General features: G+C 40.8%; 1 protein-coding gene across 1 annotated transcript; it reads left to right on the top strand.

The window, feature by feature from the left end:
• Nucleotides 1–19,216: 19,216 nt before the first annotated feature.
• On the top strand, nucleotides 19,217–51,754 carry tprg1 (tumor protein p63 regulated 1). The gene is made up of 6 exons (XM_050055028.1): nucleotides 19,217–19,372; nucleotides 19,604–19,996; nucleotides 23,062–23,153; nucleotides 28,315–28,491; nucleotides 46,275–46,428; nucleotides 49,328–51,754. Exons 2-6 carry the CDS (start codon nucleotides 19,613–19,615, stop codon nucleotides 49,520–49,522), a joined length of 1,002 nt encoding a protein of 333 aa, XP_049910985.1. The 5' UTR covers nucleotides 19,217–19,372; nucleotides 19,604–19,612; the 3' UTR covers nucleotides 49,523–51,754.
• The last annotated feature ends 20,335 nt before the right edge of the window (nucleotides 51,755–72,089 follow it).

Genomic DNA, 72,089 nt, shown 5'->3' with positions numbered 1-72,089 from the left:
ATGAGGAGACTTTCACGTTTTGTTCTATGACCTATAATACATCAATACCCCACTTGAATTTTGAAGCCTTTATGTATGCCTTTAAAAATGGTGATTGCTAACAAGTGGCTAAATGAGACTACAAAACACCATCACGCAGAACACAGCTTTATCGCTCTGTTGTGGTAGGAATGTAAAGTCACACGACTGTAGTGTGGTTTGTTTATAGCCTAACATTAGCTTTTTATTTCTGACCGTTGCCTTTAGTCTTCAAACATAATGAAAATGGTGTTCATTTGTGGAGATTATCTGGCAGAACAAAACCTGTAAGTATCATAAACGTTTGTTTGACACAGAGCTTATTTTTGGTAATAATCCAGAATCCAATGGCAAAATCCCATAGGCTTTTTGAAGAGGGAAGCAGGGTGATGCTAACATCCGCGTCAGTTTACAGAAAAACATCATCCCTGGAGCACTCTGTAATGACATGCTAACTTAACTAACATGAGCAAAACAGTAGCTAACTAGCTAGCCAATACGTAGCCACATCAAGAGGAGTTTGCCATAAATCAGATCAACAACATCTGCCAGGTTTGCCTCCTCCTTATTTCTAAAGTAAAGAAGTTAAAGGGATTTGGAAGAGAACAGATACTGTAGGCTGGTTGCTGACATATTTTGAAGATGAGATGAACTAACGTTAGCTAGAAGAGATCAAGGCTAATGTTCCTTTGTATAGATTATCTCCTTATGGCTATGTGCTGCCCCAAGCTAACGTAACTTTCTAGAACAGCACTGGGGTTATTTTCAAAAATAAATACATAGAGTGCTGGTGGATAAAGTACCTGAAAGCCTCACTTGAGTATAAGTAAAGATATCTTAACAGAAAATGACTTTGGTAGACGTTAAAGTCACCGATTAGAATATTAATCAAGTAAAAGTCTAAAAGTATCCAATATTTACTGTACTTACATATCATAAGTAATATCATGATATGAAATGTGCTTAAGTACTGAAAGTAAATGTACAAGTAGATGCTGTAAAAAGAAAGAAGTCAGAATTTTGAGAATAATTAAGTTTATTTCTTTTCGTAACATACACAACATAAAAAATGGAGTGTACATCACACTTGAAGAAAAACAAGGCCTTTTTTTTTTTTTTTTTTTACAACCAAATCTATTTTTTCCTTCCCTCCCATTTCTTCATTCTTCCATCCATCCCATTCTTCCTCCTTCCTTCCTTCTTCCCTTTCTTCCTTATTTTGGGGAATGTATTGGCATACAAGTGAAAGTTGTCAGAAATAAAAAAAATTCTCAAAAAACTCAAAAATACTTAAACACAGTAACAAAGTATTATTACTTTGTTATGTTACACCACTGCCCAGCAGTGCTGGAGTTAAGTTTACAAACAGTTTTGTCTTCCCTGGTCTTTACTTCTTCCCATTGAGACCAGAAGCCTCAATTTGTGTTGTGCTTTGTTCGTACTTTAGTTAACAGTAGCTATGTTTCCACCCAAAAGTGATTTGAATCATTGGGAAATGCACATTAAAAGAAATAGTTTTTTTTTAAATAGAGTTTTCCGCAGAACCGGAAACAAAACAAGTCTCGCATTCTTCTTCTTCTACGTTTTCTGGCGGTTGGCAACCAGCTTGTAAATGCATTACCGCCTTCCCGACCCAGAGTGTGGATATCACCATGGAGAGAGGTGCGCTATGTCAGACTTAATTCGAACATAACAGTTTCCATCCCCCGTTTTGCGATCAACATTTTTTCGAATCAACCAAAACCCAGCTAAAGCGAGCGTATTTTAGTTTGTGCAAATCAGGGGATTTTAATTCGAATTTTGGCGTTTCCATCATAATTTTCCGATGCGATACTTCTAGATGCGCATCTAAACAGGTTGATGGAAACATGGCTATTGTGAATATATCCTTCTATCATATAGTGTAGCATGCTGTAAGCTTTTCAAAGGTATATTGCCTTATGCCGAGAAACTATTTAGCACCAGTGTGGCACTCCACATTTCTTTTCATCACACTTGTCCAATTTAGGATTGAGGAATTAGGATCGATCAATTGGACATATTTGAGAAAATACTCTTTCAGGATTAGTTGAGCTGCTCCACAGTCTTTCTACGTAGCCCCTGATAACTGCAGAAGTAGCTCCTGAGGTACAACTACCCATCATCACTGCTGTAGGGCCCTGACTTCACCTACTATGTCCTACTATGCTGTTAAACAGACAGTAAAGATGTCTTATTACGGCAATCCACAGCCTGATGGTAGCTGCTTTTAATAAAGTGTAGCCTCCTTTTCAAGGCAGTCCTGTCCATGTGCAAACAGATCACTGACAGCAGAGAGACCACAGCGATGCACGGCCTTCATAACGACCTGACTGAAACCAGATACAGGCCTTACTGAGCCTTAAAATAACAGAAAAGCATGTTGTGTCATTGCAACCTCAAGATTATACAGAGAAGATGATGACTGGATGTTTCTATTAAAGGTCTTGTGTGATGTGATCTATCCCTTCCAACAATGCCAGTGAGTCCTATTAAAAAGTGGGTCAATGGAGCTATTTTTAGTAGCCATTGCACACCCCTTTTTACAAACAAGCAAAGGCACAAATTCTGGATGAAACGTCACCCAGCTGCATTGAACAAATATTCGGGGGAAATGAAGGCGTTCAACTTGCCGGTAAATGGGGTGAACTATTTATCTGGTTTCAAAGTTCACCTCCCTGCGGAGATGAGACGCTGTGTGAGGGCATGAAATGACTGAAGGAGGGGGGGGGCTTTGCCTCCTGGATTGGCTTTGATAAACTGGGGACTTGTAAGATTTGTAGGGCTCTCTGTTCTAAAGTGGGCTTCTGTTTCATCATCTCAGAGTCCCGGTGCCTTGCATGGCTACCTTGTTGTAATTCCTCCTCATTTTCTGGGTTCCTCTCTCATATCGCCTTTCATTCCCAGAGAAAACACTTGAAAAGGAAGTGTTTGCTGCCTTCTCCTCTGTTAGAAGTGACACTGTGGGCGATGATGTGATGGAGGCGTACCAGAGACAACATCCTCACATGCACCTTACTGGATTAATGTTCCACAATTGCACACAAAAGTTTGTCGACTAAACAGAGCGTAAAGTGGCATATGTTGAAATCCGAGTTGTGCGGAGAAGCCATTTATTCAGCAAGAAATGAAGGGAATGAACAATAAAAAAAATTTGGATTACACACTGTTAATGATGGCGGGGAAGCAGTGAATTGCTGCTCGTCTTGCAATCAAGCTCGATAAATCACATGAGGCTGTGCACTGCCCCAACAAACGGGCAAGAGAATGTCAGTGGAGCAGAAAGCAATTTTGCGGCAGAGCAGAAAATGCACTGTATTCCTACAGGCATTGCATGACAAATCTGTGAACTTCTACTAAGTAGAGGTGGAGCATTGTTTGTAGGAATTCCTGAATGGCTGTTTCGCCCCAGGCAAACCAGACACAAAGGAAACATAAGCATCGCAAATTATGGCTCATTTTGGCCTTCAAGTGAAGTTTCACTCTGGCCTTAAATTAAGGTGAAATGTTGCTATATTTAAAGGAGGAGTTGGCACTTTGCATCGCTGGCTATTCCAGGAGTGACTGTTTATGTTTCCCAGAGGACCTCACTTACATGCTGGTGACACCTCAGCACTGGGGGGAAACGTGCAAAGCCATCAGTTACCAAAACGGAAATCACTGTTGTTGTAGCACCAGAGCAGCAGTTGGTTTATGAGCAAACCCTCCACGGTCTAATACCTTCATCCTTCCACTCATAGTGGCAGAGGTCGTAGGTTTCCAGGAAACGCCGCTAATATTACTCACCTCGAGTGAAACTCCCATGATGTAATATCCAGTAAACCTCAGACTTCGTGTGTAGAACTTTCACATTGCTGTTGTAAGATGAGTCGTGTGTGAGTTAAAAAAAACACTGATGCTTGTTTTGCAGAAATGAAAACACAAGTTTCCAATAGTGTTTACTGAGGTTATGTAATATCAAATGGCAGGACACTGATAAAGCCCAAAATAGACTGCCTTGCTCAAAGGCAGAAGTTAAGAATAAATGTGTTACTTGCCACCCTTAATTCATCAGCTCTGATTTGGCTTTCATCCTCCTCCTGTTAGTACCACATATCAAAGCAATCATTTTCTGGCTACTTTTCAGTGCCAGTCTCACTCGGAGCTCAAGGCTAAAGTGTTACTCAGATGAGTCAGAAACATCACAATTTATGATGAATTATATGATATCTGATCGGTGCCTCCTGCTGCGTGGATGGGCCAAGTGGGAGCAGTCAGTGTGTCCGGGGTGACATGGTTTGTCAAAGAGAAACAGTTGGGATTGGTAATGACATCTGCCAGGAGGGCTTGTCTGCTTTACAGTCAGAGGTGATGTGAGAAAGATGAGACAGAATCAGGATGGCAAGAGAGGGGCAGCGAAGGCGTATTGACATGACTGCATTTATATACAAGTGCACAATAAGCTGAGACAAGAGGATCTCTATTAATCATATCAGGATGTTGGCTAATAAGCAGAGGTTGGCTGCTGAGTTAATACATGTTAAACATGTTGTAATCACACATGTAGAACATGAATCTGCTCCCTCTGGTCCCGCTCTCCGTGTTCAGCTGGTGTCGTGTCATCATTGGAACAACACTGCCACTTAGTGGCCGGATTATCTCTCCCTCTGGACAAAACATTGCAAGGTTGACTTCAGTACACTCATGCAGCTCTTAGCCCTGTGTGATATTTGCACCATAACTGAACTCATGAGGATCACTTGAGGTTTAGCCCCATGGGGAAAAATGCTTTGCATGCTTAAATGTGGGGCATGAGGAGGAATTTGCAGTGAAAGTCTTGTTTGAACTGCTTGTATCCCCCCTTCTGCTGTTATGATTTAATACCGCGCTATCTATTATTACCCAAGTGGTATTTACACAGTCTTTTACCACCAATGTCTGCAAAGCCTACTCTCCAACTTTGCATTCTTAGCTGTTGCTACAGTTGGTGTTAGCGTCTGGAACTATGTAAACATTTTGAAATACGGTTCTCTGACACTGATTCAACCTCTTCTTGAACATGCCAGTTTACACTGTGAGATTTTAATTAGTTTTTATGCTGCATTATCATCCATTGTTTGTTGCTGATTTTGCTGACCACCCATGGCCGGAGTAACAAGCTCAAGGAGCCACAACTGACTGCTCTCTGTGCATCATGTTTGAGTATACATTCACTTTATGGTAATTTGATCAAATTAATTCATAAGTATTGAATTTGTAAGCAGACCGTCTTAAAGAGCGGAACCACAACATCAGGTATTTAAGAAAGGCCTCCCCCAACTTCGGGTGATTTTTAGAAGAAGAGGAGGAAGAAGACACACAGGCCCGAAATACACACACATGCACAAACAGGACCTATACATGCATTAAATGGAAGGATGTCAGAGTGAGGGGGCTGCTTTGGACAGGCACCCTGAGCAGTTGAGGGTATGGTGCCTTGCTCAAGGGCACCTTGGCAGTGCCCAGGAGGCAATCTGGCACCTCTCCAGCTGCCAGTCCATGCCCCATATTTGGTCTAGACGGAGACATGAGCCAGCGACCCTCCGGTTCCCAATCCAAGTCCCTACGGGCTGAACTACTAACACCCATTTCCCAATCATATTACTATTACTCACCCTGACTGACTCCTGGGACCTGTTTACACCTGGTATTAACATAAGTCCTGGGTGATCAGCTCAGAAGTGGACGGTTCTAAGTGCAGGTGTGAAGGCATCTTCCTTCAGCAAAGTGTACACTCATGTGTTGTGGGTCATGTTGAAGGACAGCCTAATCAACTGACATCTTCCTCCTCCTTGTAGGCCAAAGTCTGTACTCGTTCTCATGCCAACGAAGCATCGCAACACCCCTCCTTTCTTCTTATCGCTTCTCCGGAGGTCTTTGTCCGACCATACCATGTGAAAGCAAGCGATGGTTGCGATTGCGTCCGGAACATGTCATTGCAGTCATGTCTTCTCATCCTGCTTCCATTCCATTTTCAACCACTTATCCGAGGCCGGGTATTATGTGAATGTGTCATACTGATGATGACAAGACTCCAGGAGGTATGTATTAAACAAATGAGATATAATTTGTTAGTGAGTTCTTGAGGTGCTGGTAGGTGGATTGTTGAACTTCGGACAAAGCCATGCAAGTGTCCCATGCTTCTATTCTTTAATCTAAACTAAGCTAACGGCCTCACCTTGGGGCTTACATGTGCTGTTCTGCCGTCCAGTGGCTGGTCGCAGTGACCTCCTGGAGTCTTGTCATCTCTGTTAAGTTGCTGCAACTTAACCTAGAGGAGCTGGTGTATTTTTAAACTCCAACTACTCGCTCTAGTTTCATACCTGACAGACAGACATGAGAGCATAATGATCCTCTAATCAAACAAGAACGCAAATAAGCATTTCCCAAACTATTCCTTTAAACAAAAGAAACTTTTAAAATATACTTTTATTTCCCTACTTGCTGCTTTTAAAACGTGTACTACCAGAAGCACTCAGCTGTAGTTTAACGTGCCGTCTCTTAACCCTGAGTGTGAGTTTATGAACCAGAAGTCAGTCATGTGAAACTCTGTCGCAGATCTTAACGTAGAGGGTCAGGGCCTCGAACCTTTTATCTTTGAGAAATGACAGCGGCATGTCACACTGATTTATGTGTGTACTATCACTTTCAGGCTTGCCAGGCACTGGGCAGACTCTCCTGAAGCTCTCCATCACTGACCTCAAACGTCCCTGTGAACCCAACCTGACAGGTCAGGTCTGGGCCTGCTGGTCATAACGGCCAAGGTCAAGTGAAACAGTTGTCTGCAGTCATCTGGAAGTGGAGCCTGTGGGCAGTAAACACTGTGGTCAGCTTACGGTCAGTATGTGCGGCGCTCCCACGCCACATCATTGTCAACTCAAGACAACATACACTGGTCTCCAGATGCACATTACTGTCCGGAAGAGTTAAGTAAAGTTCAGTTGAAATGCAAAAGTTAACTTCAGATTAAAACTATGAGAGTGGCTGTCATGTAAGTTTTGTAATAACATTCAAATCATGAAATTCATATGGATGCACCGACAACAATGCAACTTTATTTTGTTTGCTCAGTCTTGTTGTTGGGCTTGTTTTTCTATTATGTGTTAATCAATGGTCGAGGATTAAAGAGAGTCTTAAAGGTCCAGTGTGTAGGATTTAGGGGGATGTATTAGCAAAAACATAATATATCATAATTAGTATGTTTCCTTAAGTTTATAATCACCTGAAAATAAAAATCGTTAGAAATATATCTACATAGAGAGTCCACCATGTTGCACCGTCATGTTTCAAAAGTAGCTCAGAACGGACGAGCCAAGTACTGGCTTTAGACAGAGCATTTGACCCATGCTTACGAACATTTTGGAGACCGGAAATTGGCAACACAGATGGTGAGGTGGAAGCCTGATTGTAGAAATTGTCGAATATTTTTGGCTTCTGTTGGTACGTACATTTTTAGTATGGATCCTACGCTCTGTTTTATAAATGAGACCCCTGGTCTGTTTGTTTTGTAAAGGAAGAGACCTCTGCAGATAATTCAGCGTCTGGTAAAAACCTCTTGAACAATGAACACTGACTAACCGGAAGTTTATGTTTGCCACATAGAAGTTTCAGCTGGTTGCAATCTGCAGTCCTCACCACTAGATGCCGCTAAATTCCACATACTTCTTCTTTAAAGGGGAACTCCAGTAATTGGAGAACAACATTTTGAATTGGTACAGTATTGAGCGAGACCGCTGTAGCCAGCAGGGGCGAAACAGGCTGCAATGTAACAACTTGGAGCAGGTACGCCCTGTTAATTTATGTCCTTTAAAAGTGCTTGTGTCTGCCATTGACTGGCTCAGATTGGTATTATAAGTTTCTACAATGTTGATGAAAGAACCCTTCAGAAAAATGAAAGATTTTTCCTTTTGCTTGTTTCATTCTGTTTTGTGTCCAAGTCTTGCTAAAGGAGAAGTCTCATTCTGAAATCTTGCAGACTTTTTCACATCCTTGAAATCAGCTAAATATTCAACCATGACATTGAAAATCTGTTAGATAAAAGTAAGATGAGCTTTCTGAACTCCAGCATAATGAACCATTAGTGGCACTCCTCTCTTCAACTCTTACTCGTGTTTCCAGTGTTTTCTTGTGAGGTTTCAGAACAAGACTTTTCGTTAGCGAGACTTGGACACAGAACAGACCAAAATAAGTGAAAGGTGTGGAGAAAATGTTTCATTTCTCTGTAGTGTCCTATTCATAATATTGTAAGATACTCATAATAACAATCCAAGCCTGCTCGTACATCACATTCCCTCTCCCAACTTATAAAATACTGACGCTTGGTCTGTGGTCATAAAAGTTAAACTATGATGCTCTGATGGTTTTTTGATGTTCCGTGATGGCGTGTCATTTTACACTTGTTACATGGGTCTCCCAGGTGAAAGTCCAGAGTTTGTTTGACCCATCCAGGTTAATTCCCACCCGCCCTATGTGGACTTTCTTGCTCTTTATACCACTGCAGTTGTGCAAGGCGTCAAAAAACTCAGCTGCCTTGTGTATCTCATACTGTTGCTAAAGGGTGCCTTGGTGCGTTAGTATCTGCCGCCGAGGGCCGCCGACCAAGTGTCGTTATTTTTTGAATTGGGAGTGAGACCGGTTTGGTTAGTGGCAAAAAGAAGCACCTTTAGTGGACGTAAATTAACGGTGCACAAATGCCCCAGTGGTTACTGTTTTGCAGCTGCTGGCTGTAGCGGTCTTTCTCAATACTTGACCAGTTAAAAACATTTTGTTCCCAGTAATCACTTCGACACAAAAATATGGGAAAATGTAACAAAATAGGGTTCAAGTTGAAAAATATTGGAGTTCCCCTTTAACACAGAGTCAAGCCGTTTGCCACGGTGGGCAGACTTGAAGTCCTCTGAGAAGCTTTTCAGTGGGCTAAAACATTGAAGGTTAGGAGTTTTCCAGCTCATCAGGCTTTAGCTGAGTTAATGAACCCTCATGGCCCAGCCCCCGCGCTCTGGTCTGAGCATTACTCACGGGCTAAGCAGGGGAAAAAGAAGCTGCCAGTGTTGCTACGCCTCAGCAAGCCACTGCACACACGGATCATGACTGTGGAACTTACAGGGTCACAAGGGTCTACGCAACATCTGCTGATCCCGTGTGATATCTCAGGAGAGTTCAATCAGGCTTTGCAGTGATATGGATAAACAAACACAAACGTGCTGGGACATAATTGAATTATTTCCATCCACCAAGAACATTGAAGATGAAGGCTGGATGCCCCTGGACATGTTTGTGTGTGTGTGTTTGAGCTGTAAAGTCAACTGATGTCAGCTCGCAGAGGATCCTCTGGCCCAGATTCAACCAGCTCACGTTGGTTTCCACAAGTGTACAACACACCCAACATCAAGCAATATTATTTAAATTTATTAAACATTTCTTCCTCTCTTTAATAATTCTTAATAAAATTTCCCAAGTGATATGCAAAAAAATCCCAACAGACAGAAAAAAATAACACAGTTGAGTACACAGAATATTTTTGCCCTCTGACACCCGTTCCAATAATAATGTAAAATAATAAACTATCATAGGAATTTCAGAAATTCATTTCAGAAACCAAAAAAAAGAAAATTACTCATAGACATCAAAATAATAGTGATACAGCTTCTTCACAAGATCTTAAAGGAGTAGTTTGATATTTTGGGAAATTTGCTTAAAACCCTTTATGCTTAGCTTAGCAATGAAATCTGCCTACTATCAGCTCTAAAACGTACTAATTAACGTTACATCTTATTTAATTTGTACAAACACTTAAGTGTAAAAATGACAATTGGTGTGCCTCGACACTTTTTAATAAATAGTCCCTTCATAACCCCACCTTTTTCCCAAGTGTTGAACTATTCCTTTAAAGTCCTGACCGAGAGACACTATTAGGGCCGTTTCATAGTCGACGCAAAGGCACGCAGATACGAACACATTGGGATGCATTAAGACGCATTGGCCGCCATGATGCGTGCTTGCGTGTCAAAATATGTTGTCCGTTTTTTTGATATGCGATGCAGCGACGCATGTAATACCATGCGTTGCTGGGAACTGCGCATTGGTCCGACAGCCCATTGGTTCGACATCCCATTGTTCCGACCATATTAAACTCATTGTTCCGAAGTCCGTTCCGAAATCATCATGATGCCCTGTGGTTAAGGTCTGGTTAGGTTTAGGCACAAAAACCACTTGCTTAGGGTTAGGAAAAGATCATGGTGTGGGTTAAAATGAAAAAGAAAGTGACAAACACATAAGCTGTGAGCCTGCTCTGCCTCAAGCCTTTCCCAGCTGACCCAGAGCCGGTCGCAGCGCACCATACGCCCGCCGCGAGCCGTTCAGCACCGCGGACAGTCGGACTAATGGGATGTCGAACCAATGGGCTGTCGGACCAATGACATGGACCCGCGTTGCCAGTGGGGGTGATAATGCAAGCGACGTACTTGAAATTAACCACTTTTTGTTATTCACAGAAGAAGCAGGTATGAAATATGGCGGGCGAGGAGGAAAAACTTTGCAAACTCGTACTGCACAACCCATTTATATGACAGTTCTAGTGCCCTGCACACAGTGTGTTGCTTGCGTCCCTTGCTTGTGTTGCGTGTGTCGACGAAATGGCCCTTAGTCACTCAAATATTTAACTGTAGCAACCATAGGATTTAAAAGATGTTCACATTCTCCCAAATTATGTTAAATTTACTTTTCAAACTCCTGAGAAGGGGTTTTGGATATATTCAAGACATTTTAAGGATAACAACAGGCTAGAAAGTAAAGACAACGTAGGTGTAGCTCTCTCTGGCTTCACTTTGAAAGTGCCTGTTGAAGGATTTGGTTCGAATTAACCACTGAATGCCAGGGTTTAAATGACATGACCAAATTATGTAGATCCAAGTTGCTATAAAAAAAAGATTGCATCTGTTGCAAGCAGGATCTAGATCTGGATATGCTTTGTAAGTAGGCTTTCGTTAAATGAACATAATGCACACTTAGATTTCATCAATGGATGCTTTCCATGTCTCATTCGGAAGTGGAGGCTATTTTTTGTATTAAACCTGCACAAATCTGTTTGGCGACTTGGGAGCTCTGAAAATGCTCACAGTTTGAACTTGAATTTGATCTGAACATCCTCATTGGCTTTTCAGGAAGGAATTGTAAAATGTAGGACAAACGTCTTTTTACTTGTAGGTTTGATTTATACTTGTGGATTTGTAGCTGTAAAACTGGGATTCACACATACAGTCGAGTTCTGTGTGAAGTTTTTTTCACCCACAAATAGTAACTGTAAATTTTAGTGCAAATCTTCTTTATGCACCCACACTTTGGAAATTATTTGTGCAAATTGTTTTCATTTGTTTACATAATGGCACAGTGGTGCAGTGGTTAACATTGTCGGCACACAGCAAGACGGTTCCTGGTTTGAGTTTGCATGTTCTTTCCATGTCAGCGTGGGTTTCCTCCAGGTGCTCCAGCTTCCTCCCACAGTCCAAACACATGCAAATTAATTGGTGACTCTAAATTACCTGTAGGTGTGAATGTGAGTGTGAATGGTTGTCTGTCTCTATGTGTCAGCCCTGTATGAATAAATAATTGTTCACATGATGTCATGCAAAGCTACAAATTACCTTATGGATTCAAACATTCATTTTTTTCAGATATTTTTCTACACATCAAACATTTGAATTCATTTGATAAAAACGTTTTTACACATTCAGTTATGGTTATTCACAACTACAATACTTTTGATCCTGTTTTATTTCCATACTTTAGCAGCTAAACTCAACTATGTTCACCTGCTAGTGCTGTTTGGTGCTGGCAATGTCGTGTACAGCGTGTTTAAAGGGCTTTTTTGCTGAAAGCAGCTGCCTCTCCCACTAAGAGAGTAGTGAGAGCGGCCCAGAACAGTGACGTTGCAGACCAGAAAACCAAAACAATGAGCTGAAAGATGCTAAAATGCTCCATAGAGCAGAGGGGAGCTGCAAAGACATCACTGTGAGCAACCTCTTTTATGTTACACATAGTCCTTTGATCAAATTTATTATAGCAGCTTTAATGTATAGTTAAGTATCAGTTGGGGGGTGTTTTGGGAGCTTTTGTGTACTGATTTTTGAAGAAGCTCCTCTTAAATTTTTAGATGTATAGTGTAAACATACATAACATGATACACGACCTTGCAACAGCAAACACACACAAAACAGTATGAGATTCACTTCATATAGTCACTGACGAACATTAACTACACTAAGCTCCAAAGACAAACACATGCTGCACTACTACCCGTACCATTATAGAGCACCACATCCACTGGAAATATGACATGTATTATTTAACCTATTATTAATTCATGGTAAAGTCCATCGGTGATAAACATATATGACTTTGGAGAGAACCAAAAAACTGCGTCGAGAGACTGAAGCATTAAACTTGAGGAGATACCAACTGAGACGCTTACATCTTGGCAACAGTGAACATTTCCAGTTATGCAGTGTTGATTTACTTGGCCTAGATACAACAATATGGATTATTCTTATCCTCGCTTCTCCGAATGATGTGATGCATCACGGGGCAAAAGGGTTTCTAAGTTCACCGGTTTACGTAAAGCGTGTAGCAGCAGAAATCCAATGTTACGCTGCTGTCATGCTGAGATATTTCCATAAAACTACCACCAGGTCTGTGATTCAATTATGGTCTGGTCTTTAGTTTGCAGTTATCACAGAATCAAATAAAGGAAGAACAGTGAGGAGATTTACAGATTTCATGGAGATTTTGAAGAAATTCCAGCTTCTTGCACCAGTGGGACTGTGTGAGTGGAGGAAAAATTTAGAAAATTCATTATTAACCCATCACTGAAGCAAAGAAGCTCTGGCTTGATTTGAAGTAATTACTTGACTGCAGATCAAAAAAAAAAAAACCCTAAATGAGATGTAGAGTGAAAGCTACTGGCCATTCACACAATACTAAAGAGCATTAAAATCTCAGCCTGCAGTCCGTGGGAGTAGCTAAGCAACCGTGCAGAAAGAACGCCTTTAGAAATCTGTCTACATTTCTTTGACGGCTGCAGATTACAACTGGATTGGTTTTAAACTTCCAACAAGGCGCTGGAAGAGCTCCCTGACAGAGTTGTGATTGGGAATGAGTGGCCTTGCAGTATGCTATGTCAGAAAACATTAGCTTGCATGCAGACTGATGTTTAAATGGTGATGCTATTCAAGGATTTGTGGGAGGAAAAAGTCTTATTTGCTTTCAGTGATCTGGTTCATGCCACAATTGCTTGATTGTGTTATTGTCCAGTCGAATCATGAATGCCATTCACTGGTATTTTAGGAAAAGATGTCAAGACAGGAACGTAAGCTTGAGAGAGGAAAGCAAAGGGAGACAAATCTTTCATGAACAGTATATTTAGTATGTTGCACAAATCTGTAAGGTTAATCTAGGCAGCAGCCGAAATCATTATTCTTCAGTCTTGATCCTGTGCCAACACAACAGTGATAGAAATAGATTAATTATTAGATTAGATTAAACCGTACTGTAGAGCAAAGTGCAAGCTCATAATGTTGGAGGGTAACCATTCGATTTGATATTTCTCTTTGGTTGTTAATGATTCTGAACTTAAACTGGATTGTGTGAGTTTTGTACTTTACCTCCCTAGAAAAATGCTCCTTGCTCCAAAATAGACACAATATCTTTATTATGCAGAAACACAACATCTGCCACAAACTCCATACATCCTCATAACTTGGACTTTTGCTGCCTTAACTTTGGCTCTTGTCCTGCCGTGTTTCCCTGTGATGCCGCTGGGCGCTGTTAAACTATAACAGCGACTGGCTGCGTAGCATGCTGGTGTTAAAAGGACAGCTTTTTTTTCATCTGTGTCTGACGCCCCAAGAGTCGTATTTCGATGACTTTGGAATGAGACCGGGTTGGTTTGTGTCTTGTGTGAAACTTAAGTCTATGTTGACTTCTTTTAACTTAATATACCTATGTCTTTTATATAGTTACAACACATTACTTGACGTACTTACGTCACGTAATGCATCACACGACATACTATTGTCCCATTTGTAACAATACGTAACATATGTATTTATGTCACTGTATGATGTCTTTTTCCATAGTAGTCATTTTCACCGAAAACATGATCTTCTAAACCTAACCAAGTCGTTTTGGGGCCTAAACCAGGGCCCCAGGAGGCATGCCAGGCTTTGAAGCCAATTTTCATTGTTGCCCAACAGTGGAATAACATCTGTAACATGATGACATGTGGCCCAAGATAAGACTTTCCCCCACAGACTAACACTGGGAAATAGGCATCTGTAAATGAGTGGAAATTTTTTTTTTTGAGCGTCACAACTCTCACAAAGTCTATGATTAGCGGAGTGCTAAACTGGAAGTAGCCAGCTCAGCTGACAGAAGTCTGTAGTGCGCCTACTCCATGGGCCCAATGATGCGGAAGCAGTGCCGATCATCCTGGTAATTTTATATGAAGCAGTTGAACTTTTTAGCTCCATGCGCCAGTGAGCATCTTTTATAGGAACGAACCCCACCTGAAACACTTTACCCAGTTCTCTTTATACGCCCTGTATGTAACATAGTTATTTAAACTGAAAATATGATCTTTTCCTAAACCTAAACAAGTAGTTTTGGTGCCCAAACCCAACCTTGCTGCCATTGCAGTGTTCAGGGGCTTTGTTCATTTCACATATCTCTGTGAGATATCATTGAAAACAACATATGTAACCATTAGAGAGAACCGGTGACAGGCGCACATACTAATGATCGCAGTTATGTACCAAAACCAGTGGTTAGGTTTAGGCACTAAAAGCACTTGATCAGAGAAGATGGAGGTTTGAGTTAAAGTGATCTCTTGAAACACTGAACATGGAATCTGGCAGGAGCTTTCGGGAATCTGGGATTACCATCTGGACACGAGCAATCAGGCTGGATGGATAGGTCAAATGAACACAGGACTTTGACCCAGGAGACTGCTGTTCGTGTCCCGGGTGAAACCAAAAGTCAATGTTGAATTATTTTAACTGACATACTAAGGTCACATTACATAGTTACATCCTATTACTTACCACATTACATATTGACAAACATGCGTATTTTAACTCCAGCCATGAACTCTTTTTTTTTCAACCTAATCAAGTAATTTCTTTGCCTAAACCTAACCAGACCTTAACCACAGCGTTGTCACACCATTAAACTGCGAGACAAGAATAAAGTGGCTGGCAAGAATTTCTCAAATCTAGGGTTACCATCTAGCTACAACCACCCCAGCCTCCTTCCCATGCAGACCGTGTGGCTCCTTATATTACGCCAACTGACTTCCTCCTTTGCTTCCAGCAAAATTACTAACCACTCGAGGTCCATGCCCCAAAATAAATGTAAATATGGGTCATAATAAGCTGCTTGCACAGATGATGTATATGGCAGTTTTTTGGGGGTGAAGACAGGTTCACATTTTAGGCTGACAACATTTTAATGTATTTGTTTAAAAATATAATTTCTGCAGTGTGTGATGTTGTTTCCATTCATCATGGTATAAGCTTTTCTGCTTGTCCCTTGTTAATATAGGCCATTTACATTCAATGTAAATAACCACAATGTCACTAAAGAGATTTGTATGAGGGGAGTTAACCTACAATCATTGATATCATTCCAGAGGTTCTCAAACTGGCAGATTACATTCAACTGTCACACACAGTGGTAAAACCAGTTCGTCCTGATCGTGCACATTTTAGTCAGTTTGGTGATTAGTGATCTGACGCACACAACGCAGAGGGATCCTCTCAACATGACAGTACATGGACTGATTCCAATCTCACAGGAATAGTTCAAAAGTGCATGTGTTTTGGCACTGGGGGGTAAAAAGCTCCTAAACAAAATTAACAAAAAAAAAAAAGCTGTTGTGGCAAACTTGTTGGAAAACAATTGCTTATTTACTCAGCTAAGTCCATCACTCAGTCTTTTAGCTCTGTTTTGGGTCTTAACTCCTGAGACAAAATATGTGTCTAAAGCTATCTTGATTAAAGTTTTCACCGGCTAGTCATTAACTTTATCTCTGTCTGTCTGTCTGTCTGTCTGTCTGTCTGTCTGTCTGTCTGTCTTTCGTTTGCTGCTGTGCAAAAAAAGGGCTTTTTTTGGTTTAATTAGTCGCCTTCTGTAAAGTGCTTGATGCTCACATTTTTTATTTAGATTCTTTAAAATGTATTAATAGTAAATCATATGTACATTGCTGCATCTAATCCATATATGTCTATATATTTTACAAACTTTGCAGTTATTAAAACTCCAGAAGAAAAAAATTACCTATTGTCTAACCCTTCAAACAAACAAAACCATACAGGGATACAGGGATAAATAAGATGAGAAATTGAATAACAACAACAACAAAATGTCCATCCACAGGAAATACCATTACAACTCTGTTTGTCATTTAAAACACATCAGGTAAGTAATCATAAACTGTTGGTTGGAATGTAACTCTGAAAGAATCTTATTTAATCCTCAGTGTAGTGTCATTTCATTTGCATCTTATACTGTATATAGTCCATGTGACCGACAGATATCAGCACACAGCAGAAACCGACAGATATCCTTCTGAGACCTGAAGTTTTTGTTTGGTATACATTTTTAATTTCTCCTAGCTATTTGGGATCAGTAGGATGTGATAAGTAGAAAACACAAAGATTGAGACGTCCCAGTGTCCTGCAACAACCTGATTACTAATGTCTTCGAATGAGTACCTCCTGATTAACAGTGCCTCAGCTTGTTACTAGTGCTAAAATTGGTCAAATGTGTTGCCATATCAAACTACAAACTTTATTAATCATAAATAAACATGTTTCAACCATAAAATGTGATCAGGTTTTGTCCACTTTTGTGTCAGGATCAGCTGCAGACTGACTTGGCAGAGATGGCTGCCATCTTGTTTTTACATGGATTAGTGTATTGTGGTCCCACTACCACTAGATGGCACAAAAAAGTGTCCACGAACGAGGGCAACAGGTCCAAGTTAAGAAGAATGAAAAATTAGGTCAAGTAAAGCCAAAATGTGATGTCCACCTATGAGGACACAGGGTCTCAGGAGGACATTATGTGGCAAAAAGTATGAGGAGATCCCTGGATACATACTTTTTGAAATAAAAAAAATGAAAACTAAACAAATTCAAAAACTAAACATACACAAAAGGGTTTATAACTGCGGATACATTCGTTTTCAGAATTTAGAATCAAAAATACTTGATCCCCTATGGAGACATCGTGATTCATTACAGTCGCTCCAATGTAAAGATTAGAAAATAATAGAAGTATTGAATAGAAGTATGTAAATATAAAGCAATAGACAAAATAAAAATAAAAAGGCGCATTAAAATAAACATAAAATGTGCATTATGTTACAGTGTTTAACACTAGTACTTAAGATATTAAAAGTATTAAAAATAAAATATATATTGTCACTGTGCTGAGGCTGTAAGTGTGAAAATTTTATGTGCATTTTATGTTGAATAAATATATACATTCAAGAGGTGTTGGTGAGAATTAAGTCATATACGGAAGAATATTGCACAGTTGAAGTATTGCACCCAGTAGGTAATTATGAATTATAAATGCAGTCTATTGAATTCCTGTCGCACTCTGTTTGACCAGCACATGGTGGAGTGGGTGGGAGACATTGTCCAAGATAACGCTTATCTCAGAGAGCATCCTCCTCTCTGCCGCTGCCACCAGAGAATCCAGCTCCACCCCCATGACGTTACTGTTTGTTGGCATCAGGAGCAGCTGCAACAGGCGTCATGCACGGTTGGCACATGTGTACTTTTTCCCCCTGTACCCACAAAAGCCACAAAATATTGTGAGTAGGAAACACAGGGGTGATGGGAAACAACTCTGTACTGTGCACTTGAAGAGAATCACTAACGTACAATATCAACATGTGGTGATGGGTCCTCGTTCATTAACTAAACTTGTGGCACTATTTCAGGGCTGGTCAATGCTTTATTTAATTTTACATTGTGCAAGAGTGTGTTTTTGCTCACAGGGTCCCAAGTTCAGTATTCTGTTTACACACATCAACTCTCCTCTTGTGTTTGTGTCAAATTTGACCTGTTTCATGTTAAAACATTTTGTAAATAAACTAACCTCTTTTCTTGATCTTAACCTGTATGGAAATGACAGTAGTCAACTACAGTTGATTTCTGAACCCTTAAATATTAAGTAATTATTTTTCTCTCTCTCTCTTTGTCATCTTTTGTTTCTTCCTCTCTTTGATTTATTAATAAATTGGTTGACTAATTCCTGTTATTTTAAATTAAGCTGAAACATGTTTGGGAGTTGTTCTCCATACAATGTAGAGCAGAGTCATGATTATAGTCTCATAACGTAACTTCAGCCCATGTCACGTTAAGCAAGCACAGAGTTGGGGAACGTCTTTGTTAAGGTTCCTATTACTTGCTATATAGAACTGGGGAACATAGGACCCTGGAAATGGGTCATATAAACAGTGCAGGCAGTGTGATTGCACGATTCCACTTATCCCTAACAGGATGAGCGGTTACGGAAAATGAATTAATGAATATTCTTCTTTTTTCTTCTGTCAGTATCTATCTAAAACAAACGTATATGCTTTTTCGATATAAGCTATAAACTCTATAAATATACTATAAAAACGGTTCAATTAAATGATTCATTTCTTACTTTCTTTGATTGTTTTGTCAGATATGCAATGATGACTACAGGGTAATGTGTATGTTGATGTCGCTGACAATACATGCATGATAGCGGTCACCAGGGCCCGTCATGATAGTGTGCACTGGGGCCCATAGTAACTTCCTTTCGCCATTGCCTGGAAGCATAGGAACATTGGGCTCACACTGTGCATGCAAAGTTGAAGTTAATCAAACTGAGGGGGGGCTCCTCTCAGGTAAATCCAGCAGGTTTAAAATGCACTCACTCACAAACAAAAAGAGTGAAATAAGCACTGTGTGCATGGAGTTAAAGCCCTCACCCAGTCTCACAACATTCATAAAAACAATTCAGTATGAAACCAGTCCCACACCAGCACCTATTTATAGATCAGGTGCAGTAAATGTGCAGTGGTTCATGGTTCAGATCAGAGTAATAAAAAACACTGTGTGTTTATCAGACGTGCCCTCTGCCCCGTGCTACTGCTGCTGCTGCTCTGTGTGTCCGCCCACTACAACAAACAAACTCGGAACAAGGAAGTTATGCACAGGTGGCTGCTTCCTACTTATTTAGCGTTACCTTTCAACACCTTCTGCGACATCGATCATCACCGGTAAGGAAATCCCTTTTATTAGTGTCACTTTGACATGTTGAGTCTAAAGGATTTAGTGTTTAGAGGAGTAAATCTGTGAGGAGCGATGTAGTTTCGATTCTTGGGAAGTTGTGTAGCCATCAGTCTGACAGGTTGTACAAGCCTTCCTGCAGTGGAGTCAGAATATACTGTATAAAACTGTTTAAATTGGGACTTTATGGACTTTATGAAGCGCTGCTTTATGTTTTAAAGAGCTCCATCATGGCTGAAGTTGAGGAGGAAGTAGCGCCAGGTGAAGAGCAGCAGCAGGTGCTCAGCTCTTCTTCACCCGGCGGACCGGAGAACAGTCATCCGTCTGTCCTCGCAGTGGGCACGGGGGAGCAGCAGCAGGTGCTCAGCTCTTCTCCAGGTGGACCGGAGGACAGTCAGCCGGACAGTGCTCCCTCAGAGGGCACGGAGCAGCAGCAGCAGCAGCAGCCCAGCTCCTCCTCTCCAGGTGGACCGGAGGACACTCAGCCGGCTGTACCCGCAGAAGGCACGGAGGAGCGGGCAGCGGAGGTCGGAGCGGCCCGCCCCCAGTACAGTACCATCTCCGTGGAGTCATCTCTGACCCACTTTAAGATGATGAGGTTCTTCGTGTTGAGGGTAAAGACCTTATTTTATGTCACAGCGAACTTCACGCAGCCGTGTTTTGTTGGTGAAACGGAACATTTATGCCGGTTTAAAAAAATTTCACATGACGTATTTGAAATTCCTGAAAATTTGTGAGGGTTAGCTTAACGGTACTTTAAGCTAGGTGCAGCTTCGAGCCAGCGTACTTGAACGTTGCTAAAATGTTTTGGTAGCTTTATATTTGTGATCCACCACAATTCAGAGGCAATTCTTATTACATTTAGTTGACAGCCCTGGTTACCAGTATATTATTTTATTTATTTAATTTGCCAGGGACCGTGTAGAACTTTAAATGTACATGTTAGCTTAGCATACCAGAGTTAGCTTAATGCTAACGACAGGTCGCACTGAAAACACAGAAGTTTCATGCAAGACATCCGATTAGGTTAAAGCTCCACCAGGACCAGTAACTACGCCAAATTGATCCTTTGAATTGGCCGTTTTGCACAACATTTATTTTTAAATTTAATACTTTAAATTAATTTTGTTGATACTAAATCAGCGGGCACTGAAGGGAGCAGTGTGTAGGCTTTATAGGATTCAGTGGCACCAGAACTAAGCACAAAAAGTAAGGAAATTGTGTTTGGTAGATTATTTCTTTGTTGTAACAACACTTCTTGGCAATAAGTCTTAAACTGTTGGAAAGCCTGTTTATTTCCCTTTTTAAATGGTGCCACATTTGTAAGGAACATGCATTTGTGGGATGAGCAACAGAGCTGAGTATGTGGGTTGCGCCCATGACAGATTTGCTAAATCTTCTCTGCCAATTGCAAACAGCTTTTTTAGGTTTAGGTGAGGATTGCAGATTGTAACCAGCTGAAACGTCTCCATGTGTAAAGGGTGAGCTCCCGGTTAGGATTCCTTCAGTGCTTCTTGTTCAACAGGCCTGTACTGAGAGCCAAATTATCTGCAGAGGTTTCTTCCTCCCTAAAATCAACGGATAAAGTAGTTTCACATTAAAAGTCAGTAGCCATGTTTCCATCAGCCTGTTTAGATGCGCATCTAGAAGTATCGCATCGGAAAATTATGATGGAAACGCCAAAATTTGAATTAAAATCCCCTGATTCGCACAAACTAAAATATGCTCCCTTCAGCCGGGTTTTGGTTGATTCGAAAAAATGTTGATTTGCAAAATGGGGGATGGAAACAGTTATGTTTGAATTAAGTCTGACGTAGCGCACCTCTCTCCATGGTGATATCCACACTCCGGGTCGGGAAGGCGGTAATGCATTTACAAGCTGGTTGCCAACCACTAGAAAACGTAGAAGAAGAAGAATGCCTGACTTGTTTAGTTTCCAGTTCTGCGGAAAACTCGCACGAGTTCGTAGTTTTCACCAAAGTCCGTACATTTAATGGAAACACACAGGATTCATATTTCTTTTAATGCGCATTTCCCAATGATTCGAATCACTTTTGGATGGAAACATAGCTAGTGTTTCTCTGATGCTGTTTGGCATGTCAGAGACGAGCACCTGTTAACATGTGCTCACCTTTTTTCTGAAAAAGACATTCAGGTGTTTTTTTCCTTTTCAAAACTAACGAGGTAGGTTAATTAACCTGGTAAAAAACAATGAATAAAGTGTTTTGATGTTCATTGTTGAAGGGCCACTAGCATAGCACACGCTAATGTGCGCTCACCTTTTGTCTGATAACTTTACGTTTAGATGTTTAGGGGTTTATTTTCCTGGAGCTGAATTATCTGCAGTGGTCTCTCCCGCTCTAAAAAAACAAAACAAAAAGGACCAGGCGATTTAAAAATGCTGAATAAAGCAGTTTCACGTTACAAGTCAGTGTTTTTCCGACCCTGTTGGGGCCACTAACTTAGCTAATGCGTGCTCACCTTTTTTCTCTGAAAACCTCCGGAGCCTCTGGATATTAAGATCTAGATGCTGAAGATGTTTATAACCAGGAGCAGAATTCTCAGCAGAGGTCTCTTCCTCTTGTAATAAAAAAAAAAAAAAAAAAAAAAATGGGCCCAATGATCTAAACCACTAAGGGGTTGCAAAGTGGTTGCTAACTACAGTGGTTGACGTGAAAATGTAAATGGCCTTATCCAGAGCCAGTGTTTGGTTTGTTCATTTTGTTTTATTGTATAACACGGTGGTGCAAAATGGCTGGCTCCATGGACGAGGACTTGCCACTGTGTAAAATACTGAGCAATTCATTTTGAAACAATAACTGCAATCAATGCATCTTCTTTTGAGACTTAAATATGAAAGGCTGTCGTCGTTTGCCAGGCTGAAATATCCTCTGTGTCAGTATATGAGTGTATATTGGCTCATAAGCAACGAGAAATTGCAGTACAGAGATGCCTGAGAGATAAACGTAAGGTCATTGGAATGCAGTTTAATGTGTTCAAAAGAGAGATACACTATGTTATACAGTCAACTAAAATAACACCACAAATCACAGCCTCAAAAATGTCTTTAGTGAGAAAGCAATACTGATATGACACAGTGTCATCAATCAATAAAATGACAGCGTCGCCATCGTAGTGTCTATTGCAGGCCTGGATTGGATTGCAGTGGGAAGTCTTCCCATGTTGCCAGGCCGGCTCAGCAGCACCAGGCTCAGATTAAAGTAAGATTGTCAGGAGCCCTCAGTATGAACTCCTAATCTTTTTAACTTGCCATTGAAATAACAAAATTTGCAAGGATAGAACTGCATGCTATAAAAATGACAGTTTGAGTGTGGATTGCATTGGAAAACAGAAATGCTCGTAGCTGACAATTTGAATGTGTTGTGTGTTATGTACTGAGGCTTTCTCTTGTCTTTTCAAATACCTGAGTTACTCAGATTTATACACGGAAGCTGCACGCTCAGCTTTCTTCATTTGCAGTCATTTTCATATGCAGAGGCTTCATGTTTTTGTTTATTGTCATTTTGTTTGACGCACAGACGCGCTGACATTTTGTTGGAGTACCAGTCCCAGCTGTGCATCTGCCTCAAAGATTACCCCCTTAAGCTTTCTGTGCACACATTGTGATTGTCACAATGGAAAATTAGAAAGTGACACCCGTGCATTTCTGTCTCCTCAGCCTGGCACTCTGAATCAGGCCATCAAAGACATTGAAGCTCTGGTGGATACGGAAGTAGATGGCAGCATTCACAGCGTTTGGCTGATGACAGAGTGAGTTCTTGGCATTTTAAAAACTTCTTGCACAATGAATTGATTATCAGATTTGTTGCTAATGAATTTTATTTCCATCAGCTAATTGTTTCAGTTCTAGTTGTCATGTACTTTAAAAAAACATTCTTGTGTGCTCAAAATGACATTATAATGTGTTTTGCTTATTAACAGTTGCTTAAAAATATTAAATAGATAGGGGATGATGTATATTAAAGTGTTTTTTTTTGTTTGTTTGTTTTTTAAAAACCATCTCAACCCACTCACAAACCTGAGGCACAATGGGAACAAAAATGACATGAAATAAAATATCAAAATGCATAAATAAATACAAGAATAAATAAATGAATAAATACACAAAGAGATTGTTAAATAATACAGAAATAATTGGATAAAAGAATAAACAAATGCTGAAAAAAATATGTAAACAGATAAAGAAATAACTGAAATAAATAAGTGTAGTTGTACAAAAATATAGAAATAAATTTGAGATATCTGTCATTTATAATTATAAACTTTTATTTATTTGTGCATTTATTTTTATTTTCTTATTTATTTCAAAATTTATTAATTCAGTTTTATTTATTATGCATTTATTTATATCCAGATTTAGTTATTTCAACATTTATTTATTTCAGTATTTATTTTTTATTTTTTTTTAATTATTTCAGCTTTTTTTCCCCCTGTATTTATACATTTATTTATTTCCACATTTGTTCATTCCTGCCCCAGCATAATCACATAAATACACTGTCATTAATTTAGCCTAATACTAACGTTCTTATCAAACTTAACTTCCATAATATCACAGAAGTCAGTGCAGAGGTAGTGAACTAACTGCCTCGAACACAGAGCAAAATGAAGTGACTGCGAGACATTTACCAAGTGCACTTGCAGATGTCGGGTCGTATCACTCCTGCACAAGCTTTCAGGAAACATTTAAAAGGCTGGCCATGTGAGAATGAATAATACATCCCATTTATGCAGCTCTGTCCAACACACGTTAACGTTTGTCCTACATTCAGCCCGCAGTTATTGTTGCTACTGGAGCCGCTGTAGGATTTCTTGCAACATACAGAGTGCATTATATGGTAATGCAGTGACACTGTTACTGGATTTCCCTGAGGGAGGCCGGTGACTAATGTCAGAAGAGCATGAGAGATTCCTCAAATCTGGCTTTGCTAAGGATTGTCGCTCGCTTTAGAAATTCATCTTCTTTTTTATCTTGGCTGAACCTATTTGGTTTTTGATTATTTGTTCGTGGATTTTTTTATGCATTTCCTCCTTTGTTTATATATTCTATGGGCTCATGTTTATCATAAAGGACTTAATCTTTACTTGTTAATAGAGTAGGTGGTTTTATATATGCTGAGAGTTAGATGAGAAAATTGACGCCATTTTCATGTCTGTACGCTGAATATGAATCTACAGTGCAGCCAGTAGCCAGTTACCTCACTCCAGACCATCCCAGTGTGTTGTTGTGTCAAGCCAAGTGCCAGCAGCTTGTCAGACCACCCACAGTCCCATCCTGGATCTCTGTAACACCTCCACGACGCTGTGCCCAGTCAAGGTTAACTCATTTCATTAGCACAGTCAAAGCTCTTCACCCACACCTTGCCCATGATGCCTTGGCTGTTCAGTGAACTGTCTTTTTTGGCCTGAGGCTGCCAGCGGCAATCAGGAGTGTTTCATTTGGAGTTGGCCACATGAACCCGGCTCAGCGGGCCGTAGAAGGAGAGCCACTCCAAGAGAATCCATGGCACCATGAGTTAGTAGTGTGCGGAACAGAGAGGGAGAGAGAGTGTGTGTGTGTGTGTGTGTGTGTGTGTGTGTGAAATGATGCTTTTTGTGACTTCAGGACGGACATTTTTGAACACACTTATGATGCATTTGCACTGCATGTCACGCACAGCTCTGCTCAATTGGACTTGCTCTTTTTTGGTTTTCCATTAGCAAAGTTAAGGATGTATTGGATTTTTTTTTTTAATTTTTTTTTTTGGTACCACCTCTGTCAAGGTTCAAGTGACCTGAGCCGAGAATAGAAGGTAGAGTTAAACCAGTGGTTTCCAACTGGTGGGTCACGGGCCCATTATGAATGGACCGCAGGTGACTCATCATCATGTCAAGTACAGTAAACTTTTGAAGTGCCATTTTCTGCTGTAGAGTGAGTGACTAACCGACAGCTACTTGACAGAGACAGCAGCCTAGCTCAATGACATAAGTATGACGCTGAATGACCTCGAACTAATGGCTAAGGAGAAATTTGGACCCTGTGGCTGCACCAGTCAGGAACCACTGAGTTAAACCATGCAGACAATGAATTGAGAGAATCAGCACTTGTGCAACATGGGACATCCCACACAAACCCACTCTATTCAAATAGCCAAGCTACTGTCTGTTGTGACCACGACATTTTATCCATTCAAACCAGGATTTCTAAATAAATGGCATCCTGCAAAACTACGCCGTGCTCAACTGACGAAGTGCAGACATTTGTTTGGGCCACTGAAGACAGACTCCCAGAAAGTGCGCCAGGCTTTGAAGCTGATTTTCGTAGTGGCCAAATTGTGTAAACACACCGTCAATTGATGCCCTGTGGCCCAAAAAGACTTCTTGTCATTGATGTAAGAGGTGTCTGTAAATCAGTAGATACTCTTTTTTTTAGCATCACAAACCCCTTGAAATGACTCCTTTCACTCTCGAGATTTGGTCCATTGAGTCCGCTTACATTTGTAAAGTCTAGAAGAGCTGCATGATTGAATCAATTCATCCCCACTGAGGTTAGAAAAGTGCTAGTCTCTATATACAGACTCTACATTCAGTGAATGTAGAGTCTGTAGGCAAACCCCGGAGATCTTGCCTCCGGAAGAAGAGCGGAAGAGCCCTGGTTTCTGGTTGTAGGCTGTTTGTAGTCCGCGTGATATTGACCAATCACGTTTGAGCCGGCTGCAGTTGTTGCCAGGTTAAACGGTCCGTGCTGTGAACTAACGAGGCGGAACATAATTGGCGTCACTGCAAACTCTGAATCCATCGCAATGTTTCAGCATATTTACCTATATATAAATGGAAGTCGGAAACGGAAATTCGCCTCCTCCGCCCAAATCAAACTGGAATGCCCCCAGAGGCTGATACAGCTGATGGTTTCTGTGAATGGAAAAGTTCTAGACCTCTCCATATCTATCACACACTGATATTTACAGATAAAGAGAAAGATATCTGTTGGCTGTGATTGGTTGGTCCTCGTTACGTGACGTGGTGCCCTCAGCTGCGTTCCAAAAGTTGAACTTAGTTTATCACGGGACACAGCCATTGCTTCCTGACAAATAGGCACTCAGGAATGCATGCCATGACGGTGTCGCTCTGGTGTTTGAGCATGCCTGCCACGCGTCTCCACTAAAGATAATGAATGTGAGGGTGCATAGTTGAAGATGATGCCACGGCAGTTTCACGCGGTGCTGCTATGGTGATCAGCTAAGAATCCCCTCAACACTCAGGGATACTATCTGCAGTGGAGAACAAAATAGATAAAAGGACCTGGTACCGAAAGTGAGCTGAGTCAAGTCGAACCATGTGTTGGAAATGAGCCTGTGACTCCGCACCAGCCAGTTAGAACTGAAGAAGCTTCTTGGATGAGGCGAAACATCTTCAAGAAACTCAAGCAAATCCAGTTGCCTACGATACAGCACTTAGGATCACCATGACCTGAATGACGGAGAATCTTCACTGACACATTGAATATGAGGCATTTGATGGCAGAAGAGAAATCAGACTTTAGTTTGTTGCTTTAAAGGTGTTTCTCTTAACTTGATTTTTCTTTCTTTCTTTCTTTCTTTCTTTCTTTCTTTCTTGTTGGAAAAAATTTAGCGACTTAGAAATGCTTGCATGCATATTGTATGATCTTTGCCAAGGGCATTTTTGGAAATTGTGAAGCTTTTACTCTACATAATTGAGCAGCTTTGCTTTACATGTTTTTTGTATTGACTTCATATAACCTCCTGCAGAATACTAACATCAGAGGTGCACTTCCCACAAAAAGACTCAGATACACGTAGTGAAAATCCCTTTCTACAGCTGTGGTTTCCAACATAGGGGTTGGGACCCCCACAAGGAGTCACATGACAAGTATGAAGCTATTATATTAGCAGTTCCTAGTACTTTTTTGGCTTGTGTGTGTTTTACCCTTGGCAAGAAAGCAAATAGGCATCTTTCCCAAAGTGTTGAACTGTTCCTTAAATCCTCTTGTGACCCCTTTGATTTATCTCGTGACCCCTTGTTGGGTCCTGACCTTTATGTTTTCAGGGCTGGGATAACAGGATAGGAAAGCAGAACAAACATTTTGCTCCTACACTAGATAATAATTGTCTGTCAGATGTTTCTTTAATCTTTGTTTTGTTCTTCTTAGTTTTTACCTCTGAAATAAAAATACGCTTTGGTCAAACTAGTTTTAACTGGTGAATATATGCAGCTAGTAACAAGCGGTTGTAAATAGGCATTGTTTTGTTTTAGGGGTCACAAGCTAAAAAGATTTCAGACCTCTTAACACTTTAACCAACTTGCTATGAAATAATAATAAACTGGCAACTGAGAGTGTGTCTACTCCTTAGATACTGTATACATAAAGACATGAAGGGGTTAAAGGCATCAGACGTATCACACATTTAGGAAAGTATATTTTTCAAAGACACTCTTGTGGGGTCTTTAGTCTTGATTCCATGACCATATTTTATGTGCATTTTATAGTATGGCATTAGAAGAGCTTTATGGAAATACAAAAAGTTCAACAAAATCTTCTCAGTCATGCAAGAATGTTTTTACACTTGCTTGAGGTGGTGTTCGCCTTTGTCAAACAAGACTTGCTGTGATAAATAGGATATGGAAACACCTTTGCTGACCAAGTTCTGACATAGCAAACATTTAACTCACTCGACTTATCAGCTGTTTTCTCCATTAGCTGTTTTTGGCTTCTCACCTCTCCTGCACAGTTTTTAAAATTCTCACTGTCTTTTCTATACACATGCATGTGCAGATAAATAAACTGATAAATAGAGCAACTTTGGTTAAGAATTAAGTGACCCAAAAACTTCTGTTTCAAAATAAAATTATGGATGCCAATAAAGGATTTTTTTCTACTGTAGCTCTGACACACACTCTCTGGTTGTTTTAGGGTGGATCACTGGAACAATGAGAAAGAGCGTCTTGCTCTCATCACAGACAACTCTCTCCTGGTCTTCAAGTACGACTTCGTCATGTTCGTCTGTGAGCAAATCCAGAGGATCCCGCTGAACATTGTGGACCGCATCTCCCATGGCAAATTCACCTTCCCACCAGCCTCCCTGCTCAAGTGAGTCTTCCACAACCCTTGTTTAGTCCTTCAACAGTTAACTTAAATCTTCTATCCATAAAACCTGCAGCTTTAACCTCACACGGTCTTTAATTTGGAGCAGTAAATGATCACCAGGACACTGCTGACACTTCAACTAAAAAGGTAGCTTTGGTATTTTTTTAACCAGGACCCTATTTTTTTCGTGGTTTTGTGTCTAAGTGACCAATAAGAACAACGATTTTTGAAATTGGTCCAGTACTGAGTGAGAGTGCTGCACCCAGCAGTGGCGAAATAGGCTGCAATGTAACCGCTTGGGACAATTATGCGGTATCAGTGTACGTCCGCTAAAAGTTTTTGTTTTTTCATCTGACAACATTATGGAAAGGCTCCCTACAGAGATAGACCTTTTTGTTAAAGAGTAAGAACCTTTTTGTTTTACCAGAAAAACCCCTGATATTGCCGCACTCGCCAGACTTGTTCCTAACGGTGCTGCGAGCTGATCGTCTCGAGCACTCCTGGTTTTGCCGCTCTGTTAACTCTATCACTTGCTATCACTTGCTACTATCACTTGCCGCTGGTCTGCTGCTAGCTAGCTTTGCGTCCACACTTTTCAAGGTAATGACATAATAACATGGAGGCCCCGTAGTCTCACCAAGACGCTGAACTGTTTATTGCTTCCTACATTGGCAGCAGCAGCACATTAGCTTACTCAGAGCCGTGCGCTTGTTTTTGCATCCGGCGCACAGCTCCACGGACCTGCTTCTCCCTCTGGTGTTGTGTCAGATCCCGGTTCCCCCTCAGGCTGTGTCTCTCCTACTGTTTCCCACGGAGCTCTGCCCTGTTTGAAAGGCAAAGGATGCAGAAGCATGTAGAATGTGTATTATAGAAGAGAAACACACATTTCAGGACCGTTGACTTGTGTCATCAGAACAGACATGTCCTGTGATTTTCAGCCTCCTTTCATATTTAATAGAGGGGGGACAATACCTGACAGTAATATTCTCAGCTGTCAGGATGTGCCTGCTGTAAAGGGTAAATATAATCATAGAAGGCTGAAAATCACAGGACATGACTGTTCTGATTATACAAGTCAGCAGTGTAAAGCTCAAGCATGTGGGGGCCTGCTTTCATATTTAATAGAGGGGGGGGACCGTATCTAAAAGTACAGCTGTCAAGATGCCCCCCGCCACAGGCCTTTGCCACCTTGGTCTCGAAAAAACCCAGGGAAAACCATGTTTGGCTGGTTAAAAAATATGCTTGACCAGTGGCTTCTTTTCATCTACCAGCACCCCTTGGCTGTTGAGTCAAAAAGTTAATTTTGGACACTGGGTCAGGAACAAAAACACTTTTAGTGGACGTAAATTGACAGCGCACAAATGCCCAGAGTGGTTACATTGCAGCCTGTTTTACCACAGCTGGCTGCAGCGGTCTCACTCAGTACTGGACTTATTTCCAAAACTGTTGTTCCTATAAGTCAGTGGGACACAAAAACATGGGGAAATAAGGTCCAGGCTGAAAATACCAAAGTTACTGTTTAACAGAGACATATTAATTGACATTAAACAGTGTGCAGAGCATTATTGTGTTACAGAGAAAGCCGTGGATCTCTGGTGTCCTGTCTCATTTTTAGTAATTTTCAGTAAGTCCTCTTTAAGATTGATATTTGGAGGGTTTCTTAGCCAATGAAAAAATGAAAAATCCACTTGGAGAATTACAAATATTAGCCCTAATTATCTGTGATGTGCTCTAATTTGCTTCTGAAAAGTTAAATTCCCTGTGACAAAAGTCCTCCTTAGCACACAATTAACTATTAAGCTCTAACACAAAACATGTCCAGTCATTATTTGCTTGTATGTAATCGTTTCATAACTCACACAACACATTCCCAAGTCCTTCGAAACAATTGAGGGTGTAATGACAATGGGTACATGCAGCCTTCTTAATGAATTTCAAAGGTTGCAGTAGTGCGCATGATGTCCTAAAAAGTATTGACTGTAATTTGAGATGTCAGTGACAACAGTGACACAATGCTGAGGGCAGCATCAGAGGGCCGTGCTGCGACGGGGATACATGCAGAGGAATTGGTGCAGGGTGCAGCCAGGGACACATGGAGCAGCCTGAAACAGGCATGGCAGCGAGACAAGTGTGCGGGGAGTTTTTCGGGGGTAAGGAGTGCATAGCTGTCACTTGGAGCTGTCGCTTAACTGATTAGTGGCAAAATTAATGTAGTCCTTTCATCCAAACCTTTTAAAGACGGCTCAGGGGATACCAAACCAACTAAAACTAATTTGATGAATAAAACGTAATGCGCTGTGAAGAGCTTAGAGAGCGCGGCCTTTATTGGAGGCTTTATCTCTGCACATTACGTTAAATTATACATAAAACGCTCATGAAAGTCACCCGGGAGTCCAACAGTAAAGAGACGCTTTCAAATGAGAAAGACTCGACCCTCAAACATTTCCCTCTTTCTGTCTCCATCTTCACCACGTCCTCCCTGTTCCTCCCTGTCTTCCTCTCTGTCTGTCCCACAGGAAGTGTCTTCTTTTGTGCGTCTAGGTCATTCTGTCTTGTTTTTGGCAGAAATTGATCCGTTCATGTATATATGAAAATGAATCCTCCCTGTTGCTCTCGTACTAAACTTTGTTTCGACATCACAAAATCAGTTTGAGAGAGAAGTAGGAAAAGTCAGGACGAGAAGATTATTCAGCTGCTGTGTTAATGTTACATTCCTTTTTCTGTAACTCTTTATTTAAATTCCCCTATTAAGTATTCATATCATAAAGAATAAATGGTTTATAAGCAACTGTAAGGTAGTTATTATCAGCTGTATACTTCGTACGCAGGCAGAATCAATGTGTTTTCATAAATGGACGGTAAACAAGCAGACAGTTGAATTTGTCTTGTCCTTAATGTTTTTTTTAAAAACAGTCCAAATGATGTGAGAAACAGCTGGCCCCGGGTATTTTCACATGATCTAATCTGGCCCCTATTCAAAAAATGTATGGACACCCCTGGACTGTAGTAAAACGCAGCTGTAATCATGTAAAATATGTCTTCACAGAAGTTCTAAATGTTGGTGAATATTGTACAGTAACACTTAAAATGCCCTCATATCAAACAGTTCAGACAGTTATGGAGTGATAGATTTTTCCCACATTACCATTGCTCACTAGAAACAAATAAATATAGCCACATATATTCTGATGTAAATAAGGACGCCTTCATATCTCCACAGCAGTACAGCTGTATGATTCAGCCGCTGTGATCGTAATGACACTTGACTGTCACTCTTGAGGTATTACTGTTCACATTCAAGAGTGTGTGTGAACACAAGATATCTGCAGCCTGATTTGCCAGCTGACAGTTGTCATCTGACCACTTGATGTCAGTGTGCACCCTTGATAGAGACAGTTCAAGGCAGGAGCACGCCACATCGCATTTATTCATCTGTTTGATGTCGTCATGGATGATTCTGCAACTGCTCATGTGAATCACTGCTGCTGGAGTCCATCTACTGTATTGGCTGCGAGAAAGCTGACACCTTCACAGCTACGTCAAGGAGGTCAGGCCATTATTTAGCCACACTGAGGCATTTAATTGCATTAAATATTTCACAATTGTTACCAAGCATTTTGCACATTCTGTTTTGCTGAAGCAACACTAGGTATTGCACACATGCATTGCTATTAGATCTTTATTCTGCAGTCATTTCTTACAACATGTGATTGTACAATGCTATGAAATCAAAGTTTAGAGATTAGAGTAGAAACAAATAGATCTGCACACCAAGTAGCTTTTGTCAGAAGGGTCTTCCTCAGCCCTCTGTTATATGTGACCTACCACACCTGTTGCAAATAGTCAACATAAAAGACATTATATATTAAGTATATACACTAGAAATATACATATATACAAAAGGTACAAAAAGGTACATGAAAAAATTATGGTACACAAAGGAAAATACAAGTTTACATATAAATTGTATACCCCCCATAGATACTACTCCATAAAGGCCTCCGGCTAAATGAAATCTTAATCCCCCAAATAACCATTTGTATATCAGTTACTCACTCTGTGTTACATTGAATTTGTGAAGAAAACATTTTTCTCATATGCCTCCATGGTGAACAAAGAATCCAAAAAATTGAGAATTTTTTTGATGAATTGAAGTCATGCATTTAACAACAACAAAACTGTCTCAAAACATCTATTTAAAAACCTTCACACAACTTGTGCAGTATAATCTAAGTTCTCATTTATCCAGTCGTATGCTCAGTATTTCTCAAACAGATTTATTTATGCTCCCTTCAAAGCCAGACTCTATTGACAGAAACAGTAATTTTACCTCGCTGAACATGGGAGTTGCTGGTCTACCACTGCCTCGATCAGTTAGTTCGTGCTATTGTATGACTTTGATGTTTTAAAGGGTAAGTTCTCTACAATCGGCTGAACAAGCTAATTCATTGGTACGAGACAAATTTCTATTAAAGATATTATCAGCAGCCAGCAAGTAAGTCTGTAACACGAAAAAGGTTATGGATCACACATCCAACGAAGACTGCCTGGATAGATTCTGTGACGAATGTTCAAAGGATGGAGAAAATTACATTTTTACTAAATTGATGGCTTGATAATAATTCTTTACTGTATGAACTGGCATGTATTTTTGAAAGTATAAAGTTTGTATGAGTGCGAAGTTGACCAGTTGTTTGTTCTACTATGTTTTTTGTTGTATTTCTATGCTTCTTCGTCTTTAAAAAAAAAAAAAAGAATAAAAAAGGCCAAGAGTTGTTCTGGATTCACCACAATAACACAAATTTGACCAAGGCAGCAGTAGATCAACAACCTGTTGCTTATTATCAGTCAAAACACAGTAAGAAGATACATTTTGTTGTTGAGCTATAAATGTAGTCTGCATATATACAAAATGTACAGGAAGAAAATCGCAGTATACAAATAAATGTACCCCAACAGTTTGTTTTCCATAAAGGACTCAGGCTAAATAGCCGTCATGCATATACTACTTGAGGTGCCCTTGTTAATTTATCTATTATTATAATTTTTTTAAAATATGAAAACCAGGCAACATGCAAAAACATACACAAAGACATCGCTGGCCACCACAATATTTTTTTTGTACTTTCTCTCTGTTGGTATATGATTGGTCCAACCATTACAACTAGACATCCTTATGATATTAATAGAACTCAACTTACTGAACTGAAACTGCAAACACTTTCATGAACGTTTGACCCCTGTGTTCCCAGACCAGCAGCTTCACAACAAAGAATATCAAAGCTCCCTCTGCGGAGCGTGTTATTTGGCGTCAGTACCCTCATCTGTGCTCCATCAGCCTCCCAAAAAACCTTGATGATGCCAGTAGAAAGTGTTCGGGGAGTGTCAGTATTTTTAGTCCTGATGGTTTTGTTTTCTTCGCACATTCTCCAGGTGCGACGAAAAAGCACTGTATATTCTGCATCTGTGGGGAAAGATGTGTTTTAAGTGCCTTCTTTCCAAACTGTCTAGACAAACTAATTACCCAGCACATCATCTATTTTTTTTTTATTCCTGTCTGAAAGAGTTGGGTGTGGAGGTTTAAAGAACCCCCACTAGAGGTTGCTTCAGTAACTGTTGTAGGAAATATATATATTTATGAAGGTTGGAAATAATCCCAGCTCTGCACTCCTCTGTTTCTCATCTGATCAGACGTTTTGTTTTTTTTCTCAATAAGGCTTCAGAGGGAATGATGCCTTATTTAGCCCCTACCTTCAACTACTTTTATTAACTACAATTTCTTCCTCACATTGTCAGTTGTTAGGCTGACACAAGTGGGTTTATTATTTATTTTTACAGTGGTTTTAATATACACATCAATAAGGTGTAACATCTGTAGTTTGAGCCGCTCTTTGCATTGGACCAGGTTTACAATCATCATCTTATTCTGCTGTCTTTCCGACTACACCTATACAAACCAGAGCAGCTTACACTTCTGGACAGCAGAGGGCAGTCAGTACATAGCAGCTCTTTAAGATATTATCAACATAATGTAGCTCATCAGATGATAATGTAGTCAGAGCCACAACTAATTTGATGTGAAGCATGAGAGTTAAAGGCTGAAATCTGTGCTTAAAATGTGAAGAAATAATTTTCTTCCCTCAGCAAGAAATAAGGACGTACACACACACACACACACACACACACACACACACACACACACACACACACACACACACACGCACACACCACCAGTTTTCTTTAAATGAGGACTAACACTCCTGTTTCCACCTCTCAACTCAAACTATGCAAACAGTATTTGGGTAAGGACTGAAGTCAGTGGGGCTAAACTTATCATGGGTCCACCTGTCATGGGCGTTTATGGGGTAGTCACATAAAAAAGTTGCAAAAATGGGAAGAGGAGTATTTAGAAAATATACAAACTGTGGTACTGTCTCATCCCAAGTACTGCTAAGTGATCTGCTGCATAAAAACTGTTGAACAAGCTCCTGATAGCGCAGAATAGAGCAGCGCAACTAGCACTTTGCTACGATTAAGTATAGAAGAAATGCACCCTGAGCTTGCTGGCTTAAAGAGAAGTTAGAGAAGAGAAGTTAAAAGAGAAGTTGCACTTTCCCAAAGTTTATGGATTCACATGGGACAGAATTTAAAAAGAATTATCAAAAAATTGCCTTTTTTTTCTAGTACGCATTGAACTCCAAAAGCACTGGATCCTACATTTCTTATTATGCAACTAAATTATGTTTTCATTAGACTCCCTGCCTCCTAAATGTTCAAGCTGAGTTAACCCTGATGACATTACTGTGACGTCACTTGGGAAGCAGCAGAATGCCCTTTTTAACATTAACTTATGCTGTGTCTCAAATCACATACTTCCGTCAGTACACTTTCATGTAGTGTACTATGTGCACTATGTGCTTATTGGCGTAGTGCGCAAATTTCGACAGGGTAGTGTTGTCTCAAACCAAACACGGTTGTTGTGCATTCACCGGAAATGACTACCGCAAATTAGCTAGTTCGCAAACTAGCATTAGCATTCGCATTATCGTTCGTGGTACCAAATCATTACAGACTGCTAAATTAACCTAATAAACATACTGCTGGCTTATACCCGACAACAGTATAGTGGTGCTTAGTGCAAAAAACACATGTATTTGTACAATGCAGCGACGTTCACAGTCGCACAGTCCTCAGCCGCCATTTCCAGTTTGAAAAGTGGTCCCTCCCATTCCGTTCCATAGCCAAGAAGGTGTCCATTGAGGGTGAGAAGTGTCCATAGTTCCACACTCAACTTACTGACCGTTTTGAGTGCACCATCCGGGTACTCATAGTGCACCGCATTTTTCCATACTTCTCAGTGTGAACGCACTTATGCACTCAAAATATTAAGTGCAAGTACAGAATTGCGCGATTTGAGACACAGCACCAGTTTAGAACTCCTTAGAAACTTGGTATTTTTACCTGGATGGGCGTGGTTTTGTAGAACGCAACAGCACACGCTTTGGTGGGCTCCATGACTATCTCAGCGCGCAAGTGCATGTTCATATTTTATATGATGCCTTCTGTCCACACTGTGCTTTCATTTCGTCCATATTTGTGTATGTTTTTTGAAAGCTTACAGATACTGATAAAACAGAGCAGTACCACTGGAGATCTCGGGGGCAGTGTCGCGTAGTTCAAGTGAGATATGACCGACAGGAGACAACGAATACATTTAGAAAATGGCTCTCCGTCCACATGTTGAGATCTGTGTAATCGCCTCATAGGCTACTGCTGTCTATGACATTGCCTCCGTTAAAAGGTACCCCGTTACGACCTCCTCCACATTCGTCTTGTTTGTTTTCTGAAACTTTTGACTCTGCCCTCCAGTGCCATCTATTGGCTGTACCTATGCTGTCATAAAGGATGCATGGATATGTGAGATTAGTGACATTTACAATGTTTGAAATGGATGTATCTATTTTCGTATGTAAAGGGAGCATCAATGAGCCTTTACAGTTCAGCATTAGGTCTCCTGTAGGTTTAATCTTGGGCTTAAGGCGAAGATTAGGTTAAAAAAAACACACAAAAAAAAACTAGGTTACGTTTTTGCTAGCTAAGTCCAACAGTGACGAGACGTCCCAATGCGAGCTGACGAGAACACACCCAACACTCTTTGTGATGCAGGACGTAAGGCACCGCCCATGGGTGAAATACCAAGTCTTTAGAGTCCCTTGTCTTGATACACCTCCCTCATAATTTCGGTCTATTTATTGCTCTAGTTCTACAAGGAATGCAACTTTCAAATTATTTGTATGTTTTTATTTTTTAAGTCATTTGTTGGGTTGGGTGTATTGGTGATTTTGTAACCTCTGAGTTTACTATACGTAGTGTAAACATTGGTTGATTATACTGAATTTTAATTGGAAGAGTAGTTGTTACCATGATACTAATATACTACCAATCCACTACTACTGTACTACTGCACGAATAATGATTCAAATAAACAACAAACCCGAAATACTTGGAGCATTGCAACGATTCATAAGGCCTCCTGAGCATTTTAATACTTGAGACTGGTATTGCACAACATGTGCTAATAGATAAGGAGCTTAGAGTTTGTTACTTTAATATCCTAAAAGAAAAAGTTGCAACACTTGTTTGACGTTAAAGTTGCGTATTCATCACCACTGAAGATTAAATTTCATGCCGGCTGCTTCCTTCAACAACCGATTCCCAGTAATTGTAACCTCAGCTGCACTTTCTTTAATAGGGCTGCAAAAAATTAAACACAGCCTTGAATTTTCACCAGTAGGCGTGTAATGTTTTGGGCGTGCTGCTCAAAATTCATACACCTTGGGAGCAGTTTTCAGCTTGTGGACTCTGCAGCCTTTTCAAGGTGGAAATATCTTTGCCAACAGCCTGCAGCTATGATATCGCAGCTTTTGCATCATGACATCCACAGTAACATGGCTGTATGTTTCAGGCTTCGGAGGTTGCGTGAGCAGCTTCATCATGAATAATGCAAATGCCTTTTTCAAGGCTTGAATATTATAGCAAAACTGTGTTTTTACAAGTAAGCTCAAATCTTTGTGTTTTTCTAGTCATCACTCCACCCTTTTCTCTCTCTCTGTAGTCCTTTCACATGTTGAATGAAACCTTGTTGGATGGATACATGTATGGATGGCTGACAAACCTGCAGGCTCTATTGAGCAATCGGACCAGATTTGTTTGTTCGCTCTGAGACAATGTGGGACACTTGCCATGACAACTGGAGCTGGGCTTGATATTTATCTTGTGTGTTGACTTATGAGTCCCAAGTGCTTGAAAGCCCAGGGAGGAATTTTTTGTTACTTGCCCTAAAGCTCAGAATGCAGTGTTTCTTTTATGCATATGTGCGTTTTGTATAAACACTGTGGATTCAGTAGAACTCCACTGGGAAGATCAGCAGAAGGTGGATTTCCTCAGTTTAGCCTCTTTCTTAAGTTGTGCGTCAGGCAGGTTTTGCTTATTTGTTTTGACAAAAAACTTCTCTTCTTCAGAAATTTATGAATGACACAGCAGGAGTTAGGGTTGGGCGATTTATCGATTATACTAGATGTGTCACGGCTTGTTCCATGTGGGATGTTGTAAATGACTATAATGCAAACACTGAGTATAAATGTAGAAATGAGTCACGTAATTTTTTTTGAGCCACGCAGCATTGGACCTGCTTTGGCCTTTCAGTTCGCTTACTCCTTCCTACAGATACAAAATCTAAAAAATACTCACAATGGACAGGTCGACTGTAGAAATGAATTGCCCTTTTGGGACTAATAAAGTATTCTGAATCTGAATCTGAATCTGAAACCTGAAACACCACGCACACCTCCACCCATCTAGACCACTGTTTCCTGACCACAGTGAATAAATCCTTACATTTAAAGGTGCTGCCATAATGTTTTAATTTTGCACTAACTGCTAACATCAAACTGTTTAGCAGAAGCTTCAAGTTCACAGCAAAAACATCAACACTTTCTGCCTGAGACGCACTAGCTTCTTTAGGATAAAAGCTCCAGTGGTTTCACTTTTTTGTGTTTCATTATCACAGTTTTTGTATTTAACTTTAATACAACAGTACTTAATTTAACTTAATGTCAGCTTTGGTTAGTTTTGCTTTTCAGTTAACTAACCGCTTAATTTTAAGAAAAAAAAAAACTTAAGATGATGTGAAGGAGGCCTTTCCTCCGTAGGAGTCCGTAGCTCCATTGACTAACTGAGTGCTGAATTTCAAAACACTGTCCATTTATAGGTGGTGAAATTTCAGTGTTTTGTATTGCAAATGTCTTGCCTTTTATTTTATTTTCAGTTGCGTTAACATGCAGAAACGTAGTGTCCATTGCCCACAATCCAGTCTCCGCTGGTTAGCGAACTTTAGCCTCAGCTGCTCTGCACTGTGCAACACATGGGTCAGGTTGGAGCCAAGTAACTGTGCTGCTCATTCACAGTTACCGCTGGAAACACTGTTCCGGTGGTGGGACAGCGTTGCTGCAAAAACCCTCTGACCTCTCCCCAGGTAGCCCCAGTGAGTAAGCGGCTTCATTTTGAGTCGCAAAACCTCTTTAGCTAACAATGCTAACAATGCTGAAGGGGGATTGTGGGTGGGAGGGTGGGCACAGTGTTTCCACAGCAATGCTGTTGGGTTGAGATTGCATCAAAAGCAGTATTCACCGAATGAGCTGTGTTGCTAGCTAGCTCCCTCTGCACATGGGTGATTTAAAGTGCAGTAAACTGACGTGCAGCAGAATTAACGCATAGACCGTCATGCATAACCGGTCAAAGATATATTCTCAGCAGTTAGCTGTTGGTTCTAGTAACACTAGTATATTTAGTAGTTTAGAGTTTTAGTGTTTTGCAGTCATTTAGGGGAGATATCATAGAATCAAGATATATCATGTATCAGGATAAACTTTTAAAATATTGCAGCATTATGTGTAGGCCGTATCGCCCAGCCCAAAGCGAAGGTGTAGCCTGCTTTCACCATTTCTGTATTTTCACGACTGTAACGAAGCGAGGCGCAGTGAAAGTCCAAACCCCAGCTCTGCCACATAAACACAGTGAAGACTTCCAAGGCCTCTGGCTGAAAAGCCCAGCCCTGCTCTGCCTGTTTGGGCTGGTCCTTCTCCCAGTGATAGCTTACCTGTGGAATTTGCCAAAGCTTTTTTATATCCCCATTTATACTCGAGCAATAGCTGAATGCTCTTACAAAGGGCAATGTGTACAAACGTAACCCCACCATCCTCACTCTTTTTTGCTGAAATATAATCAGTCTTTTAGCCCAGGCTTTGCTTTTGTACCAAGTTTTTTTCTTTCTTTCCTCCCCCTTTTCTCCCTGCACAAGCTTTTCTCTGGAGGAGGCACAAAATGTTCAGCAGCAGCATTGTCATTTGGAAAGTACTTGTGTAAACATGGCGAGATGATTGCATTATGATGCAGCCACTCCCTGGGACCATGACATATCAACAGCCACACCACTATTGTTTAGCCTCAGGTGTTTAATTCTGTTGGCAGGAAGTGCTCTTGTACAAAGTATGTGGTAAAATGTGCACATCAGTGTGACAGATCATTAAGGAAATCAGAACACTGTTGGGAAATTGCCTGTCTGCTGATTTATTTATCTGTGTTCTTACTTTTTTTTTGCAAACCAGCAGGTACATTATAGATAAGACTTTGCATAGTTGCGTTTTTTATTCCACAGACAGTTACAGCTGTTGACAGAATCACAAAACACCAAAACAGGATGTTTGATTGCCATCACAAACCACACTGTATGAACACTGTTTGCACAATTTAGTGTTAAATTGTTTGCAAGTTGCATCTTGATAGCTGTCAACAGCATCTACACACAGTATTAAGCCCTAAATAAATACAAGTGTTTGTACATCCACACCAAGTGCAGAGGTTACAAAGGCACATTTGTGGGTTTGACTCACTAAATATTTTATTTTCAGTCTAAAGAATACGCAGCTGCAAATTACTTGCTTAACATACGGTACAAATGTTTCAACACTGCAAAGTGCTACAGGAAATGATGAAATCCTTATTGACATCCATAATGTTGAATCAGCGTTTGTATTAGGGCGGTGTGTGGGCAGAAAACGCCATGCTGTCATCGGAAGGGAAATCAGAGACCACATCAAAGATGGACAAATAAGATCCCTTGATGTAAAAGCCTGATGCACAGTCAGAATTCAGTGTGTTACTTTTGTTCTGACAAGCACTGAAAATGCATCAACTGCACAGATATCACTCGTGTTTTCCTGACACTTGTTGGATAATTAAACTACTGTAACTGTATCCTTTGTGTTGTTGTGCAGTGACTGTGCTGAGGAGTCAAACCAGTCACTGCAGGTTTTTCTAGCTACCGTTTTGAGTTGTTTACCTGCTCTGTCAAACAAGTTATGAATTCACAAAGACCTGTTAGGCCAGAGTCTTTAATCGTGTTGATCCAAATATTGTTGTGAGTCTAGTAAGCGTCTTACTGGAGCATTAGTGCACAGACTTGTGAGGACACTTTGAGAAGATCCCTAACTAACAGCTTGTCTCAGTGGATCAGTATTGTTTTAAGCAAAATCCTCGTTTTGCATATACACATGTAGTGCTGCAACCTTGTATTATTTCTATAAATTGCCAAGTAATCTAACAGTTATTTTCTTTGTTAATAAATTAATCTTTTGGTCTGTACCAGGCCTGTTTAGTTGGCGGCCCAACACACATAAAGCTGATATTTAAACTACATATAGTTTCTTAAAGTAGGATAGTTAACGAGTGAACCATGGCGCTTCCCTCCCATCTCTGTTGAGTTACACATGCACAGTACCAATCGCACAGGATGTACGGATCAGTATTGTGACAACGCCAATCATAACAAAATAGTATTTTCTCATGTGACGCAGTTCAAACCATGCTTAGCAGCTCCAAAACATGTGGGCTGTGGTTGAATAGTCACAAGAAATACGTCCTGTGTATTTTCCTAAACGCTTTTTTATTCTGTTTGTCTGTCTGTCACTTTATTTTTTCAAAAATAAACAATAACCCTGTTTTTTTACTAATTTAATTTTCATTTGTTTAATATCTGTTACTACCAAAGGCTTAAAAAAAGTTTTGAATAGGCTGCTGAAAATATCTGGTCCATCTACATTTGCTGGTTTTAAAATCTGGCCCAATTGAATTTGTAATTGAATAAATTACCATTTCCCAGAGCCCTATGTGACTGATCCAATACTCCAATAATTCTACATGTCAACATTTACATATGTTGGGGAGTACTACCGCGTAGGTCAAAGGAAGCTGTGTGGAGTATGATAAATATCCTCAAGTGATGTCAATTGAGTTGGTATCAGTTGGAGCTAGGGTCAAGTAATGTTAACATTTTCCAACCAGCCACAGTCGGCCCAACAACCGCTGCAGAAACATGAACTGCCATCTTAAGTAATGTGGACCAACTCCGACTACCAGTTCCTGTTGGTGCACACATTGAATTGCGCTGTACGGGTTATTGTATTATTTACCAAGTGGAATTCTCGATGAGGCAGACCGTCAAATTAGCTTAATTGACCCCTCGCCAAAAAAAAGAAAACAACAGCCAATGGACACAATCACCCAACCCTAGTTAGAGCTGAAGACTACAAGTTTGAAAATGAAAAAAATCTGGAGGTGAGGAATTAGAAAGAAGTGAGTTGTACAGACCTCTGCTACAAGAAGTTGTGGTGATATGCAGAGCAACTTCTTGTTGTTGATTGGCCAATAAATAAATCAACTTATTGTTTTAGTTCTATTTGTATGTACGCTGCAAAAACCTCAGGATGTAGAAATATGATTAAAGTTGCTGAAACTCTGTGTAGGCACAGAAAACTTTGAGCATGAGATAGAGGTTTTTTTAAGGTCAGCCACCCATTAAATTCATATATATTGTCTTATTTGGATAGACCCAGACTATCACAATGGCAGCATCAGCACAGCCTTTAAAAAGGGTATTTTTATGTTCAAGTGCAGTGAATAGAGGAGACTGGCATTTATACAATAAGAATGTTTTAAATGGTTCACAAAATCATTATCGTTGTGGTTGTGTATATACCCAAGGTGTCTTTCTTATACCGTCACAGTTCTGTTCTCTACATTTTGTTATTTGAATTTTCAGCAGCAAGATAACAGTGACCTAAAAAGAAATACAGAGGTGTTTTGAACTCTCTGTGACCCCGTACCTTTTTGAACAGTGACACAGATACTGTATTCCCTGCAGTTATTACAGTCTTAGAGCTGTGAGAGCCCTAGATCACATTTGATGGACAGTATTGTAAGGATCTTCACAACATGTACATCAACGCTAACATTATTTCAAAGGTGGGATCTGTGAGTGTTCAGAGGTCTGTTTGCTCTTAGTCCTCTGAGGTTTCATTAGGCTGAGGAGAGATACGACCCCGGGGCTTTTTCATTAATAACTACAGTATTTACTTTAATACGATGAACACACTGTAGATTACCTCTAAGGCTGGTAAACATAAGACTGCCCTCACATTAAGTATTTGCCCCGAGGACAGATTAGTGCCATTTTTTTTCTTTATTCATGCATTGTTACCATGGAACCAACAGGTCTGGTCATCCCCCTTTAGGGGAGATAATGTGAACTAATGTGAAAGCAAAAATATTGTTGAATATAGTTTACTCAGACTCAAAAAGCAAAAATATGGTCCATGAAAGGTGGGGCAGTTTCATATCAGAAGGTACGTAGCTATACATTTTTATGTGCACCCAATTACTGTTAAAAAGGGGTTTGGTTTTCAGGCTGGCTGGCACACTGCAAAATAGTTTGTAATAGTTTTATTTTATAGCTTTGTATGTTTCTTGGCAGATTAATTTGCCCCCAGATGTCATACACAATATGGATGTATGATAGTGGATTTTTTGCCGATATCCGATATGCAACAACTCGTGACCGATAACCGCTACCAATAGCCATGTATCGCCTTTTTCCCCCACCGAATTTTAGTGATTATCAAATCTCTTCATATCATATTATGTTTAGGTATACTTAGCGTGACGGCCCACCAGCAGATGGAGACATGAAATACAACACTTTTCAATGTATGTGATATTCATTCTTTGAGCAAAATAAGAAAAAGCATGTTGCCTGATTCTTCATTTGAAGTTCATTTTAAAGCAAATATCAGCCAATACTGATGATGTGCCGATATTATCATGCATCCTTAATACATAATATCTTAAAAAAGTTGTACAGCTGTCAATAATATTGATTTATCAGTGCATATCAATATTGAATATAGACACTGCTACTTGCTACAGTTTCTCTCTCGCTATTATTTTTACTGAAGTCATACTGCTGTTCTCTGCCTCTAACCAAGAAAAGTCAGTGTTGTTGTGTTACAGCCTTGTTGTATTTATTGTTTAATAATAATTTTAAATTTTATGCCATAAATGTCAAATTTTCCCCATTCTATTGAAAAAGGTATTGAATATCAATATTTTCAAGGTATTGTGTCAAAGTTATAAGTTCCAGTAGTGTAACAACATTATAGAGGTGCAGCATGGGCCAAGAGAAGAACCCATTACATTTTGGAGAATACAGATACATAAATTATGTTTCCAGTTTCATGAACATTATGACATTTTGCCTTGGCTGATATGTTTGCTCTCCTAGTGCTCTTCTAGTTAACTAAAGGTTTACATGTATTTCTGTGGCTCTCCTGTCTATTTACACTTCATTTTAAAATAGATCAAGTAAATAAATTCAGAGTTTAATACATTTGAATATGTTTTAAAGGGTTTTTAACCACACCAAATTACAGAAGTGTAATTTCCATCAGAGTCAAACTTCGAGATGACAATTACTGTTACTCTACTGAGCTAGTTACCTTTTTAGCAGGTCTAGTTTGTAGGTCTTTTGTCCTCCCATCATGAATCCATGTAGCTACTGTCTCATTTAGTTATGTGGTAACAAACTCAAACACCAAAATTTAAGTTTTTGAAAATATGTATTGAAAATATATTTTTTTATATTACAGAATACAGTTACACCTGGAGAAAAAAAGTAGCCAAGTTTAGCTTTAGGGCGCATTCACACCAGGATAGTCCAGGGGACTCTATTTGATTGGGCGGGGAATGCCGAAAAATTTCACACCTTCATTTGGTTCAGTTCACTTTCACACTGCACTTTTTAAAGTGGACCAAACCTCCTGGACAGCGTCACACAGTTACAACAGCTGCTTGGTTGGGGGCGGTATTGCCCAAAACGACCACTGACCAGGAAGAAAAAAAGCACGAGGAAGAAGAAACCCCGGCTCATCGATTGGCCAGGACCGAAAACGGAAGTCCATCCCCTTCAGCCGTTTGGTCACCACAAAAGCACCAAACACCAAAATGCAATGCGTTCTGTGTCACTTCCTCTCTTTAGCTCGCTGGATAGTCCATTTGCATTACCCACTGTAAGCCAACCGCACCAGGGTTCACTTGCAAGTGAACCTGGACCACCAGTTTTCAAGCGGACCAGGGTTTGCTTGTTTGGTTGGCACCAGAGTTCGAATGAGTGTTCACAACACTCCAAACAAACCGAACTATCCATGAAAGCGGACCAGGGTTCGTTCAAAGCGGACCAAATAGCGCCAGCATGAATGTGTTCTTAGATCAGGCTAGCTGTAACAATCTAGCTAGCTTGTATATTTACTAGCCCTCTTGCTTTCAGAGTTCTGGTCATCAGATTACTAAATTGAAAACAAATTCAGAAAGAATGGATTGTGGTCGGTGATCGCATCATGAATTGTGCATCACTTGCATCTACTGTCTACCCTGTTTCAAAGTCCAATTGACAAAAAATATTGCACAAATGATATTACAGCACCAACAGGCCCATAAAGTTTTGTAGTTTTGCCCAATTTTGCACCTAATTGCAGTTATCCACGTGGCAAAGTATAAATGTTTCCTTAGTGCCAAGAACCCCATCGGCGGAACAACTGATGAAAGAAGAAGAGAACTAAAATTTTCAGAGCGCAAGCTACAGGTCCTGAAAGATGAAGTGCAGGGGCATTCCTCAAAACTTCAGGCAAGGGATTTGACTGAGAGAAAAAGAAAACTGAAATATCCGCTCTCAAGCAGACCTGGCACGACAACAGTGAGGCTCATTTACATAGAAAGGGGCCAATTTTGTACCAAATGTCTGCACAATATCTAATTTAAATTCGTGCTAATAGCACTGTAGCACTGAGGTCGCAGTTGCTTGGCAGCACAGTTCAGGGTGCTTCCCACTCTTTGGTGATTTGAGGGTTACTGGATTTCTTTTTTGTGCAGGCTTAGCGGCCGCGAAAGTTGCACAGTCCTCTTGTGAACCATCAGTGTGCTCTTACTGCAGCCCCACTAGCAACACAAAGCCAAAAGGCAGTAACTATAGAGCCAGGGTGCAGTTACTGCAGTTTAGTTTTAAGCTCTGTTAGCATTAATTTTCCTACTTGATACCTGGGATAAAAGCTATAGGCAAAAACAATTCTGTGCCTCATAATTGTCACTTACAAATGACAGCCTGTAAGTTGAAGCTATTCTGGATGTGACCTGAGGCAAAGAAATAATTTATATTCAGTGTTTTATGCAAAATTCTCACTGGAAAACAAAACAAGAACTTGTTTATAGAAAGCAGTGAGTGGTGGTATTGATCTGGTGACAACACGAACTGTGGAACCTGAAGTTTTGTCACATGTTTGAGTCAAACGTGTCACTGAGAGAGACACACTTTGTGTTCCTCTGTGTCTTTGTGTGTTCAGGAGAGAGGGGGAGGGGGTGCGACTCTTCTGGGACCGGCTGAGAGAGCCCTCCTTCACCTCCAGGTGGAACCCCTTCACCGTCGACTACCCCTTCATCACCTTCACACACCACCCTGTGAGGAACATCAATGAGACATACGCTGCTCTCTGCGACGTAAGTTGATCAATCAGTTAGGCCAGTTTGGCCTCGTTTAAAGGCTCAGTTCACCCAAATCACACTCACACAAATACATCTCATGGGACACCAGCAGTGCCGAGCCATGCAGATAGCTGTGGATTTAATTGCTGATGTTTTGAAATTTAATTTGTGTTGCTTGTGGCATTGAAAGAAATATGTAGAGAAAAAAAGACAACAGCAGCAGCATTTCTTTCCTGGAACAATATCCTGGTTTCTCAGGAAAATCACTATCAGCAGCTTTCATTGGGACCATTTCCAGTGAAAGTTGGCACAAGTTTGAGAGTCACATATCTCAAAACAACTCAGCACATAAATCTGAAACTATGGAACAGCTGCGCAACTCTGTATCACCAGAAGTTAGTGATGAGGGCGAAGTGACTTCTAATTTGTCAGAATGTCGGTTTATTTCATATTATCATTTGTTTGTGACTAATCCAGGTGGAGGTGTGTACTCTAAGAGTCATGGAGACACTTAACTATTATCACTTAACAAAACACAACAGTGTGGTGAGATTCATCGTGTGGTTGAATGAGTCATCACTCAGAGGTGACTTACTGGAATTAGCCATCAGATATTGTTCATGTGTACTCTGTCAGTTTAGTTTTGAAACCCAATGAAATCCTCTGATTGACAGGTATCAGATATAAAGTCTCAATATATAAAACCAGCACTCAGATGACTAATGTTTAGTTTTAGGTTTGTACTGCTAAAAAATTGCCATGTGTGTCTCAACACAGAAGTATGACGTGCTTGCAAAACTGATACAGAGATTTCAACATCAGTGTTTTTTGAGCAATTACAGCAGACGACTCAGCATGAGGAGGAGAAGCGAGTGGAGCAATCCTGTACTATGGAATGAAATTTCAACAGTGTTACAAACGCGTCATACTTGCTGTGCAGAGTAAGAGAGAAGGTGGAATTATACACATTTCAATGAGTGCACACACATGTTGACTGGCAGCAGAGCCTGACAGACTCAAACAGCTGGAAGAACATTCCCTAAGAATGCAGTGTAATCTTAATTATGATGTGACACATCATGTGTGTGAAATGTGAGAGATCCTGACTGTAGACTGTAGTTTGGTGATTACTGCAGGCAGGTCATCAAGATTTGACCCCTGACCTCTGATTATTTCCTTTTAAGCTGTGATTTGTAAACTACAGTGTTGATTAAGAATCTTAGTAACATGACTTTACAGATAGTAGTACACACTCTGTAATACTCTATTAACCAATAAGTAAAATATTGTGTAATCAGTATCAGTAAAGTTATTTAAATGAATATGGGAATACATTTGTAAATAAATACATATGTATGTAAATAAATAAATAAATAAATACATGCTGAAATAAATACAAAAATAAATAAATGCACCAATATATGGATGAATAAAAATATGGAAAATAAATAGATAATTGCATAAATAAATTAATAGTTAAAGTTAATAATTAAACAAGACATAAATAAATTTGTTAATTTGATTTCTACATTTTTGTACAACCACATTTATATATTTCTGTATTTCTGGGCCTGTGTTTATGAGGTAGGAGGTTTTAATCTTCTTAATTTATGCCATTATTTATTTATTTATTTGCATATTAATTTCAGCATTTATTTATGCTTTTTTAATTATGTTTAATTGAGATTTTCTTTACTCACCAGCCAAAAAACAATGGTAATGTTTTGAGTGGCTGGCAGATTTTGCAGATCATATACCAGAGGTCTAATGAAAGTTTTTTTAGGAAGATGTCTTCTGTCTCGCTGAGATTTTTATATTACTGTAATAAGTCCACTCTGTGCTCGAGGTTTCAGGTTTATTGTTGGAATTTGCATATCAGCTTTCATGTTAGTGACGTACCTGATTTAGCTGCTTGGTGTAGGATTGAATCTCAGATTTTAGGGAAGTGCCATTCATGCAGGTGCCACTTGACACGCACCACCCACCCAAACACCATTACAGACCAATACCTCCCCCCAAGCAGGACAATGCATCATGCCACACCACAAAAACTCCTCAGGAATGGCCCTGGGGGGCGTGACAAAGAGCTCAAGGCATCAACCTGGCCTCCAAATTCCCCAGATCCCAATCCGATCCAACATCCATTGGGCATGCTGGTACCTTACCTGGCAACGCACAGGACTCAAAGGATCTGTTGACAGCGCCTGGGTGCCAGACAACACAGGACACCCCCCGAGGTTCTGTCTCCATGCCTTGACGGGTCAGAGGCTCCACCGGAGATCAGACTTGGCTCTGACCTGTCGAGGTCTAGACAAAGGACCTCTGGGGCACCAGTTTATCCCACAGATGCTGGATCAGATCGGGATCTGGGGAATTTGAAAGCTAGCTTGATGCCCAAAGCTCTTTGTCGTGTTCCTTAGGCCATTCCTGGGTAGTTTTTGCAGTGTGGCATGCTGTTTTTTCTGCTGGAGGGGTATTGCTATTGGGGAGTACTGTTGCAATCAGTGGGGGTACTTGGTCTATAACAATGTTTAGGTGGGTGGAGTGCGTAAAGAGGCATCCACGTGAATGCCAGGACCAAAGGCTTCCCTGCAGAACATTGCATTGTAATGAAATGATCGATGTTATTCACTTCACCTGTCAGCGGTTTTAATGTTTTGACTGATCGGTGTACAGTGCTCCAGGGATGACCTTTTTCTGTAGGCCGACTTGGAACTTAGTATCTCCCTGGTTCCCCCTGGAGGGGGACTTTAATGATCTAATGAAAATTATGCTTGACACTGTCACTTATCTGGTATGTGGCAAAAAAAGATTGAATCCCTCTAAAGTACAATATTGTGACCGGACATACACACCGTGACTAAAGTGTATTTTCGTTATGTATTTCTGATCCCGCCCACTCTTTCGTCCACAGATCCAGAAGTTTCGTGAACAGCTCAAGGATGCAGCGCAGAGAGCCCACACTATAAAGCCGTTTCCTGGCAAGGCCAACGGTGTCCTGGTCCTGAATCAGAACATCCTCATCGAGACTTACGTAGGCATCATGTCTTTCATTGGGAACCAGAACAAACTGGGATACTGCATGGCTCGAGGAAACTTCGGCTACTAACTCTTCTGCATTTATATGATAGTTTTATCGTCGAAATTGTTTCCATGTTTTTAAGTTTGTTTACAGAGAGCTCATTCAAATTCTACAAGGTCTGACCGAAGATTTTTCCATATTCAGGTTTGCTTTTGTCACAGTGAAGCCTGGATTCTCAGGATGTTCTGTGTGAGGTTTAAACAACCGTGTGATCTCCCCCATTGCTTATTACCAGTGTGTGGTGTCTGAATACTCAGAAATATCCGCATTTCAACACCGCTCTTCACTGGATGACGGATCCCCCGCTGCTCTCAAGGAGCTTTGTATTTGCTCCTCAGTGATATGGTAATTCTACTCTTTCGCAATGGGACTCCTTTCTTCCTCCCCCGGTGTCTCTGTTAAAAGCTCATTCCCATGCCATTCAGCCCCTTAGAGATTCACCGGAGCATGGGGGCACATTTGTCAGTTTAGTTTTATTATTTGCAGTGTATTTTTACAGTGCATACAGTGCTGGAATTTCCCCTTGATTTGTGTGTTTACCATGTGTCGCTCTGCCTTGTTTGGCATCACCTGTTTGTCTTGTGAGCGTATCACAGACAAGAAAATGTAGGCTTACATATTTTGTTCTCTTTTCCTTTGTGTTGGTACAAAAGAAGCAGATTTTTTTTTCATGCAGATTTCTCTGCAGTGTTTTGACCTTTTTTCATGCTAAATAAGAACGCATGTTTGCTAAAAGATAAACCTGTTAGTGACCGTGACAGTTGTGTCTGCAGCTAATGAGTAATAATATCATTGATTTAAAGTTTTTACGGTTACTGTTTGTAACAGAAAGGGCGGTTTAATACTGCAGCAAACATGTGTTTGACCGCCTGTCGCCTGCAGCTCTTAATCTAAAGGCCCTGAAACACCAAGCCGACAGTCGAACATCAGTCAGAGTTCGGCTGTCGGGGAGCGTCTGTTGCCCTAGTCGGTGTGGTGTGTCCTGCACAAATGCCCTTGTCGCCTCCCGTCTGCTTTTTTTTGGGCCACTTCAGCATGTTTAATCAGTGTCGGCAACAGAGTAGCCCATCAGTGAGTGAAATCACTCAACCGGCAGTTCAGCTTAGCCCGACACAAAGAGAAACAGAAGAGAGGAAAGTAAACAAACAACTAAAGTCAAGAGGGAGCCAGTGAGCTTTTTAGCAGAAACGTTTCCTGACGGTTTGTGTAACTGTTCACTGTTGCACAATTAATATCTTTTCTTTCAACATTGGATTGTGTTGTTAATGTGCTAACTGCCTAACTAGCATCAAGACGGTCTTCTGGTTTACCTTTTCTAATTAAGATTACAGACTACCATCTGCTGGTGTGGAGAGTTACCTTCTCTCACACAAGTGCAGAACATACGTGCTGGTTGGCCGTTGTCTGTAGGCTTTACGATGTGTTCATGTGCAACTTTCTAGGCAGAGACACAGGTGATATCAGGAGATGCAGCCTCTGAAGTCAGTTTGGTGTGTCTGGGCTGTAACAGCTCACTGTGGCTGCTCCCGATTGTTCCATTACTCCTTGCGATATTTAAAACTGTCCCATTGTTAAAAAAAAAAAGAAAGATTTTTGCAGATGCATTTTTGATGAAACGATCGTGGTCAGCGCTAACCTTCATAGGTGCATTTTTGATGAACTCTTTTTATGTGCATTTTTGCACAAATTAAACATAAGTGGAAACACCAAAATTTTGAAAAGATCTTGAAATTTAGAAAACATTTGTATACTTGGAGATGCCTGTGAGGGTTCACACCCACAGAGTTTAGAGCCTGTGACTCCGCACCAGTCCGTTAGAACTGAAGAATCCTCTTGGATGAGAGGTGATACATCTTCAAGAAACTCTAGCAAGTCCAGTTGCCTACGATACAGCACTTATGAATATGCTTGAAGATGGAAAAGTTGGTTTACTGCTAAGAAGTAAATGCTACTAAGTGCAATGAAAAAGGATTCAGCAAATAAATAATTATGTACCGTCATGTTATAGTTCTTAGGAAGCTCTCTTTGTCATTTCTAAAAGGCTTTTACCGAGAAGTGAAGGAGCCCCTTGGTAGTCGAGAGGTTACTGTGCATGCCACATAATCACAATGTGCCCAGTTCCGTTCTGTCCGACCACCTTTGTTGCCTGTCGTACCTTTTCTCTTCGCCTCGTTTCCTGTCTACCTCTTCGCTGTCAAATCTCAAATGAAGGTGAAAAATATTCCCAAAAAATAAAACATAAAGAATGAAACAAACACTGAGATTGTTATCATGAGCTGCCTTTTTTATTAAACTGTTGAGCGAATTATAAGCAAACTTTTGAAATGATGCAAAAAAGACATGCAAATTAGTGCGTAATTAAAGGGATAGTGAACCCAAAAATGAAAATTCAGCCATTATCTACTCACCCATATGCCGAGGGAGGCTCAGGTGAAGTTTTAGAGTCCTCACAACACTTCGGGAGATCCAAAAGGAGAGTGGGTAGCAACACAACTCCACCTAAGTGGAGGCTGACGGCGCCCCAGATTAAACGTCCAAAAACACATAATTGAAACCACAAAATATCTCCATACTGCTCGTCCGCAGTGATCCAAAACCACAAAATATCTCCATACTGCTCGTCCGCAGTGATCCAAGTGTCCCGAAGCCCCGACATAAAAAGTTGTTTGGAAAAAACATCATTTGAACTCTGTTTTTAGCCTCATTGTAGCCAAAAACATCATTTGAACTCTGTTTTTAGCCTCATTGTAGCCTGTAGCTCTGACTGCCTCTCTGTGTTGTTTTCCAAACAACTTTTTATGTCGGGGCTTCAGGTGGTTCACATGGTTTCAGTTATGTATTTTTGGACGCTTGAATCTGGGGCGCCATAAGCCTCCATTAGGTGGAGTTGTGCTGCTACCCCCTCTCCCCTTGAATCTCCGCAAGTGATGTGAGGACTCTAAAACTTCACCTGAGCCTCCCTCGGCATATGGGTGAGTAGATAATGGCTGAATTTTCATTTTTGGGTGCACTATTCCTTTAACTGGTTTGGAGAGAATAAACTAGGCTCTGCAAAGTTTAGCTTCATCAGAAGTTAGCGATATAGACTACACTTTACAAATTGCTGTAAAGAGAGTAGTAGTAGAAGTAAAGGTTGCTTACCAGAAGCAAAACAGGTCCCCTTGGTGATCTACTAATCTACAAGAGGAAAATGGAAAAAAGGTCTTCAGGAATGTTTTTAAAATGGGCAAGTTTTAATTGTTTTTTCAAGTCTGATAGTCTTGGTCATGTTTCATGCTGTCCGTAGATGAAGACAAATTAGTGAGTTAACTGTTCACAACATCAGAACGTATTTGGCAAAGATGTGTCCATATCCCATTTATTGCATCAACCTTTTTTTCGCCAAAGGCAGAAACCACCTCAGGGGAGCGTAAAAACTTTTCTTGCGCAATAAAAACTTGATCAGATTTTGCAATTTCCTAACAGCTTTTCTAATGTGATTTTACAAAATGCACATAAAAATATGTTTATGGACACACCGCTAATGGCACAAAACTACGCATGACAGTCAAGCTGAACTGTATGCTGCATTGTTTCCTTTGAATGTCTCATTCATTGGTAGGCAATCTGAAATGGCGGACCCGACATTAATAATAAAAGCTACTAAATTTAGGGAGGTAATTCCATTAAATGGTTATTGCTGAGAGAATGCCGACCATAAACATTATCAAGAACAGGATTTAATTTTCACAAAAACGTTAAGAATTATAGCTTTAAAGCTTTGAAAGTGTTCACTGGTAAAAATACAGTTGTGTTCACTAATGAGTGACAAATACAAGTGAATGCAGACGGACTAAGCCTCAGTATTTAGACTCTTCTAAGGTTTTCTCTTCAGGAAACAAGGTTAAGTAGCGAGCGTCCCAGGAGGACAGCTGTTATTCCACATGGTAAAGAATATGGTTAAGTTCAGCACCTTTAGTATCATGTATCATAACCCTAGGGTCTGAAGGGGTTAACATGTTTCCTCCCAGAGTGAGGATGTGTTTTTAATCCTGGATCAAGCACTGCTGTGGCCTGGAGCGAAGCACCTCATCCATATTTCTGCTCTTCAAAGTTGTAAAAGATGTTCAGAAAACAGGATTAACTGCCGGATAAATGAGCGTTCATAAAGTTATGTAGCATAGGCCCTCAAGAGAAGTTCAGTTTTACATTCAGGTCACCTCATGACTCAAAGCGGTGACATTAGTTGAAGAATATCCAACCAAGTGTGTTTATTTTCTTTGGTTTCCATGGGCTGCATTTGTACCTGTAATCATTATATTCTTTAATTGTTCTGACTGTAGCTGCAGGTAAAGCAGTTACCAAAAACACACAGCAGCAGCAATACAATGAAAGACGAGTGTATCACAAACTGAAATAATAACAGACTCCCTGAGATGTAATGTTTGTGATTACGTTGTTTGCTGTTCAGATGATGAGTTCACATGTTCTGTCATGTTTGAATTGAACTCTAATGAAGCTCGAATCTCCATTTTTCTCTTGTTTTCTGCCGACCTTTAACAGTTAAGAGCATCTCTTCACTCGGCTGACGTCTAGATGTGATGCGACTTGCTCTAAATGTCAGGATATAGAATGAGTACGGCTCGGTGTGCGTGCAGGAGACGGCGGGGGGCGTGGGTGTGTTGTTCTGTATGATCCATTTCTGTCCTCAGATGCTCTTTTTCTGCGCATTAAAGATCATTACGTTCAGCCCTCGAGGTACTTTACCAGAATTGCCTCTCTATTATATGTACAGTCTGTACTCGGATACAGACACAGCAGTTTTGTATACATAACTAATTACATGATTGACAGATTTGCAGTGACGATCACAGGTTTGATGTAAGGACATAGATGTTTGGATTTTTTTTGTTGATTACAAAATATTTAACCACAAAACTTACACTGACACATTTTAAGCTATTTAATCTGAAATACATGTTTCCTGCTGCATCAATTAGGTGTAAGGTCGTTTCAAGAATTCCTAATTTGTTGTAATAAAAACACTAAATTCACCGTACTTCAGAATCAGACTACTTTATTCATCCACCGGGGCAAATTGTGATTCATTACAGTCGCTCTGATGTCAAGCATACTGATTTATAGAAAGTAGGAGTAAGAAGTATAAACTTGAGAAGGATATAAAAGTAAAAATATGTGATTCAATTTTCACACCAGGTCACCAGACTATCACAGGGCTGACACATAGAGACAGACAACCATTCAAACCTACGGACAATTTAGAGTCACCAATTAACCTGCATGTCTTTGGACTGTGGGAGGAAGCTGGAGTACCCGGAGGAAACCCACGCAGACATGGAGAGAACATGCAGACTCCACACACAAGAGCTCCCCGACTCTGAGTTCGAACGAGGAACCTTCTTTGTGTGAGGCGACAGTGCTACCACTGCAAATTAAACACATGAATGTTAAATTGAGTTCAGTCCAGGATGATTTGGTGACACCTGTGTTTAGTAACAATAAGTAACAGATTCTTTTTAAAATAACAAGCAAATGGGACCACTGCCGAGTAACCTGTGTGTCCATTTACAGCAAATTAAAATCTAAACATGTATAGTCTTGAAGGTTTACTAGTCTGATTCTCCTAGTTTGAGAATAGGGAGAATAGTACTAAATAAATCTATGCATGGGAAACACTGGGTTACTGTATGAAACGTGCACATGCATGTGGTTGCAGGTGGGAGGGGCTTAGGACAGAGGGGTATTTTCAAATTCTGCCCTTTTTTGTGTTTGTCTGTTTTTTGCCTTTTCCAGGTTTCTGCCTACCCCAGCCAGTCATGTTCCTGGTCACCAGACAAATGTAAGTCCAGTGTTCACTCTGCTTTTAGCTCTGTTTTTGGTCTCCACCAACTTCTGAAAAAAATATCTGTCCCTTTAGCAACTAAATGCTCCACTGTGTTCACCAGCCAGATATCGTGTAGGCCTCATAATTTGGAGCTGCCTGCTGGAAACAGCGCTGAGAATTGAACTAAGGGTGCTTTCACACCTGCCCTGTTTGGGTCGTTTCAACTGAACTCAAGTTTGTTCGCCCCCTAAGTGCAGTTCTGGTAGAGGTGGTCTCAGTCCGGTTACAAATGAACTCTGGTGCGGTTCGTTTGTGGTGAGAAAGTGTTCCGACCTGGATCCGAACCAACTGCAGTCACATGACACATTGTTTGGGTTAAACATGAGCATGTTACAGTCCTGGAGGATTATTAATGTGCACCTCCTCCTGTACTGCCTTAATATGCACATTCAGCACATCCAATGCATCAAAACATTGTTTTCTAGTTGGAGCCGCGCCTCGTTTTCAAACTGTATGGTTTGACTAAAATGAACAATGACAGCAATATAGTCCACGATGAGCAGCGCTAAAATCAACCTGCGTAGTTGTCCCTCCATTGTGACATTAGAAAGTGTCACATTTATCTTGCAAGTGTACTCTTCTTCAACGTTTGCTTTACTTCCTGGATTTTTCCCACATGGAAATTCTGACCAATCAAGAGTAGATGTCACACAAGGCATTTGATCTGGTCCGCTTGTAAATGCTGCCGTGAGAGCACGAACCAACTCTAGGCAATTATACAACTTTGGAACAAAAACAGCGAGCTGAAAGATGCTAAAATGCTCCATAGATCTGAGGGGAGCTGTAGTCAGGTGATAATTCTCTGTGGGTTCATCACTACAATTAACCCCTTTCACATTATTATATATATATTATATGATTATTAGTGCTGCTTTAGTTAATGATAAAATATAATTTGATCTGATGACATAGCAGCATGAGGTTTTATAGTGTAGTGGAAAATATGGGAGTGAGATGTCTTAATAAATTATAAATACTAATGACAGTTCTACAATGTGGACTGTCACCTAACAGTGTTTACACTATACAGTGTAATAGAATTATAATTAATTAAAACTACAGTAAAGCTGTGTATCTACACCTACAGCCTGATTATGATCGAGGTCCTGGCCATAGGGGAATTGTTGGGTCACTTTATATGAAACTGTCCTGAGATAACTCTTGTTACGGTTTGGTGGTTAAAAAGTCGGCTAGTATTTTAATTAGTTCGACACATTCTGGCCTAAAGCTTATGAATCAAACAGCTGTTTTGTGAGGGTGTGTTACATTTGATTATGAATCTGTGTTATTAAATTCCTTTTCATTACATTTTGCTCTGCACTCACTACACAGAGCAAAGAGTGTGTATATCACTGCTTTGTCAAAGAGGAGTACATGGACTCACATGATAAATGACTTCCAAAGCTAATGATTGCATTCCTTTCTTGAAAGGTAAGTTAGCGCCTGCGGCTAGATAATATGGCTTGTGCTTCACTTCAATTATTTTCCACCAGTAGAACATCAGACTGATCAACTGGCAGTTTGCGGCTATGGACTGACACACCTCTGACACACACCTCTGACAGTGAGTGCTCAGCCAGTCTGAACTCTGTAAAACAAAACCTTAGAAGTTTTTCTCTCTCTGGTGGATTTTAACTCTCATTCTGGAAACACAATAAGCATGATGAGTGTTAAAACAGTATTAAAGGGACAGTTCACCCCAAATCAAAAATCCATATCCTCTTACCTGTAGAGCTGTTTATCAGTCTAGATTGTTTGGTGTGAGTTGCAAAGTGTTGGAGATATCGGCCCTAGAAATGTCTGCCTTCTCTCCAGCTTGTGGTGCTCAAAGTGCCAAAACTTGTAAGCAGCAATATCTCCTTGCAAAAATCATGACCTGCTTACGCAAAATAATCCACAGGCCTTGTTGTGAGCAGTTTTATGTGGGAACTATTTTCTTTCTACCAAACCATGATTTACTGAATCCATCCTTCTTCCCTTGTCTCATGGTTTGGTAACCTTTTTCTGAAAAACAAAAGTTCTTTAAGCCAAATTTTCAAACCGGTTAGTAAGCTTTGTGAGGCCAACTCTGTTCTTCAGGACTGTTCCCATCACATATAAAGCAAAATCCAGCTTCTTTACTCCAGCCTCTGTTTGCGGGCCCTAGGTGCAGAATGAAACATATAGAAATAGAAATACTTGTGTACCCATGGCTATTGCACTACTAAACAAAGCTATCTCAAGATGATTCAATGGGTTGGACATCACTGACCACTCTCAGACAACAGCACTGGTATATTTGGTATTTGGCAATACTGGGCAAACTGTCAGCCGACCTCTGCACCCTTCTGTGTGTCAGCTCTGGTAGTTACCTGCTTTAACAGATCTATTCTCCACCTTGAACATGGAACAATCTTCAAAAAGATCTAAAATTAGAAACGCTTATATCCATCAGTGAATTTAAGGGCATCATAAAGAATGTGGTGACAGAGACGTGTGCTTGTTTTTCTTGAGAGGCCACTATGTTTGAATAGTAAAACTAGTAGAATTAGATTTTATTTTGGTCTGCAAAAAGAAATAAGTACATCATGTATTAATGTACAAATTCATGTAAAGAAATTTACAGCCTCTCACAGAAAACGGCAAATACTTAAATAGTACAGTGCAAAACTACCCTGGAAATCCAGAGTTCTCGCGAGAGCACAATTTGAATTTGCTCAGCGAGTCACTCTGGCAATCAGTAATGATGCTCATTACCCATGCCCTTGNCAGTTAGCTCCGCTGGTAGCGCTCTGGATACGTCACCCTGTGTATTGTTCTGATTGGTCGTAGTGTTATCCAATTGCATGCAGTGATATTTTCAAATGCATGCTTGGTGCTGCCCTCGAGTTGGGCCATTTTCATTACTAATAGCCAGACTCTAAATCTTTCTAGATTTGGGTCTGAATTTCCAGGCTAGTGCAAAACACTATAATAAAGTAATTTAAAGTAAGTTAGACACTAATGTAGTCAGAAAACACATGTTGTCCAGGCTGTTTGGTCCGCTTAAAAGAGTGCAGTGTGAAAGTGAACCGAACCAAATGAAGGTGTGAAATATTTCTGCATTCCCCGCCCAATCAAACCGAATCCCCCGGACTATCCTGGTGTGAATGCGCCCTTAAAATAGTACTTTTGTTACTTACTTTACATAACGTCACATGACATACATCACTAGTACGCGATGCTACACATACTAGCACAAAACATTGCTAGTAAAATAACATGACTGAGTTTTTGTTTCACACAGGACACAAACAAGCGGTTTTACAGGTGAAAGTCCAGAATTCTTGCTCTTTTAAACAGATGTTGTTCAGAGCATCAAAAAAGAAATAGCACGCCTGGTGCGTCCCACAAATGCTGCTAAAAGGTGCCTCAGTGCATCAGTATCTGATGCCAAGGGTCACTGACCAAACACTGGGAGTGCGTCCGGGTTGTTGGGCTGCTCATACCAAAACAATCTAAACTGATAAATACTACGGGTAGGAGGAAGAATATGTATTTTTGATTTTGTGGTGAAGGCTCTCACGTTGGTTGGTTTTTAAATATAAATCTATTATTGGCCTGGTTCCTTGTTATCTGTCTACATACATGTGCAGAAACCAAAATCAATACGGCCTTCGCTCTTGTAATATTCTACAAATGCTGGTTCCAAGGGTGAGAACAGAATTCGGCTAAAAAAAAAAAGCTCTGAATTATGCCGCTCCTTCATCCTGGAATAATCTACAGAAGGATCTGAAAGTGGCAGAGCTGATCACTGCGGGGGAATTCAAGTCGATTTTAATTTAATTTAATTGGATACTGTGTGTTTTTTATTAATTTGTTGCGTCTGTGTGCCTTGTAACAATGTTTTATGCTGCCCTCTTGGCCAAGTCACTCTTGAAAAAGGCTTTTACCTGGTTAAATAAAGGATATATATATAACGGTCCCTTCAAGTTATCAAGTAACAAATGAGCTGGTTACTGTGAGGCCTGTTGGAGAGACGGCCCGGCACAAGTGGTTTTGTTGCAGGTCAAGGTCACATCGGAAGTCCCCGTGTCTCGCTCGACAGGTCCAAGTGCTTATTTTGTTGATTGTGATGTGAGATGATTTCCTCACTGCCCTGAAGAGGAATGTGATCGGTAAAGTGAGAGGTTTTAAAACCTGCCCATCAGCCCCTGTGACCCTGTATGGCCCCGACTAACAACCAGAGCTGCCTGGGATGCTTGGGGCGAGTAACATAAGACAAATTCTGCGAGACACTCTTGCAATCCTGGTGTGGCACGCAGTCTTCTCGTCTCTCTGAAATACCTTCAAAGCCCTCACAGATATGCCAGCTTGGATACCAGGCTGCTTTTCACAGGTCATGCAACCTCCAGTCACCATTTTCATTTCTCCGGCATCTGTGTTGCTTGTTTGTTTGGTAAACATGTTACACCTGTCAGAGGTATGCCGGTTGCTAACGGGCCAAGTCCAGCAGCATTTATTATGTTCTGTGGCACTTTCCCCTTCTTCTCACCTCCCTCGTGTTTCCATCTGTTGCCCTCGCAGCGGTGAATACAGTAAGTGTGAAGGAGTGAATGTGTGAGGAAAAGCGTGCGTGTGTTTGTTCACGCATGTGCTCCATGTGTGGATGTGTCGGCACGCACGCGGGCACACAGAGGCTACTGGGTTGTTGTCTGGATTGCTGTCTTGTAATGGAGATAGAGACACTGTTTTTATTTATCCCTCCCCCAGCTGTCACTGTTGTGTCTGGAGCGTGTTCGCTGAACTCAGGGCCATGGGACACTTGGAGAACTGTCAAATCCACTAACCCTCCCAACTATGCAGAATGTTGCAGCCCAGAACACACCCTGGATTCTTATTATGGAAAACAAAAGCTGAGGGGGACATTCAAGAAATGTGCAACCTTTATCTGACTCTCCTACCTTTAAATCAGAGCAGGAAGAAATCTGCTTCTCATAATTATTTTCATTTAAAATGTATTCACAGAACATGGAGTCATGATGGTAAATAATGAGGGTTACAGTGGAGTTTTTTTCATTTATTTATTTATTGCCCTGTGACTTTTAACCTTAAGTATGGTGAATTCCAGAGCCACCAAATTTAGCTGAAAGATTTCAAATGTCTTGGATTACTAAGACAAAAATATCTCAACAACTCAACACCAATAAATCGTGAAACCACAAATAATTAGATCACTTTTATTCCCTTGAAGACAGCTTTGCTTAAAGTAGCAGTGTAGAAATACTTTATTACAATTAAAAGTCCAACGTTCAAAAGTCTACTGAAGTTAAAAAACGTAAGTATTATCAGCAAAATATACTGCAAGTGTTGAAAGTAAAACTACTCACTTTCCAGAATGGCCCCTGTCTGTAGTAATATTACTGAGGCGTGATATTTGAGCTTGTTGAGATCGAGTTAATTTTAATTATTTATATATTTTAGTCAGTTTATTCTCCTGCTGCATCACCCAGAAATAGCAGTACAATATTGCCTCTCATATTCAGTGGTTTAAAGTGGCAGACAATGGAAATACTCAAATACAAGTACCTGGTAACGTACATAAGTAAAGTACTTAGCTAATATACTTATATTTTAATGCACATCCTGTATTGAAACTGGTGCATTGATCTTCATTACATTTTACACACAGCAAATCTGCTTTAGCTTTAAGTGCGACAGGATGTGAGTCTACACAAACTCACAGACCCAGAACATGAGTCATATTAATATCAGGCCACTATTCACTCCTCAAAGGAATAGGTTGGCATTTCTGGAGAATAGGGACTTTAATCCCTGGAGATGAAAAGATTGATGCCACCATCATGTCTGTGCAATACTTAAGAAGCTACCGCCTGGAGCTGGTTAGCTTAGCTTAACATCAAAATTGTAAACTTAGAGGGTTTTCGTTGATTCATACCATGACAAAGTATGATTGCCCCCTTGCTGTTCCTTCACCACTTAAGTTTCACATTAGTAATATTGTTCCTTACTGGGGTACACTTGCGCATCATCCATGTGACATTTGTTTATGTTGTCACGACAGTGTAGAAAAGAGCGCCACCTTGGCATTATGCCTACTATTACAGTATTTATATTTTGGAGACAGTGACTACATTTACATGCAAAAAATATTCTGTTTTTTTGCCCTTTATAACGAAAAAGACAATGTTCCCACTAACCTGTTTACATGGTGAATGAAAAAAAATTCCACTATTCCAGTTCACATGCAGCCATGCATATTCTGAGTAACGTGCCCTAATGTGTCGTTTATCAGTCAGACTATGGAAAAGTTGAACAGCTGGAGCTGCTTGTGCCATTTTTATTCTTTATATCAAAGTAGCATATTGAAGTTTTTTGTAGGTTGCAGACTTGTTCTTCTCCCTTTCTTATTCCTTCAGCCACCTTCACGAAAAGGTCAGCGTTGTGATATTTGCACATACATAGCAAAAAACTTGTTGATATCAAAGCCTTTCACAATGATTAAAAGTAAATGTGTTTCTTCTTCCGACCACAAATGTGTCTTTCTTTCTAGGCTCTCATCTCCACTGCAGCCTTGCAAACTGTTGGCGAGTTAGTTTGTGGACAGCGTATCTAAGGGCGCATTCACACCAGGATAGTCCGGGGGACTCAGTTCGATTGTGTGGTGAATGCCGAAAAATTTCACACCTTCATTTGGTTCGGTTCACTTTCACACTGCTCTTTTTTAAGCGGACCAAACCGGACCATCCCGTTCAGCTGGCTTGGTCACCACAAAAACAATGGAGCAACACCAAATTTATACGCCTGCACCTCCTCACTACTCCTCGTCTGCCCATGAGACACTTCCTCTCTTTGGTTCGTTGGATAGTCCATTTGCATTTCCCACTGTAAGCGAACCGCACCAGGGTTCACTTGCAAGTGAACTGAGACTCCCAGTTTTTAAGTGGACCAGGGTTCGCTCGTTTGGTCCGCACCAGAGTTCAACTTAGCGTTCACACCACTCCAAACGAACCGAACTATCTGTGGAAGCGGACCAGAGTTCGTTTCAAGCGGACCAAATAGCGCCACTGTGAAAGTGTCCTAAGACAACGCACAAAGTTGCAGGCAAGAGGCATGTGTGTCGCAAAGTGCAGTAAAAAACTTGATTTAGACACATATTCTGAATGCACTGCACACATGTTCACATAATGCTTCTAAAAACCAAAAAATATCAGCATTTCCCACATCTTAATTGGAAAATGTTATATTTAGAAAAAGGCCCAAATCAGGATATCCAAACGGAATATGCTGTTTACATGACCTGTATTAGATTTGGAATATTGTTAATTCAGAATATCAGCATCACTGTTAGATACAACCTAAATGCCTTCACAGCTCTACTCACCAAGGCTTTTTGCATTAAATAACAGTCCACTTCCATGTTTTTGTACAGTTGGTTTTTATTCCTGATGTGAAACATATTCGAGTACATAAACTGTACACATTTTCAAGTGGACTTGGACATGGATCGACATACAGTGCCTGGGTACGGTGCACAGTGTTCACACTAATACTCAGACCTGGGCTCAGGTCCCTGATGTGAAAGGTTCCACAGTCTCCATTATTTTAAGCCCCGACAGAAAAAGTGTTTGTTCAGTTTTTATTCCTGTATAACACTGTAGGCTTACTAAAACTCCAATAAAGCAAATTAATATGATGAAATACCCGCGCTCAGCGCTGAGTCTATCATTGTTATTACAGTAAATAAACCTCACCACAGTGTACCAGTATGATTTTATTATAAAATGTCAAGTGTCAAGTGAGAGTGTGCTGACTGAGCTGCAGCTCCAGTCTGTACATGCAGCTTGTGTAACTGATGAAAATCACCATGCTGGCATGTATTCAACATTAGACGAGCACTATTCACTGATGATAGCGTTCTCTCTGCCATATTTCACATGTCAGACAGTATGTGAGAGCGAATCTGTGTTGCCATGTCAGTCATCCAGCTCCTTGTTTTAGGATGGCCCCATTAGACGCTGGCCAGACGGTCAGCAGCGGTGAGACTAAGCACTGATGACAAGCTGCTGGAAAGGCTGCAGAGGAGGAGAATGAGCAGAGTCGGCATGGGGAGCCTCAGACAAGTATACACACACACACACACACACCACACACTAAACCCACATTCATATTGAAACCCTCATACACATACGCTTCATAGCTGTCTGCAATCTGATACCCACGATAATATTTGAGTGCTGCAGTGGAAAACACTGTGTATGATTTATATCTGAGGTTTGATTTACAACAGTTTGTCATTAACTTCAATCAATATTGAATTCCATTTAGTTAAGATGACAGTTCAGCATTTGACATGCACCTTCTTGCCAACAGGGGGAAACAATAGTCTGCCTTCTTCTACATACAGAGACACAATGTGCAGCCATAGGAAATGTACTGTTTCAGTGTATTTTAAAATATAAGATTTATTCAAATGTTACAAACTGCTTCATCAGTGTTGTCTTCTATGGCTGTGTCTGCCTCAGCACTGGCACTGCTGTGTGTTTCTAAGTCTGATCTTGTGCCTGGGATTAAAGCGTAGACCTATCAGGTGAGTTCGTGCTCTACACTTTTAGCCTGTTAAACTCTGACACATCCACTGGCACCGAGTCCGTGTTTACAAGCTCACGTTGTGCAGCCACAAACCTTTATTTCAAACTCCAGCAGAGATTCAAAAGTCTTCCAAAGATAACAGATATAACAGGCAGAGTGTGAAGGAGATGTCAGTAGAATTATGCCGGAGACATCTGGTAATATACCAATCCTAAATTTTCACTTGGTGAGGACAGATTTAATGAAGTGCTGAAACAAGTAGAAGCTCATATTAAAACACATCTACAGTGTTTTAATGTAAATTTAAACAAGTGTGAGGTGCAATTTAACAGCAAAATTAAGTTTTTAAATCATAAAATACTATCTCTTTTAAAAATATAACTGACATCTGTAAAATGTATCCTGAAAAAAAGCCACTGCCACTCCTATTACGAGCTGCAGTGTTGCAATGGCTAGTATTGTTTTCACTGTGTGAATCTGTATCCCCTTTTACACTACCTGTTCAAGGTGGGGATATAGCGCCATTACACCGCATCTCCATCCTGTATTTAAGGTACAATGGCAGAATTTGTGGAATAATTTGTCTCGCCTCTGAGCCATGAACAGAGGTAGTGACAGCACCAAAGAAATGTCTGTTTGAATAGTAAGACGGGATCATGAGCAGCATGGGTGTGATGTGTTAAAAATGTGTTGTACGTGCGACCCATTTGGGAGATTTAAAAAGTAGCTAATAGCAGTTAGTGGCTAACTCAAAGAAGAACAATAGTGCCCGAAAATGTCCGCAAATTGGGAAAACAATGAAGTCTAGAAGCTACTTACCCTCCGAGCAGAGGACAAGATCAGCCGCTATACACCGATCAGCCAAAACATTCAAACCACTGACAGGTGAAGTGAATAAATTTGATCATCTTGTTACAGTGCAATGTTCTGCTGGGAAACCTTGGGTTCTGGCATTCATGTGGATGCTACATGACGTGCTCCACCCACTCAAACACTGTTGCAGACCAAGTACCCCCCCTCATGGCAACAGTACTCGTCCATGGCAGTGCCCCCCAGCAGTACAGTGTACCCTGCCACACCACAAAAACTGCTCAGGAATGACCCAAGGAATGTGACAAAGAGCTCAAGGCATTAACTTGGCCTTCAAATACCCCAGATCCCAATCTGATCGAACATCTGAGGGATGTGCTGATCCATGGTGGGTCCCTCTTGGATCGGACTTGGCTCTGACCTGTCAAGGCATGGACACAGGACCTCTGGAGGGTGTCCTTTGGTGTCTGGCACCAGGGCGTTACTTTCAGGTCTTTTGAGTCCTGTGGGTTGTGAGGTGGGGTAACAGCACATCCCATAGATGTTTGATCAGATCGGGATCCAAGGAATTTGGAGGTCAGGTCGATGCCTTGAGCTCTTTGTCACGTTCCTCAGGCCACTCCTGAGCCGTTTATGTGGTGTGGCATGAAGCATTGTCCTGCTGGGGGGCGACTGTGACTGAGGAGTGCCATTGCCTTGTGCACTGGTGTTTAGGTGGGTGGAGTGTGTCAGGTGGCATCCACATGAGTGTCTGCCATGGACGAGTACTGTTGCCATGAGGGTCGGTACTTGGTCTGTAACGGTGTTTGAGTGGGTGGAGCATGTCAAGTAGCATCCACATGAATGCCAGAGGCCAAGGTTCCCCAACAGAACATTGCACTGTAACAATATGATCAATGTTGTTCACTTCACCTGTCAGTGGTTTTAATGTTTTGGCTGATCGGTGTATAACAAATGGTAAATGATTGTTGTTGCCATGTTTAGCTATTGTCATTGTTTATAAAGTGCTGCTGTTGCTTGTGTTATATGTCACACTAGTGACTGACGCAGTTCCGCTACATGTCACACGCGTCACGCCTCTTTTGATTCAGTGATGTGGAAATGCTGTCTAAAATCACAGACTGGGGCAGAATGATGCCGCCATCATTTAGCTCTGTGCAAAAATGCAAGGGCAGCATAAAGAAGGGACTTCTTAGCCGCCCTATAGTGTGGTGTCCGTGTAAAAAAGTCATTGTAACTACCACAGAAGCTGTTTTGAGTATTTTGGCAGGCATTATAGTTGAGCTTGTTCTTGTTCAAGTATTTAACAGGTATATCATGCTTCAAAGGAAGATGACTCGTGTGAAATAATAGCAAAAGATGAATCAGGGCATTTTTGTCCAGCTAATGTTCCAGTGTTCCAGGTTTACTGTTGCAGCAACACATCATAGCTCAGTCCGTGGCTTGGGAACTGGAGGGTCACTAGTACAAGTCCCTGTACGGATCAAGTATGGTGTGTGGACTGGCAGCTGGAGGTGCCAGGGAGAGCAAAAGGATCAAAAAGCGATGCCACTGGGGCGTCGGTGGCTTAGTGGTAGAGCAGGCGCCCCATGTACAAGGCTGTTGCCGCAGCGGCCCGGGTTCGACTCCACCCTGTGGCCCTTTGCTGCATGTCACGCCCTCTCTCTCTCTCCCCCCTTCACGCTTGTCTGTCCTGTCAAATAAAGGCTAAAAATGCCAAAAAAAATCTTAAAAAAAAAAAAAAAAAAAAAGCGATGCCGCTATGAACACTTGTCCGCCACAAGCCAGTTATTCCTGTGGTAACTTTTCCACCTCCTGCTTAAAACCCAAAAGCGTCAGAAGGATGACGAGGCCTCGCTCTCACAGTGTGTATTCAAAAAATCAAGATCAAGATTAAGTGAGCTTTTACCCCTCATTTACACATGTGCTATACTCACGTACACTTCTAAAGCTACTTGTACTTTACTTAGAATTTTAATTTTGTGCTACTTTACAATTCTACTACACCAGATTTAAGAAGACAATTTTTTACATTTTACTTCACTACACTGATTCACATTTAGTTACATTTAAGATTTTCACATACAAAAACATATGGTAATAATTCCGCCTGGTGCACGGGCCCTAATTATATAAAATGTGATCTATTGTTATAGATTAAAATAACCACAAGTATATAAAAGAATTAATATTTGCTCCACTTTGACCAACTACAACATTAAAGTAGCATTTACATGTTAACACATCAGTAATAATGATCTTAACACACTGACAGAGGTCATTCTGCATTGTGAGTCCTTTTACTTTTGATTCTTGAAGCACATTTTGTTGCCAATACTCCTGTAATTTTACTTTGTTATGATTTTTAATATTTGTAATTGAGTATTTTATGTTGCAGTATTTCTAATTTTACTAAAGTAAATTATGTCTTCACCTCGTCCACTGCTGTCATGCTGTAGGAATTTTTTTAAGATACATTTTCTGGCATTGTTCAGTCAGCCAACGGTGACAGCCGAAAATCTTGGAAATACAAACCCCTGCCAAACCACAGTCTATCAGTGTGAAAACATACCAGCCATGAGCCATATGTCAAAACAGTGTTATTATCCTTTAAGAATGTTAATCACACTGGTCTGAGCTGTGGCCATCTCTGCCTCAAGGGCCTGTTTCCTCAGCAAGTGGAGCAGTTTATGAGTGAGGTTAAGATGTCAGTCTGAGCTGCGGTTAAAGACCAGCCCTCCTGACTGTCCCCCAGCCTGACCTCCGGCACAGGAGGGAAGAATGCGATGTCTTGACGCTAAGTGAGTGCCCCAGCTCTCCTTCCCTCTGACCCCTCCGCCCAGCAGCAGCAGCAGCCCTGAGGCTTCTTGTGTCAGCCACTGTGTCCCCAGCAACCTCCTCGCAGTTTGCAAATATGTCCTCGATATGGCTGGCATGTCGTACGCAGATGTCTCGGTGGCTGGAGATAAATTTGAGAGCAAGGAGATGTCAGGCTGGCGACAGCTGTGGGCTACAATTTCACCAGATGTCCGCCGTTGCTAACCTTCAGTGGACATGAGCTGGCCACCCCCTGGACGTACTTTACATGCACAGTAAATATTTTCTCAACACGAAGCTCATAGGAGGCGCAAACCAGAATTCGTTTGTCACGGCTCACATGGCCGCAGCCTTCAGGGGTCTGATTTATTAGATGTGGAGGCACGTACTGATGAGATGCAGCCTATGTTTTACTTAAAGAGAATCACAGCTGGAGCTGTAACAGAGACGCTCTGTGAGAAATAACATCTCCAGGGTTCACTGGATGTTCCTGGAGATGGAGTTCATGCTGAGAGAGGATTTTTAAAGGAACACTTCAGCCACAAAATTATCATTTGTATATCAGTTACTCACCATGTGTTGCATTGAATTCATGAAGAAAATTGTTCTTCTTGCCTCCACAGTGAACGAAGAATCCAAAAACAATGATGGATTGAAGCCACAGGGGTCCGCGATTAAAAAAAAAAGCAAAACTATATCAAAACATCCATTTGCAAACTCTCACAGACCTCGTGCAGTACAATCCAAGTCTCATTTATCCAGTCATATGCTCAGCAGTTCCAGCCGTTTTCACTTTCAGCTTGTCAAATACCACCACATTGTCAGTGGTGTCAGCGTCACTTAACATATACATAATTTTCACAGGAAATTTAGTTTCTGCTTGTTTTAGGTTTATGCAACAAAAGCACATAGTTAGGTTTAGAAAAATACATCATGGTTGGGATTTAAATTCACATAGGATCCAAACAGCAGGCTCACACGTACAGACTTTGTTTGACCCATCCACCACCCCTGGTACTTGCCGGTGGCGTTCCAAACTGACGCCACCCGCTGCCTATAGCACAGAGAAGGGTGACTCTGTGGTCGGTATCTGACGCTGATGACGACTGACAAAGGAGCATTATTTGACGAGTTAGGTTGTTGCCCTCTGCATCTAAAACTGATGCACCTGCTGCAGAAGGTGCCTCTGAGCATCCGTGTCTGACGCAATGCATGTAACAAGCATCAATTAACATGCCGTCTGTGAACGTTCAAAGCAAATGCAGGAGGGTACCTGACGTGTCATATTTAGACGTGTAGGTCCACTGACAAAGCGGCAGTATTTGACGAGTTGGGACACAAATGTGTTGGTACCTCTGCATGAGTTGTGTGAGGAGTTTTTAAATTCTTCGTTCACTGCAGCACAAGGGCGTCACTTTGTGTTGAAAAGAGGATTTAAGGTTCAGACGAAAAACATTTTTAAGTGGTCTTCTGCATATTTGATTTTAGGCAACGTAATGGAGGGGTCGGTATGAGGTCAGAGTAGGAAATTATGGCGGGTCTGAAATAAAAGGCCCATCAAAAGGTGTGGCCAAGGTCAGGGGTCGGCAACCTTCACTATCAAATGAGACATTTATGGACAAAAAAGGGAAAAAAAATCTATCCGGAGCTGCAATAAGCATTTGAGCCTCATAATAAAGGTCACACAGCCTTTTAAACTGATCTATCAACATTACTAATAAATCTAAATGAGGATTCATTAATATGTTTTAGCACAAGATGACGACTCTGCAGTGAGCTATTCATGATTATTTGTCCATGCACTATTGAATTTTCCCTTTTTGAATTTATTTAGGAAGACTCAAGACTACTGTCGCTACACTAGTGATGTTTTTAGAGGAAAAGGCACCAGGTCACATGTATGACACACATTTTAGTTGATAAAGTGTTAAAACATTTTTTGAATCAGTGTATAGGCTGCACATTTTTACAGTTGGAGAATGAAAGAAGCACTTCAGACCTGTAATTTTATTATGCTGATCTGTTCTGTGCACATGACATTTATTGCACGTCTGTCCGTCCTGGAATAGGGATCCATCCTCAGTTGCTCTTCCTGAGCATTTTTTGGGGGGAGTTTTTCCTTATCTGCTATGAGGGTCCAAAGGACAGAGGGATGTTGTATGCTGTAAAGCCCTCTTCATAAATAAAATTGAAAATTAAAATGTTAAAAAAGAAATACAGTTATTAATTTCCATATAAGTTTCTGTTAAAGTCACAAGGAGCCACTTGAGAGGAGCTTAAGGTTGCAGGTTGCCTACCCCTGGGCTAAGCTTCTACCAGGGGTTTTGTTCCAACAATAGGGCAGACAAATAAGCAGTGGAGGTTCAGGGGTCCGACCACAGGAAATTTTAAGCATCAAACACATAATTTCATTTAAAGACTTTGGTGTTCCTTTATGTAAAAAACAAATGTCAGGTTGCAGGTGACAATTCAAAATACAAAAATGTAATGGTATGCAGTGAGGCTCTGAGATATTCTGTACTACTGTCAAATATTTATTCTACAGTAGATCAACTCTTCTCATTTAACGTTATCCCTACTGAGTCAGCACACATGTAGACATGATTTACAATGACACATTCATTCATTTGAATTAACTGGACGTTAGTAGCTCAAGTGATGTCATGTTCACAGAGAGGATGGAAAACTTGATGAAGAAAGAATGAGTCATTTTAAAATCAGTCGGCTCGGGGATTTTATTTTATTTTATTTTATTTATTTATTTTTGTAGCGAACGTTACGTTTTTTGGACAACGCACATTTGTTTCTTTTATATTTACATTGTATACTTTCTTATTGTGTAAATAACCCTTTTTTAAGGCATTCTCATTTGTTTGTTAACACTTCTCAGTGCAGGCGAGTTTTCTTCATGAGTTCAACCGAACACTGGGTGAGTAGCTGATATACAACTGATCATTTTATGGGTGAAATGTTCCTTTAAAGTGCACAGTTCTTTGGGTTTTTTTTGTCCTTTTGTTCCAAACCTGCTGGTGGCACTGTGACGCCTTCCTATTGGTCAGACAGCGCTGACGGGTGTGATGTCTGTGTGTGGACAGAGTTTACATTCCAGCAGTCCTCAGTCTACCACGAGACATCGGGTGCCATCGACAAGGCTGTGGCATTTCCTGTTGTGCCATGGCATATACAGTTCTGACTCTGGCACAGGGTGCAGATTGGTCACAGACGCTCCCTCGGTCAGTTCAGCGAGATTTGAACCGAGCCCGAAACGACTTAAGTTACATTTCCATGCTTCCTGACATTGCTGAAATCTATTCAACCCCTTTTAAAATTGTTTTGATAAGCCCGATAGTGTGGTGTTTTGAAAGGCCTCGCATGGTGAAAGATAAGCCTCTTTTCTTTGTGCGATGACTCTCTGTGACGAATACTGACAGAGGGAGAAGAGGTGTGATGACGCCTGTGCGTGTGTGTGTGTGTGTGTGTGTGTGTGTGTGTGTGTGTGTGTGTGTGTGCATTCTATGGCAATGCCTTCACAGAATCACCTTACAGTAAGTTTGGCACTTGAACTATTTGTCCGAGTTCACCCCATGGTTGATTTCTTTCCCATCCTTCGCTCTCACAGCAGTCCACCTGAGGCTGTTGGAGCAGCTTGCTTGTGTGTGTGTGTGTGTGTGTGTGTGTGTGTGTGTTGCAACTGAGCAGAGTTACTTGGCTGTGCCAGAACGGGGTGGGGCTGAAAAGGAGCAATTCGGCGTCTGTAGATTACACGGAAAAGCTGACTGATGACATATTCGTCACATTTTCCACCCTTCCTCTTATTTTCCCAAAGAAAGCCAGGTGAATAATGGACGCTAAAAACCCAACAATGCATATCATGTCACACCCCAACAACAGCGCCGTACATTTAAACACACCACCTTGAGATGTGTTTGCTTTAGCAGTGAAAGTTCAGAGATTTGTCATCAGGTGGGTTTTTTCTCAGCGTGGCTCTGAGATCTTTTGGGATCACTTAACTCTGCTGCATATGAGCGTCTGTCAGGATTACACATATTTCAAATGGTTTATGTGCCTGGTGTAGCAGTAACAAGCTGTACTGTAGGAGCTGAGTGAGGAGAGACTGAGTGCAGGAGGCAAACGGGATCCATCCAGAGGCCCCTGAGGCTCAACAAACCTGTCCTGCAACCTTCTCCGCCAGCCTGCTGGTGTCTTTAGAACAGATTTGTTTTTCAGACCTGTTATTTTCCTGCTTGGTTAACACTGACTTCCAGTATTACAAAGCAAAAACAAACTTAGGAGGAACAACAGTATATTTCACTCATGCATAGCAACACTGTTCAACCGTAGTGTTCCTTGTTAACATGATAAACTGGGATTTTTGGGGGGGGTTTTGTAACCTGTGTGATTGTTGGTTATTATTCTGGCTAATGTGTGATTTCATATGAGATAAACATTTTCCCAGGAAGTTCATGAAGTGACTCAACAACACCTCTGTTCTTTGCTCCACCTTCCTTTGGT

This window comes from Epinephelus moara, chromosome 10 (assembly GCF_006386435.1).
Source record: "Epinephelus moara isolate mb chromosome 10, YSFRI_EMoa_1.0, whole genome shotgun sequence".
Classification (NCBI taxonomy): domain Eukaryota; kingdom Metazoa; phylum Chordata; class Actinopteri; order Perciformes; family Serranidae; genus Epinephelus; species Epinephelus moara.
The sequence above is the reverse complement of the archived record's forward strand: the minus strand, read 5'-3'. Positions and strand labels throughout refer to the sequence as shown.

Bases quoted from the DNA above. Each gene is read 5' to 3' on its own strand.
- tprg1 (XM_050055028.1), top strand. From the start codon at position 19,613: ATGGCTGAAGTTGAGGAGGAAGTAGCGCCAGGTGAAGAGCAGCAGCAG. The intron at 23,154-28,314 runs GTGAGTTCTTGG...TGGTTGTTTTAG, and splicing joins AGCGTTTGGCTGATGACAGA to GGTGGATCACTGGAACAATG. The intron at 46,429-49,327 runs GTAAGTTGATCA...TTTCGTCCACAG, and splicing joins CATACGCTGCTCTCTGCGAC to ATCCAGAAGTTTCGTGAACA.